Below are 72,089 nucleotides of genomic sequence, written 5' to 3'. Positions count from 1 at the left end.
TTTTGCCTTCCACCCAGGACAATGGATTGGATCCCAGCCGGCGACCCTAAGCAACGAGGGGCAAACAAAGTGGTCTTCTGGTCAGGCTCCAGAGACGGGCACATCGCGCACCACTCCCTAGCATACTACTCGCCAATGTCCAGTCTCTTGACAACAAGGTTGATGAAATCCCAGCAAGGGTAGCATTCCAGAGAATGTTCTTTGCTTCACGGAAACATGGCTCACTCGAGAGACGCTAACGGAGTCGGTGCAGCCAGCTGGTTTCTTCACGCATCGTGCCGACAGAAAAAAAGCATCTTTCTGGTAAGAAGAGGGGCGGGGGGATTTGCCTTATGATTAACGAGATATGGTGTGATCATAACAACATACAGGAACTCAAGTCCTTCTGTTCACCTGATTTAGAATTCCTCACAATCAAATGTCGACCGCATTATCTACCAAGGGAATTCTCTTCGATTATAATCAGAGCCGTATATATTCCTCCCCAAGCAGACACATCGATGGCCCTGAAGAACTTTATTTTACTCTATGTAAACTGGAAACCACATATCCTGAGGCTGCATTCATTGTAGCTGGGGATTTTAACAAGGCTAATCTGAAAACAAGACTCCCTAAATTCTATCAGCATATCGACTGTGCTACCAGGGCTGGTAAAATCCTGGATCATTGTTATTCTAACTTCCGCGACGCATATAAGGCCCTCCCCCGCCCTCCTTTCGGAAAAGCTGACCATGACTCCAGCCTGCAGACAGAAACTAAAACAAGAAGCTCCCGCGCTCAGGGCTGTTCAACGCTGGTCCGACCAATCTGATTCCACACTTCAAGACTGCTTCGATCATGTGGATTGGAACATGTTCTGCATCACGTCCAACAACAACATTGATGAATACGTTGATTCGGTGAGCGAGTTCATTAGAAAGTGCATCGCTGATGTTATACCCACAGCAACGATTAATACATTCCCAAACCAGAAACCATGGATTGATGCATTCACGCAAAACTAAAAGCGAACCACTGCTTTTAAGCAGGGCAAGGTGACCAGAAACATGACCGAATACAAACAGTGTAGCTATTCCCTCCGAAAGGCAATCAAACAAGCTAAGCATCAGTATAGAGACAAAGTAGAGTTGCAATTCAACGGCTCAGACACAAGAGGTATGTGGCAGGGTCTACAGTCAATCACGGATTACAAAAAGAAAACAGCCCCATCGCGGACCAGGATGTCTTGCTCCCAGACAGACTAAATAATTTTTTGCTCGCTTTGAGGACAATACAGTGCCACTGACAAGAATTCTCCGGTTGGAACATTATTGAACTTTTACGATAAAAACATCCTAAAGATTGATTCTATACTTAGTTTGACAAGTTTCTTCGACCTGTAATATAACTTTTTGAACGTTTCGTCCGAATGGACCAGATCGCGCTTTTGGATTTGTTTACCAAACGCCCTAACAAAAGAAGCTATTGGACATAAATGGACATAAATGATGGACATTATCGAACAAAACAAGCATTTATTGTGGAACTGTGATTCCTGGGAGTGCATTCTGATGAAGATCGTCAAAGGTAAGTGAATATTTCTAATGCTGTTTATGAATAATGTTGACTACCCAACATGGCGGATATTTCTCTAGCTGGTTTGGGCTCTGAGCGCCGTTCTCAGATTATGCTTTTTCCGTAAAGTTTTTAAAAAATCTGACACAGCGGTTGCATTAAGGAGAAGGTATCTATATTTCTATGTCTAAAAAATTTATTTTCATCAACGTTTATAATGAGTATTTTGTGAATTCATGTGAATTCATGCAATATTACTGCATGAAATACTGAACATAACACAATGTAAAATATGATTTTTGGCGATAAATATGAACTTTACCGAACAAACCATACAGTACATGTATTGTGTAACAAGAAGTCCTATGAGTGTCATCTGATGAAGATCATCAAAATTTAGTGATTAATTTTCTCTATTTGTGCTTTTTGTGACTCCTCTCTTTGGCTGAAAACATGGCTGGATTTTTCTGTGAGTTGGTGGTGACCTAACATAATTGTTTGTGGAGCTTTCACTGTAAAGCATTTTTAAAATCAGACACTGTGGCTGGATTAACGAGAATCGTATCTTTAAAATGGTGCCTAATACTTGTATGTTTGAGAAATTTGATTTATGAGATTTCTGTTGATCTGTATTTGGCGCCCTGCAATTTCATTGGCTGTTGACAAGGGGTTCAGCTAGACAGGCTAAGACTACAAAAAATAAAAGTGCGTACTGTATGACAGAGTGATAGACCATTTTGTCAACGCAAAAGAGAGAATGGCATTGGCCTTTCACTAAAAGTATGGTGTCAACATGTTCTCTACTTGCACGAACATGCACAAACACACACACAAATAAGAAACATGGACAGCCACATCGTATTTAGCTTACGTTGATTGGACGAAATTGTTTTTGGTACCTTTTTGTTGTTACTGTAGACTAAGCATAGGTGATTTTTTTGTTTGTTGAATTTGTACCCCCTTTTTCTCCCCAATTTCGTGGTATCCAATTGTTGTTAGCTACTATCTTGTCTCATCGCTACAACCCCCGTACGGGCTCGGGAGAGACGAAGGTCGAAAGTCACGCGTCCTCCGATACACAACCCAACCAAGCCGCACTGCGTCTTAACACAGCGCGCATCCAACCTGGAAGCCAGGCGCACCAATGTGTCAGAGGAAACACTGTGCACCTGGCGACCTTGGTTAGCATGCACTGTGCCCGGCCCGCCACAGGAGTCGCTGGCACGCGATGAGACAAGGATATCCCTACCGGCCAAACCCTCCCTAACCCGGACAACGCTGGGCCATTTGTGCGTCGCCCCACGGACCTCCCAGTCACGGCCGGTTGCGACAGAGCCTGGGCGCGAACCCAGAGTCTCTGGTGGCACAACACGCCCTTAACCACTGCGCCACCCGGGAGGCCCAAGCATAGGTGATTTGATTATGTTGAAGTTGAAATGGTGCTGGAATAGTGGAGGCAGCTCCTGTTTTCTTCGCGACTTGCAGTAACTCTCCATGTTTCCAAATCAATATTTTTTTAGAGGTCTGAAAATGTTGGAAACATTAACTTGCTTTACCATGCTGTAGGTCATGTAACTGTTTTTTTTACATGCAATATGCTTCATGGACTTCAATGGACAGAGGTTGCACTTTTGTGATAAAACAAATGTCTGGTTGAAATTATTCTGCCACTTTGTCTTCTTATTGTCTCGGCCTTTAGGCCTATATATATATCACGGTCACAAGGCATATGAACTAACAGGTTATAGAGCAAACAATGCAATTATCACAACACGTAGGTTGTAATATGGCTTCTTTTCTGGCTTTCCAAGAGATTTTACCGATGCACAACTACAGGTTCCAAAAGTCTTTAATATGCAATCATAGACTTGTCTTACACCCTATTCCCTATATAGTGTACTACTTTTGACAATAGTAGTGCACTAAATAAGGAAGAGAGTGCCATTTGGGATGCAGACAAGGAGCCTTTTTAAAATTCCGCCAGAGCTCGCTTTGCTGCTGAACACTGGATTCCATGTTAATATAACTCTTTCGGTGGTGGTGTCCTCTCTGACCTTTAGATGTGAACCTATTCGATGTACACAGCATAATGAGATGTACCTGGGAACATCTGCAGGGCATCCATCACTGACAGCCCAGCGAACTAGTGCTAACTGCTTTTACAGCCATTATACTACAGGTTGAATTGTAGAAACCTCTGTACTGTACTGTAATTTAAATAACACCGCTCTCTCATGTTATTTACAGGTCTTTTTTTTTCACTTCCTGTACATTTGCCGCCGGCGGTGCTCTGGAATAGGGATGATTAATGCCAAGCATGTCCTATGACATTGTGCTGGTAGTTACAGTAAAATCACGGATGAACACATTTGGCATAATGATATGAAATACCTAGGCTACATTGTTTCACTTACACAACTCAGACAAAGGCACAGACTCACACCCATGCAAGCACTTACACCCTTGCACACACTACTACTATGGAGGAGATATGTAAAAACAATGGATCATTTCTGACAACGGGGCCATCCAATGGATGTCTGTCCTCCAGGAAGAAAGTTTGAATTCATTGTGAGCGAGTTGTGATGCTGGAGTGACGGCCGCCCTAACTTGTCCAGACATGCTGTTTCAAGTAATGAAGGAGCAGTTGGAGAGGTAGGGCAGGATGAACTGACAGGTGCCACAACCAGCCATCCAAGACTGATCCGCCGGCTAGATTCTGTGCACATATCACGCCACCACATATCCCACTCCACTCAACTGTCAATGGCAGGGATTTCTCCACAGTGTCGACCTGCGACAGACCCCTTGATCTCGGGTCCGGTTCTAGAGTGATGCTGTCACAGTAGCCTGCCCCAGTTCCACACCTCAATCCTCTGTGTGGTCTGGTCTACAGGATACACCAGAGACAAGGGTCACTGTCTCTCTAGATTTCTGCTGTATGGTTGCCACATAGACAATGGACCATATCCGATCACCTCACTTTCACAAGCCACAGTGAACTGACAAGCAAAGAGACAACAATGTTGTCATGAGACCACATTTCATTTAGTTGGAGTCTGGATCTTTTAGCTGAACACCAAGTTAAAAATATCTCATTCCAAATCATGTTTATATAAGTTTGAGCTTTTCTTTGTAGCAGCTTCCAGAAAGCTAGCAAGACAGTGAAAAAAACATGTCCTCGAAAAATGCCCCCCCATCCCACCCAGGCATAAGTAACCTAATATTTGTATCATTGGTAGAGCAGTGAGTATATAATTGTGTTCTGCCATTCCTGCCCTGTTGAAGAAGCTGGTTCTCCTTTTCCCAATGATTCACTCAGTTTCAGTGTTAGGACTAGTTAGTATGTGTTGTATTACACTATGAGTACATTCATAGGGACTTGGATATTTTACTCACAGCACAGTTAGAGGCAAAGAACAGTTAAAACTCATCATTAGGAATAACTGAGGGTGATGCTCAAACTAATTGCCCCAATTTCACAGCTTCACCTTTTGGATAAGATTGCCAACATATGATTACATATTTGCTCGTTATTCAACTGGGAGGAAATATGTTAGCAGAGATCCTCTGATAATTTACAGAGAAGCATTATTGAAATGATTGGCATGATATCCATAGACATGACATGAGTTGCTCATAAATCTATTGGAGATGGAGCTGTTACCCTCTAGCTTGGTACAAAACAAATTTGGGGGAAAATCTTAGCCTATAATGCACCATACAAAGTAGCGGTAAACTAAGAAGGAAAATGTGCTTTATGGTTTCATTTGAACTTTGAAACAACTTGGGCTTTGCGGTAGAGGAGAGGACAGCTCCACTGAGGGCGATGAGGTAAGCAGCTCATTTGTTCTACTGTTCTTACATTCCCCTCTCCCATCCATACATAGACCAGAGGGTCTGCCACCACCTGTTCCCCACCAACACTGCAGCATCAGCCATGCATCTTTAATGGTGGCACAGTCACACACCCCACATTTAGGCTACTGTAACTTTAGAAGTACGTTATTCTGAAGATTACGTCAGACATTACACAAACTCCAATTGTGAAACAATAAAAAAAATTAAAAAACACTGGCTAGATAATTAGAGGTGATTATACAGTATTTGACGTCTGGAATTAAAATAATATTTAAATGAAGCAGCAGTCAATCCTTGAATATTCTACAGCAAGGTTACTAAACTATCTCCAAGTGATTTTTATTCCCACTCATAATAGAGTGACACATCTGATCGTATACATGATCATGTTTTAGTCAAATATTATATCGGTTTGGGCTTCTTGTGGTCAATTTGTTATTATGTGTTTCCCTTGTCCAGATGATGTCCGTGTTCTGTTTCATGTCTGTTATTTATTAAATATTCACTCCCTGTACTTTCTAGTCTTTTTATCCAGAATACAAAGTGTTATGTTTGGGGCAAGTCCAATACAACACATTACTGAGTACCATTCTCCATATTTTGAAGCATAGTGGTGGCTGCATCATATTATGTTGTGCTTATAATCGTTAACGATTGGGGAGTATTTCAGGATAAAAAATAAATGGAATGAGGCAAAACACAGGCAAAATCCAGGAGGAAAACCTGGTTCAGTCTGCTTTCTATCAGAAACTAGGAGATAACCCAACACAAAAGGCCAAATATACACTGGAGTTGCTTACCAAGAAGACAGTGAATTTTCCTCAGTGCCAGAGTTATATATTTAATTGAAATCTACTGGAAAATCTATGGCAAAACCTTAAATTGGTTGTCTAGCAATGAGCTACAACCAATTTGACACAGCTTGAATAATTTTGAAAAGAATAATGGGCATATGTTGCACAATCCAGGTGTGGAAAGCTCTTAGAAATGTACTCAAAAAGACTGTAATCCCTGCCCAATATGCTTCTACAAAGTATTGACTCAGGGGTGTGCAAACATTTGAAAACATGTTTTCACTTTGTCATTATGGGGTATTGTGTGCACAGTACCAGTCAAAAGTTTGGACAGACCTACTCAGGTTTTTCTTTATTTTACTATTTTCAACATTGAAGAATAATAGTGAATACATCAAAAATATGAAATAACACATAGGGAATCATGTCAGAACCAAAAAAGTGTTAAACAAATCAAAATACAGTATATTTTAGACTTGATAATCTTCAAAGTAGCCACCCTTTTCCTTGATGACATCTTTTGGCATTCTCTCAACCAGCTTCATGAGGTAGTCACCTGGAATGCATTTCAATTAACAAGTGTGCCTTGTCAAAAGTTCATTTGTGGAATTTATTTCCTTCTTAATGCATTTGAGCCAATCAGTTGTGTTGTGACAAGGTAGGGGTGGTACACAGAAGATAGCCCTATCTGTTAAAACACCATAAAGTCCATATTATGGTACAAACAGCTCAAATAAGCAAAGACTTCATTACTTTAAGACATGAAGGTCAGTCAATTCCTAAGATTTCAAGAACTATGAAAGTTTCTTCAAGCAATGGATATTAGACCGATGGAAATCTGTCCTTTGGTCTGATGAGTCCAAATTTGAGACACAGAGTAGGTGAACGGATGATCTCTGCATGTGTAGTTCCCATCGTGAAGCATGGAGGAGATGTGATGGTTTGGGGTGCTTTGCTGGTGACACTGTCAGTGATTTACTTAGAATTCAAGGCACAATTAACCAGCATGGCTACCACAGCATTCTGCAGCGATACACCATCACATCTGGTTTGCGCATAGTGGGTCTATTGTTTGTTTTTCAACAGGACAATGACCCAACACACCTCCAGGCTGTGTAAGGGACATTTGACCAAGAAGGAGAGTGATGGAGTACTGTATCAGATGACCTGGCCTCCACAGTCACCTGACCTCAACCCAATATAGATGGTTTGGGATGAGTTGGACAGCAGAGTGAATGAAAAGCAGCCAACAAGTGCTCAGCATATGTGGAAACTCCTTCAAGACTGTTGGAAAAGCGTTCCGGGTGAAGCTGGTTGAGAGAATGCCAAGAGTGTGCAAAGCTGTCATCAAGGCAAAGGGTGGCTACTTTGAAGAATCTCCTATATAAAATATATTTTGATTTGTTTAATACTTTTTTGGTTACTTCGTGATTCCATATGTGTTGTTTCATAGTTTTGATGTCTTCACTATTATTCTAGAATGTAGAAAATAGTAAAAATCAGTTTTGAATTCAGGCTGTAACACAACAAAATGTGGAATAATTCAAGGGGTATGAATACTTTCTGAAGGCACTGTAGTTGATCATCCCTGTTCTAGTTGTGAAGAGAAAGGTCCAACTACCCTCCTCCATCTGTTGCATAGACCCTGTCCACAATGACGCAATTTTACACGGACATCACATCAAGTCAAGACAACCTTTACCCTGCACAGGAAAAAACACTGGCACAAACAAAAAGTTAAGGGTGACAAGTTCTGACTCTTCTTTAGTTGACTTTGTTGGACTTGTTTTACTTTTTAGCAGAAGTGACATAGAGGGCTTATTCACACGTTGGGCTGTCCTTATCCTTCAATCAGTGCCCTTGCTCACCACGGTGTATCATTCCCAATTTGTGGAGCATGACTAACGGCTCCCTGTACCACTGTGCAGTAAAACACTGGTACATTCACATTTTAGGATTTGGGACAAAGAGAAGGAATGAAATTTGCATTTTATGGAAATCACTTTTCACCTTATTCAGTGTTATAAAAACATGTTGGAATTTAATTTTAATTCTGATGCTTAATCCTACGCAAACAAAGATGTGTCCCCTATTCCCATTCCAAGCAGGGGAGCATCTTCTCTCTTTGTTCTAGAAGAAGAGGGACAGGCTAATTAACGTGCTAGAGGGAGGGTGTTTGTAGAGACTACTGAGAGAGTCACCCCACACTCTCTATCTCTCAACTGTTGATTTGGAAAAAAATTGCCATATGGACAGAATGAAGAAAATAACTACAGTACAGTGGACCTACAGCAGACCTTCCCATTAATTAGATTACATATTTGATCATTTCTCTGGCATGGAGCATTTTTCATTAACAAAGCCAATGGTGGGTAAACCAACAACTCTCATCAGAGCCTCGCTCCCTCCTCTCACACATGAGCCACAACAATAGAGAGCGGGAGAGAGAGCGAAAGACAGAGATAGACTGACCCGATTGTTTCTCAACCTGAACTAGACATGATCTAAAGGAACAAGCTTACTGTCATGTCTCCGGAATGATTTCACTTTGGGAGAGATTCACTTTCGGAATTCCTTGTCCAGAGCAAGTGAAATAATAATGTTTTAAAAAATCTAGCTTCATGCTTCACTGCATGTGAATTCGGAACCATAACTGAGAACCCTATGACAACAAGAGGCAAAAACACATCTTATGTTCATAGGTGGCAGGCAGCTTTTAAACCATTGTTCTGATCATTTAAATGATTGCCCTGTAGGTTTGAATTACTAAATGCACACCCAAACCTGAAATGTAAGTTGATGTCAATTTGTTCCTGTGGATCTCTTGAGTTGTATCCCCCAAGCAGCCTGTCCCCATCCAAAATAGCTTGAATAATTGTATACAGACAATCTTTTGCGGACTACATATGGATTACTGAAGGAATAAGGTTTAATCATTAATCTGTGGTGGTTATTTTCTGTCTTCAAAAATAATCTTAATATGGTCGTCTTTACCTAGATACATGCTTTATTGTGAGCCATGCAAATGTGATTTTTGTTAAACAGTAACTCATGAACAATGATCTTCTTGCAACTCTCATTGATGAAATATGAAGGTGGGCTTCAGCCAGGATAACACAGAGGAACTGTGCCTGATGTATTAAATTCAGATCAACCAGCCCATCTGTTGGGCTTTTGAGAATAAAGATACATGAATGTTTCATAATTAACTAGTGTAAATAATGAAAAGGCCAAAAAGTTACATTGCCTTTTAATGCTGAATAAATCATAGAGTGTGAAATTTTTTTTGTTGGTTTTGAGTGGTGTACTTTAACTGCAAAGACCAGAATTACATTTCAGCCTGGTCTGAGAATAAAGAAAAAAACATTTCTGGGATTGTCACGACTTCTCTGTAGGCCGTTATGACTACTGATAACATCTGAAGCTGGAACGAACTGTAGATCCTGGATAACACTTAAGCAAGGGTAATGCTATGCAAGTCAGTGAGCTGCTTTGATTCACATTCTGAGGTGCATAGCCTCTACAGCTTCCTGTGTCATACAAAAAAACTTCCCCCAAAAATATAAAAGTATAGTGGATGGATACATAAAACAACAAAGTGATACCAATGTCAAATGAATTACAGCACTATAATATACATTATGCTTATCGAATAAGCCTTTCTGCTCTGCCATGTGTCAATCAACCAGAATGTTCTTAGTATGCATCCACTGTCTCATCGCTTCTGTCACGATTACTTTTGCCTGATGAGATTTGTGTTGACTGGCATGGCCTACTATCACAGCGGCTGGCTTTGATCATCCCTGAGTAAAGGTGCTTAAACCAGCCATTGGCAGTTAGAGTCTGGAAAATAATCACACTCAATCAAAGCCGTAATTCCCTCCCCCTGCAATTATAATCACTGGGGGAATATTGATTAATTCCACTAATAAGTGTAATCTCTCACTGTCCTAAAGGTTCAGTCAATATCAGAGGACAACATTTGAAATTGCTTTGTTTAGAAAAGTAATGTGCGAGAGCGGGAGAATACTAGACACAAGCAAACAATCATTTATTTAGATTTGATAGTACTCCTCCCCAGTCTAGCTCCTGCAAAACTCTAGCCTAAGAACACCCGATACCTGTTTTTTTGTGAACCTGTAACTAACAGAGGAACCAGTCCAGTGATGTGTGACGCCATACATCAGCCAGTGTTGGGGATCACAGAGAGGTCATTAGATCGCCTGCCTCACACTCCAACTCCTATAATAAAGGAGAAAAGCAAATCAATCAAATGTATTCATAAAGCCCTTTTTACATCAGCAGATGGCACAAAGTGCTATGCAGAAAACCAGCCTAAAACCCCAAACAGCAAGCAATGCAGGTGTAGAAGCAAGGTGGCTTGGATAAACTCCCTGCAAAGGCAGGAACCTAGGAAGAAACAGAGAGGAACGGCTCTGAGGGGTGGTCAATCCTCTTCTGGCTGTGCCGGGTTGAGATTATAACAGTACATGGCCAAGATGCTCAAACGTTCATAGATGACCAGCAGGGTCAAATAGTAATAATAATAATAATAATCACAGTGGTTGTAGAGGGTGCAACAGGTCAGCAATTCATGAGGAAATGTCAGTTGGCTTTTCATAGCTGAGCATTCAGAATTAGAGACAGCAGGTGCGGTAGAGAGTAGCACGTCCGGTGAAGTGGTCAGGGTTCCATAGCCGCAGGCAGAACAGTTGAAACTGGAGCAGCTGCACAACCAGCTGGATTGGGGACAGCAAGGAGTCATCAGGCCAGGTAGTCCTGAGGCATGGTCCCAGGGCTCAGGTCTTCCGGGAGGGGAGGGAAGGAGAGAGAATTAGAGGAAGCATACTTAAATTCACACAGGACACCGGATAACACAGGTGAAATACTCCAGATATAACAGACTGACCCTAGCCCACCGACACAAACTATCGCAGCTTAAATACTGCAGGCTGAGACAGGCGCGGTCGGGAGACCACTGTGACACGTATTTGAAGGAGCCCTCCTTTATTGCCCTCTCTGTTGCCGTCAAAGTAATCAGACTCACTAGCTAATTAAGAGAAGCCTTCATACCACAACATTAAGTGACATTAGACCCATCCGAAGTGTCCCCTCATCTGGTGACACCCTCCTGAGCAGGGAGCCGAGATGGTGAGGCCCTCTCCACAGTAAGTGTGGGCGTGGGTGTACACGAGAGAGAGAGAGAGAGAGAGAGAGAGAGAAGGCTGTCATTAAGTTGTCTCTAATGTGTCAGCTGAGGTACTGATGGTGGTGACATGACACCACATCGACCACCACAGGCACGACAGCTTTGAACCACTGGCTCTTTATATCATTAAACCTACTTCACTCAGGCATGGAGCTCAAGAGGCTGGTTGATAGTCATTCTCACCTTTCATATGGCTTTATGTTCCCTGAGCTTCAAATCAAATCAAATCAAATCAAATCTTGGCATTTATGTTCTGTAATGGCATCAAGTGTAATTATACTGTATGTATAGGCTCTGCAACAGCATAAAGCTAAAACAGTTATGATGTTTTATATATCTATTAATAATAATGTGAGAATGAGCTCCTGATAGAAACCTGATTTGTGTTCAAATGAAGAATTTCTAAATATACAGAATACACTCTCATGGTGTGTTGCACAAACATGGTTTAAATAAGCCTTGGATTAGACCAGATCTAAATTTTGACTTTGTGGCTGTGGAATCTAGTGGAAGCCCAGTAGTTGGCCCTGGAAAAGCCCCTGGTGTGACATGGTAGCTCCTGTGATTGGTCAAGATTTCACAACACAGTGGACCAATCACATCCCATGACCCCTCCCCCACAGCACTGGTTAGATGTCAATGTCATCATTCAGCCAAATGCCAGTCACTCTGTCAGAGTCTGAAGTATAGCAAAGAGCAAATATTGGGTGTCAATATATATGACAAATAAACAAACATGAATGTAGAAGGGAAGGGGGAGGGCAGCCAGAAAGAGTGGGGAAAAGATGGCCAGCTTTGTTGAAAACACAGGCCCTTAAATGATGTGTCCTCAAAAGTTGTCATCTAAAAATCTCAAATTAGCTGGTAGAACTTATTTAAATTAAATTAATCATTGAGGTCTTATATCAATTCTACGGGCAAACTCTTTTTGGGGATGTGTTGCTCTATTACGTGAACCCTTACGTTTTTCTTTACATTTCATCGACCTTATTATCTAGGAACTGGACATTAGCGAGTAATACACTTGGAAGCGATGGGTGGTGTGCACACCTCTGAAGTCTGACCAGAAGACCACTGAGTCTTCCTCTTCTCCGGCGTCGTTGTTTTGGGTCGGCCTCTGTGATCAGTTCAAATGCCCTGGGTGGTGAGAACGAAGGATCCGCTTTGGGAAAGTGGTTTTCCTGGTCGTAGTGCTGGTAAGTTGACGTCGCTCTGATATCCAATACTTCTTCCCGACTGTATGCAATAACATTAAAGATTTTCTGGGGTAACAATGTAAGAGAAAATACATAAAAAAATGAAATACTGCAAAGTTTCCTAACACAATGTGAGCTCTCGTTCTCCATGGCCGACTTTAGTAAGACATTTACGTGTGTTAACCCTCGCAAGGCTGCCGCCCAGACTACATCCCTAGCAGTATCCTCAGAACAAACGTAGACCAGCTGGCTGGAGTGGTTACGGATATAGTCAATCTCTCCCTTTCGCAGTCTGTTGCCCTCACTTGCTTCAAGATGTCCACCATTGTTCCTGTACCCAAAAAACAAAAAGGTAACTGACCTAAACGACTATCGCCACGTAGCACTCACTAATGTTATCATGAAGTGCTTTGAGAGGCTAGTTAAGGATCATATTACCCGACACCCTATTCCCACTGCAATTTGCATACCACCCCAATAGATCCACGATGATGTAATTGCCATCGCACTGCACACTGCCCTATCCCATCTGGACAAAAGGAAAACCTATGTAAGAATGCTGTTCATTGACTACAGCTCAGCCTTCAACACCATTGTACACTCCAAGCTCATCATTAAGCTTGGGGCGCTGGGTCTGAATCCCACCTTGTGCAACTGATTCCTGGACTTGCTGACGGGCTGCACCCAGGTGGTGAAGGTAGGCAACAACACCTCCTGATCCTCAACACAGGGCCCCACAAGGGTGCGTGCTCAGCCCATTCCTGTAATCCCTGTTCACCCACGACAGTGTGGCTCGCCTTCAACTCAATCATCAAGTTTGCAGATGAGACAACAGTGTTAGTCCTGATTACCAACAACAACGAGACAGCCTACAGGGAGGAAGTGAGGGCCCTGGCGGAGTGGTGTTGGGAAAATAACCTCTCCCTCAAAGTCAAAGTGAAGAAGCTGATCGTGGACTTCAGGAGACAGCAGAGCGAGCCCGCCCCCATCCACAACGACGGGGCCGCAGTGGAGAAGGTGAAAATCTTCAAGTTCCTCGGGGTGCACATCGATGACAATCTGAAATGGTCCCCCCACACAGACAGAGTGTTGAAGGAGGCACAACTTCATACGGTTTACATACTGTTTCACCTATTTAATATGTACAGTGGGGCAAAAAAGTATTTAGTCAGCCACCAATTGTGCAAGTTCTCCCACTTAAAAAGATGAGGCCTGTAATTTTCATCATAGGTACACTTCAACTATGACAGACAAAATGAGAGAAAAAAATCCAGAAAATCACATTGTAGGATTTTTTATGAATTTATTTGCAAATTATGGTGGAAAATAAGTATTTGGTCACCTACAAACAAGCAAGATTTCAGGCTCTCACAGACCTGTAACTTCTTCTTTAAGAGGCTCCTCTGTCCTCCACTCGTTACCTGTATTAATGGCACCTGTTTGAACTTGTTATCAGTATAAAAGACACCTGTCCACAACCTCAAACAGTCACACTCCAAACTTCACTATGGCCAAGACCAAAGAGCTGTCAAAGGACACCAGAAACAAAATTGTAGACCTGCACCAGGCTGGGAAGACTGAATCTGCAATAGGTAAGCAGCTTGGTTTGAAGAAATAAACTGTGGGAGCAATTATTAGGAAATGGAAGACATACAAGACCACTGATAATCTCCCTCGATCTGGGGCTCCATGCAAGATCTCACCCCGTGGGGTCAAAATGATCACAAGAACGGTGAGCAAAAGTCCCAGAACCACATGGGGAGACCTAGTGAATGACCTACAGAGAGCTGGGACCAACGTAACAAAGCCTACCATCAGTAACACACTACGCCGCCAGGGACTCAAATCCTGCAGTGCCAGACGTGTCCCCCTGCTCAAACCAATACATGTCCAGGCCCGTCTGAAGTTTGCTAGAGAGCATTTGGATGATCCAGAAGAAGATTGGGAGAATGCCATATGGTCAGATGAAAACAAAATATGGTCAGATGAAAACAAAATATAACTTTTTGGTAAAAACTCAACTCGTCGTGTTTGGAGGACAAAGAATGCTGAGTTGCATCCAAAGAACACCATACCTACTGTGAAGCATGGGGGTGGAAACATCATGCTTTGGGGCCGTTTTTCTGCAAAGGGACCAGGACGACTGATCCGTGTAAAGGAAAGAATGAATGGGGCCATGTATCGTGAGATTTTGAGTGAAAACCTTCTATCAGCAAGGGCATTGAAGATGAAAGGTGGCTGGATCTTTCAGCATGACAATGATCCCAAACACACCGCCCGGGCAACGAAGGAGTGGCTTCTTAAGTAGCATTTCAAGGTCCTGGAGTGGCCTAGCCAGTCTCCAGATCTCAACCCCATAGAAAATCTTTGGAGGGAGTTGAAAGTCCATGTTACCCAGCAACAGCCCCAAAACATCACTGCTCTAGAGGAGATCTGCATGGAGGAATGGGTCAAAATACCAATGTGTGAAAACCTTGTGAAGACATACAGAAAACGTTTGACCTCTGTTATATACCCTTTGTTGGCAATGACAAAGTATTGAGAAACTTTTGTTATTGACCAAATACTTATTTTCCACCATAATTTGCAAATACATTCATAAAAAATCCTACAATGTGATTTTCTGGATTTTTTTTCCTCATTTTGTCTGTCATAGTTGAAGTGTACCCATGATGAAAATTACAGGCCTCTCTCATCTTTTTAAGTGGGAGAACTTGCACAATTGGTGGCTGACTAAATACTTTTTTACCCCACTGTATATACTGTATTCTAGTCAAGTCCATCCTATTCAATTATTGCTGAGATATACGATTCTATCCACGTATTCTACAGAAATACTATATATTCTATCCATATACAGTCCATAATGTCTATATAACATAACATACAGTACCAGTCAAAAGTTTGGACACACCTACTCAGTCTATGGTTTTTCTTTATCTTTACTCTTTTCTACATAGTAGAATAATAGTGAAGACATCAAAACTATGAAATAACACATATGGAATCATGAAGCAACCAAAAAGGTGTTAAACAAATCAAATTATATTTTATATTTGAGATTCTTCAAAGTAACCAGCCTTTGCTGATGACAGCTGATGACAGCTTTGCAAACTCTTGACATTCTCTCAACCAGTTTCATGAGGTATTCATCTGGAATGCATTTCGATTAACAGGTGCACCTTGTTAAAAGTGAATGTGTGAAATTTCTTTACTTAGCCAATCAGTTGTGCTGTAACAAGGTAGGGGTGGTATACAGAAGATAGCCCTATTTGGAAAAAGACCAAGTCCATATTATTGAAAGAACAGCTCAAATAAGCAAAGAGAAATTACAGTCCGTCATTACTTTAACCTCAGTCAATCTGGAAAATTTCTAAAACTTAGAAAGTATCTTCAAGTGCAGTTGCAAAAAACATCAAGTGCTATGATGAAACTGTCTCTCATGAGGACCGCCACAGGAAAGGAAGACCCAGAGTTACATCTGCTGCAGAGGATAAGTTCATTAGAGTTAACTGCACCTCAGATTGCAGCCCAAATAAATGCTTCACAAGTAACAGACACATCTAAACATCAACTGTTCAGAGGAAACTGTGAATCCGACCTTCATGGTCGAATTGCTGCAGAGAAACCACTACTAAAGGACACCAATAATAAGAAGAGACTTGCTTGGGCCAAGAAACACGAGTAATGGACATTAGACCGGTGGAAATATGTCAAAATTTGAGACCATCATGTTTTTGTGAGACGCAGAATAGGTGAACGGATGAACTCTGCATGTGTGCTTCCCACCGTGAAGGATGGAGGAGGAGGTGTGATGGTGTGGGGGTGCTTTGCTGGTGACACTGTCAGTGATTTATTTCGAATTCAAGGCACACTTCACCAGCATGGCTACCACAGCATTCTGCAGCGATATGCCATCCCATCTGGTTTGTGCTTAGTTGGTCTATCATCATGAGCCTCCCGGGTGGCGCAGTGGTCTAAGGCCTGTGTCACCAGAGATTCTGGGTTTGAGCCCAGGCTCTGTCGCAGCTGGCCACGACCGGGAGGTCCATGGAGCGACGCACAATTGGCCCAGCGTCGTCCGGGTTAGGGAGGGTTTGGCCGGCAGGGATATCCTTGTCTCATCGCACACTAGCGACTCCTGTGGCAGGCCGGGCGCAGTGCACGCTGACCAGGTTGCCAAGTGTATGGGGTTTCCTCCGACACATTGGTGCAGCTGGCTTCTGGGTTGGATGTGCATTGTGTCAAGAAGCAGTGTGGCTTGGTTGGGTTGTGTTTCGGAGGATGCATGGCTCTCAACCTTCGCCTCTCCCGAGTCTGTACCAGAGTTGCAGCGATGAGACAAGACTGTAACTACTACCAATTGGATACCACGGAATTGGAGAGAAAATAAATAAAATAAATAAAATAAAAATAGTTAGTCATTTGACCCAACACACCTCCAGGCTATGAAAGGCTATTTGACCAAGAAGGAGAGTGATGGATTGCTGCATCAGATGACCTGGTCTCCACAATCACCCGAACTCAACCCAATTGAGATGATTTGGGATGAGTAGGACCGCAGAGTGAATGAAAAGCAGCCAACCATATGTGGGACACCTTCAAGACTGTTGGAAAAGTGAAGCTGGTTGAGAGAATGCCAAGACTGTGCAAAGCTGTCATCAAGGCAAAAGGTGGCTACTTTGAAGAATCTCAAATATATTTAAAAAAATGTAACACTAAGTTCTGCTAGACATGTGCAAGTGACTGCATCACAACGTAAATTAAGGTTGGGTTTGTTTAAATTCTGCCGACATAAACACAACTGGCAGCATACAAGTAAATATCACTTCGGAGTGCAGCAGAATGTGAAACGTCCATAATGCATGTGGTAAATTTGGGTTCACTTTGGATATCCCTATGGGGCTAGTTTAGGTACCATCGGTAAATTACACAATGTACATGGGAAAATGTTCCAAATTTCAATGACTTAAAAACCTCAAACCAACTATTCAAATATCGAAAGCATTTAATAAGACAACTAAAAAATATTGTCCCATGTAATTTATTGAGTCCCTAACTAGCCCAGAAGATAGGCTATCAGAGTCAGATCGCACACCAGCCGAAAATAATTGGCGTAATCATTTGGCTAACTCTTCCCACCTGCAAACACGCAAGACACTCCCATCAAACCACACCCCGAAACCAAATCACGTTTGAATTCAGTCATGGCAGCTAGCGTCTCTTAATGTACTAAATCTAAAACGAAGACAAAACAGGAAGTGCAGTCGCCCTTTAAAACTAACAAATGACATGGTGTCCTTCTACCTTGCAGATGAGCCAAGGACAGGGATAGATGAGAACAGCCAGTGGAGCACTTAGAACAGCAGCAGCCAGGGGCAACTGGTAGGCAAGAGGATGATTTAGGTGACCCAGACACCGGCCCAAAACAAGTTAACCTACCCCAGTATCCCATTGACTGTTTTGGATTGCAAAACTAAAGACACACTAGACAAGACACAGACATAGCAACAGGAGAGTAGGATATGATGGAGAAAGACACACCAGACAAGACACAGAGACAGCAACAGAAGAGTAGGATATGATGGAGAGAGACACACCAGACAAGACACGGAGACTGCAACAGAGGAATAGGATATGATGGAGAGAGACACGAGAAAAACTGAACATTCCATAACAGAAGATTATAAACAAAGGAGACTGTAACAAACAAGAACATAAGACAGCAACAGACAAGACACAGACAGCAACAGGCAAGACACAGAGAAAGTGACAGAAGGGAGGGAGAGAGAACAGAAGTGGGTTGAGCACACAGTAGACTATCATTTCAAGCTGCTCTATAGATTCTAATTTGTTTGACTTATTTGCACAAATTATAACAAGCGAAATACAGACAGTGAAAAAGTCAAACATGGTTTACAAAGAACTTGCAGATGATGTGAAAAATGATGTGAAATTTCTATTAAAACAATTGTTTACTTTTACACTATATACACAACCAGGACAGGATGAGAAAGGATGGTAAACAAAAGAGACCGTAACATAGAAGACTAAGAGACAGCAACGGACAACACAGAGTGTGTGTGTGCATGTGCGAGAGAGGGTGTTTTGGGTACTGTGGGATTCTTTAATCAGTTTGGCTCATTGGACAGGTCAGAGTTTATGTTTGAAGTTGTTGAGTGGTATGGAGGTTTTTGACAATACACCGTAGATGTATGTGTTCCAGAGTAGAGAGTAGAGAGTGTTCCAGAGTAGAGAAACCCACAGTAGCTACTGTAACTTAGTACTGTCAGTTTCTGCTGTGGCAGGTGGGAAGGTACAAGTTACCTGAAAAATATCTAATCTGTCATTGTTCATCTAAAAGTATACCAAATTCATGCATTTAGCTGTTGAAATGACTTCATTCTTTGGATGGGGGAGGATGCCCCTGCCTTTGGGCTAAACCCCTAATGTCTTCAAATCCTAAAATCACCCCTGGGCTAAGGATGAAATTAATTGCACTTTTTTGCCAAATGAGTTAGCTAGCTAGTTGAGTTTAACAAACATGATAAGCCACAGGAGCTAAACTGTTTGATCACCATCTAAAATAAAGTGCATACACTGATATTTAATTAACTTAATCCTCCTCCAGCAGCAGTTTAGATTTAATCCCAAAACTACATTTAAATTTGTTTTTCAAACAATGGAACAACAACATTACATTCGATCTTGGTCAAAAGTCAAAATTAAACTTAGTTTAGAACAAGTATTAGATTTAACTAGGACTTATTTAAAACTAGGTTTGCATTTTGGTACAACAGGATTAATAGATAACTCTTAACCTGGGTTAAATCAAGGTTTAATCCACATTGGTGCAACCCACCCTAAATGTACTATTTTTTTTAATCTACTTATCATAAACTACAAATATATTTTTTTTTTGTAAAAGGAAGATACCTTTTTCCAACAACAGGACCAATTACAGGATTTATCAACTACAGGAAAAGCTAGCAAATCACTGAAATCTTCTGAGAACAACTATATGGACTGAAGGACTACCAGAAAGGACTAACGTATTGACAATCAAGTGCTCAAAGAATTTACAAGAGTAATTCATCTCTGGAGGAAAATAAAATTACAATCAGTAACCATATGTGTAAGGAAAACTTGTGAGGAAACTTGAGACACTTGAAGAGGAGGTAGGCCTACTCCTATAATGATACTTAACTGAGCATAATTGTGTCTTACTATAAGTAAGTATTATTATTATATTTCATAATATTTTATTATTTCAATAATTGTATAAGCTACAATTGAAATATTTCAAAAACAAACAAAAGGCCTTATTTAAAAAAACATCATCCCAGCACTGTTCAAGAGAAGCATTATGCAATGAGTTGCCATGGAGATTGTTTACCCTGAAGAATTACAAAGTACAGATGCCAAGAATTACAAACAACTTTGAGTCCCTTTATGCTGATTTTTACCAAGACAAAGAACAAAAGGACTATCACAAATATGAAATTCCACACTGATAGATCAGCCATATGGATGACAGTGCAGTGGAGATCCTATCCTAATGTGTGAGAAAAGGATATCAATAATGGATCTCAAATTATTATAAATAAGGACACAGAACTTGATATTCCCAAATTAACCATGAACATTTATGACAGTGGAACTGTGGTAGTTCATGAGGAGCCACGTCCAACCTTCCACCTCATCCAGAGGGGCCACATCGACCCTTCCGCCCGCTTACAGAGGAGCCATGTCGAACCTTCCACCTCATCCAGAGGAGCCATGTCGAACCTTCCACCTCGTCCAGAGGAGCCATGTCGAACCCCCCCGTCCGTCATCCAGAGGAGCCATGTCGAACCTTCCACCTCATCCAGAGGAGCCATGTCGAACCCCCCTCATCCAGAGGGGCCACATCGACCCTTCCGCCCTCATACAGAAGAGCCACGTCGACCCTTCCACCATCATTCCAGAGGAACCACGTCGACCCCCCTCTCATCCAGAGAAGCCACGTCGACCCTTCTCCCCCTCATCCAGAGAAACCACGTCGACCCTTCCACCTCATCCAGAGAAATCACGTTGACCCTTCCACCTCATCCAGAGAAATCACGTTGACCCTTCCACCTCATCCAGAGGAGCCACGTTGAACCTCCCCCCTCATCCAGAGGGGCCACATCGACCCTTCCGCCCTCATACAGAAGAGCCACGTCGACCCTTCCACCATCATTCCAGAGGAACCACGTCGACCCCCTCTCTCATCCAGAGAAGCCACGTCGACCCTTCCACCTCATCCAGAGAAACCACGTCGATCCTTCCCCCTCATCCAGAGAAACCCCTTTGACCCTTCCCCCTCATCCAGAGAAACCCCTTTGACCCTTCCCCCTCATCCAGAAGAGCTATGTCAACCCTTCCACCATCATTCCAGAGGAACCACGTCGACCCCCTCTCATCCAGAGGAACCACGTCGACCCCCCTCTCATCCAGAGAAACCACGTCGACCCTTCCACCTCATCCAGAGAAACCACGTCGATCCTTCCACCATCATTCCAGAGGAACCACGTCGATCCTTCCCCCTCATCCAGAGAAACCACTTCGACCCTTCCCCTCATCCAGAGAAACCACTTCGATCCTTCCCCCACATCCGGAGAAGCCACATCGGCCCTCCCCCTCATCCAAAGGAGCCACCTCGACCCTTTCCTACTCATCGACAGAATATGCAATACCATCCCATACAGAAGAGTTATACAAAAGTGAAATCTAACCCGTCACCTGCATTACCTGCTAACTTTGAACTAGAGGAGAGAAAGAATCTTCTGGGGATCCTCTGCAACAGACTACTGAAATAAGAGGAGAGAGAAGTCTGCTACTAGATAGAAAATGTAGGAGACTTGAACATTATACATATAGTCATTAGAATTCACAGCGCATTTGGAAAGTATTCAAACCCCTTGACTCTCCTCATTTTGTTGTTACAGCCTTATTCTAAAATTGTTTTTTTTTTAAAGCTCAATCTACACAGATTACCCCATAAGAACAAAGCAAAAACAGGTTTGCAGAAATTTTCACATTTACATAAGTATTCAGACCCTTTACTCAATACTTTGTTGAAGCACCTTTGGCAGCAATTACAGCCTTGAGTGTTCTTGGGTATGATGCTACACATTGCACACCTGTATTTGTGGGAGTTTCTCCCATTCTTCTCTGCATATCATGTCAAGCTCATTCAAGTTGGATGGGAAGCATCGCTGGGTTCAAGTCCGGGCTCTGGCTGGTCCACTCAAGGACATTCAGAGACTTGTCTCAAAATCACTCATGCTTTGTCTTCGCTGTGTGCTTAGGGGCATTGTCCTGTTGGAAGGTGAACCTTCATCCCAGTCTGAGGTCCTGAGCACTCTGGAGCAGATTTTCATCAAGGATCTCTCTGTGCTCCATTCATCTTTCCCTCAATCCTGACTAGTCTCCCAGTCCCTGCCAATGAAAAACATTCCCACAGCATGATACTGCCACCGCCATGCTTCACTGTAGGGAATCTAGTTTCTCATGGTCTGAGAGTCCTTTAGGTGCCTTTTGGCTTCCGTCTGGCCACTCTAACATCTGGCCGTTCCGAGACAGGATTGTGTCTAGGTACAGATCTGGGGAAGGACACAAAAACATTTCTGCAGCATTGAAGGTCCCCAAGAACACAGTGTCCACCGTCAGTCTTCAATGTCTTCCTCTGTGAACTCTGCAGATGACAACCATCTCTGCAGCACTCCACCAATCAGGCCTTTATGGTAGAGTGGCCAGACGGAAGTCACTCAGTAAAAATCACATGACATTCCGCTTGGAGTTTGCCAAAAAACACATAAAGACTCTCAAACCATGAGAAACAAGATTCTCTGGTCTGATGAAACCAAGATTGAACTTTGGCCTGAATGCCAAGCATCACGTCTGGAGGAAACTTGGCACCATCCTTACTGTGAAGCATGGTGCAGCAGGTAGCCTAGTGGTTAGAGCATTGGACTGGTAACCGAAAGGTTGCAAGATTGAATCCCTTAGCTGACAAGGTGAAAATCGGTCGTTCTGCCCCTGAACAAGGCAGTTGTTCACTGTTCCTAGGCCATCATTGAAAATAATAATTTTTTATTAACTGACTTGCCTAGTTAAAAAAAGGTCATACATTTTTTTTTAAATGGTGTTGGCAGCATCATGCTGTGGGAATGTTTTTCAGCGGCAGGGACTGGGAGACTTCTCAGGATCGAGGGAAAGATGAACAGAGCAAAGTACAAAGAGATCCTTGATGAAAATCTGTTCCAGAGCGCTCAAGACCTCATACTGGGGTGAAGATTCACGTTCCAACAGGACAACGACCCTAAGCACACAACCAAGACTAGGCTGTTTCAATTGATCTCAGATTCTCAGTTTGTTGTGATTTCCTTTCCAGGATATTCAGTGCTTGGTTGTATAGAGATAGAAAGGGTTAAAGTGTTGTTTCATTGGCTTGAGACCAGCTGTTGATACAATAGGACACATGCGAAAAAAATCATTGCATATATTCCTGATGTATCGAATAGTTGAAAGACTATCTAAATTTGCTGGACAATTTTGTATGTGTTTTTTAAATTTCAAAGAAGGGTCTATCCTTAATTATTATCCTTAATGCCCAGATATTTAAACTCGGTGATCCTATATGAGGAAATCAGTCAATTGAAATAAATGATTTGGGCCCTAATCTATGTATTTTACATGACTGGGAATCCAGATATGCATCTGTTACCTTAAAAAAAAGGGCCCCACGATCTCATCACTGTATTTTTGTGCATTCAAATTGCCATCAATAAAATGCAATTGAGTTTGTTGTCCGTAGTTTATGTCGGAATTTCTTTAGTAGAATAGTGAAAAATGAAGACTTTTCTAAATGCATCTCATGCAATTCTGACTGGAGACTTTGGCAGAATATTTTTTAATACCACACAAATGATTGAAATGGCACTGACAAACTACCACCACTGTAATGTTCTCCCAAGTAAAAATGTGTTCCATTTGGACTATGTTTTTCTCAGATGTATGTCTAGGTTATAAGGTTATCAACAATGTTGCATCCTACCTTTGAAAGATGTTGTCATAATAAGCTCTTAAAAAAACAGCAGTTACCCTCCTTATCCTCCACAAGAGGACTTCATTCCTGAAAGGGAAAGCACCTTCAGGAAATCAGGAAATGGAATTCTCTGCCTTCTCCCTTAAGAAGTACGGGCGACTTTAAATCCTTCTCCATGGAGGTCAAAGCATAGATCAAGGTGCATCAACCCTGCACACAATGACCTATTCTTAATGCACTCAAGTCTCAATGTGTTTTATGATGTGTCCTATACGCATTGTATCATTTGATGTATTTTATGTTTCCTGTATTTGTTTTAATCTGTTATATCCTACAAAAATACTGTATGAGTGATGTGTACTTAGCTATGTTTATGTATTTAGTCACTGTGTGTTTAGTTAGGGACTGCGGATGAACATTTGCTGTGTTTAGCTAAATGTATGAAATGCATGTTTTTATTAGTACCATAAAATAAATGAACTACTACTACCACTCTCCAATGACACAGACAACAACAGGAAACTAATACCAGCTGCAATAACAGAAGTAAACAGCCTAGTTATGTTGTACACTGTGAGACCTGAAGGGGCACAGATCTGTTGCAGCGAGAGCAAAAGGTGTTTGATGGTTGTAATTAGTGTTCAATTATTTGAAACACAGACAGAACCTGAGAACAACGGTGGCTCATAAGGTCTGAGACTCTAAAACACTGGTCCCTAAATCGTATTTAGCTAGATGTACAGCCAGTGCAACACATTTATTAAAAGAAACAATTGTATTTTCCCTCAGCAGACAGTGTATTATACCCACCTTATTGCTAAAGCTAGGAACATCGCTCTAATCAAAACGTAGCCCAGCTTGTCATGAAATGTATTAAGTCCAAAGAGTGTGAGAAAAGCCCAGACTACAGTATGTGTCTCTAGCCTAAATTGCATTTCTCTTAGATAAACAAAGACAGCAGAAATACAGTTGTTTAAACTGCTGCCTCGCTATGGCTGGCTTCAGAGACCACAGATTACTGTCAAGATTAAGAAATATATACAGAAAATGAAATTGAATGTGTAGTTCTTCGTATCTGCACGGAGGCTGAATCCTGCTTCTGAATTCATTTTCACAGCCGGAAATATGACTATTGCTTGGGTTAATTACTTTTCAATTACGTAAGCTACAGCAAAATGTGGGGTTTGACTGAAGAGGAAAATCTCTTGTTTTCCCAGAGAAAACAAGAGGAAAAGGGAACTTTTGTTTAGATATCGATGATAGACCGATTCTGATATGTGATGTAGATTGATAATGTAGCCTAATTTCTCCATTCCATAATTCACAATCCAATAAATATACTGTACCTTGAGGGTATAGTGGGAAAGAAGAGTTACAGCCTTCACGGATAGAACTACACAAGGAGTAGTCAGGGTTTATGAGTCAATACGTCTCATGATAATTAAACATGTATAGATGCTACAGAGAGTGCCATTCACATGAAAATGCAGACTGTATTGTGTAAACTATGACCAATAGAACCCTGACTTAAAGATCCAATGTAGCCATCTTTTATCTCAACATCAAATCATTTCTGGGTAACAATTAAGTACCTTACTGTAATTGTTTTCAATTAAAATGGTCAAAAATAAACAAAAATAGCTTCTTAGCAAAGAGCAATTTCTTAAGCAAGAATTTAGCTGGCTGGGAGTGGTCTGAATGGGGAGGGGGTGGGATGGGCATTTGACATTTTTTTTGTCTGTTCGGGTACTTACATTTTTTTGAACTAAAAATATATATACATTTTTAGAACACAAGGCCCGCACTAGAAAACAAATGTGAGCACATGTACAGTGCCTTGCGAAAGTATTCGGCCCCCTTGAACTTTGCAACCTTTTGCCACATTTCAGGCTTCAAACAAAGATATAAAACTGTATTTTTTTGTGAAGAATCAACAACAAGTGGGACACAATCATGAAGTGGAACGACATTTATTGGATATTTCAAACTTTTTTAACAAATCAAAAACTGAAAAATTGGGCGTGCAAAATTATTCAGCCCCTTTACTTTCAGTGCAGCAAACTCTCTCCAGAAGTTCAGTGAGGATCTCTGAATGATCCAATGTTGACCTAAATGACTAATGATGATAAATACAATCCACCTGTGTGTAATCAAGTCTCAGTATAAATGCACCTGCACTGTGATAGTCTCAGAGGTCTGTTAAAAGCGCAGAGAGCATCATGAAGAACAAGGAACACACCAGGCAGGTTCGAGATACTGTTGTGAAGAAGTTTAAAGCCGGATTTGGATACAAAAAGATTTCCCAAGCTTTAAACATCCCAAGGAGCACTGTGCAAGCGATAATATTGAAATGGAAGGAGTATCAGACCACTGCAAATCTACCAAGACCTGGCCGTCCCTCTAAACTTTCAGCTCATACAAGGAGAAGACTGATCAGAGATGCAGCCAAGAGGCCCATGATCACTCTGGATGAACTGCAGAGATCTACAGCTGAGGTGGGAGACTCTGTCCATAGGACAACAATCAGTCGTATATTGCACAAATCTGGCCTTTATGGAAGAGTGGCAAGAAGAAAGCCATTTCTTAAAGATATCCATAAAAAGTGTCGTTTAAAGTTTGCCACAAGCCACCTGGGAGACACACCAAACATGTGGAAGAAGGTGCTCTGGTCAGATGAAACCAAAATTGAACTTTTTGGCAACAATGCAAAACGTTATGTTTGGCGTAAAAGCAACACAGCTCATCACCCTGAATACATCATCCCCACTGTCAAACATGGTGGTGGCAGCATCATGGTTTGGCCCTGCTTTTCTTCAGCAGGGACAGAGAAGATGGTTAAAATTGATGGGAAGATGGATGGAGCCAAATACAGGACCATTCTGGAAGAAAACCTGATGGAGTCTGCAAAAGACCTGAGACTGGGACGGAGATTTGTCTTCCAACAAGACAATGTTCCAAAACATAAAGCAAAATCTACAATGGAATGGTTCAAAAATAAACATATCCAGGTGTTAGAATGGCCAAGTCAAAGTCCAGACCTGAATCCAATCGAGAATCTGTGGAAAGAACTGAAAACTGCTGTTCACAAATGCTCTCCATCCAACCTCACTGAGCTCAAGCTGTTTTGCAAGGAGGAATGGGAAAAATTTCAGTCTCTCGATGTGCAAAACTGATAGAGACATACCCCAAGCGACTTACAGCTGTAATCGCAGCAAAAGGTGACGCTACAAAGTATTAACTTAAGGGGGCTGAATAATTTTGCACGCCCAATTTTTCAGTTTTTGATTTGTTAAAAAAGTTTGAAATATCCAATAAATGTCGTTCCACTTCATGATTGTGTCCCACTGGTTGTTGATTCTTCACAAAAAATACAGTTTTATATCTTTATGTTTGAAGCCTGAAATGTGGCAAAAGGTCGCAAAGTTCAAGGGGGCCGAATACTTTCGCAAGGCACTGTATCTATATACTAACAGTGAGCAACAATGCCTAATTTATCAAAACCATTACAGATAACAGATCCTAATTGCTAAATTGCCCCATACATATTCAGTCAATAAATAAGCAAGTGCCATTTAAGATTAATTTAATGGAACCGTAATATCAACTGGTTCTATTATATCGTCGAACACAATCTTCAAAAAGCCAGTAACCTCAGCAGTGGCACTTGCTTGTAGAAGCCTATGGCTGGGCAATGGCATAGCCTTGTTTTGTTCATTTAGCAGACAAACCATCTTATTTTCCGAGCCCTTATCACTGTCAAGACACACCAATTTTATAGTAAAGCAGGATGTAACATAACCGAATGAAATAGAACAGAATCATTTTCCAAATGAAAAAAAGTTGCCAGTGTGAAGTGATGGGTCTCTCTCATCTGGAACAGTCATTCTCAAAGAGGGATCATTTGAAGGGGGGCTCAATTTGATGAGTTGAAAGACAAGTTTTTCAGGGTTTACCAACCATAATCTGTCTTCTTTTCAATATACAGACATTCAATTTAGTTTATTCTGCCTGTTCATTGGAATTGTCTAAATGGATGAACAATTCCACATTGAACACTGCTTGGTGGTGAATTATGGCCACACCAACTGTTTGGTGAGGAGGCCTATGCTTAATAATTCTGATTCAAATATGCTCTTCGTCTTTATCAAGCTAATATTATAACATATTTTCAGTGTGCAACCTGTCTAGCTTAGTTAGGCTATCCAGTTCTAAATGGCACTTGCAGTTCGCAATTATTACAAAACTATTACAAACTGCAGCTTGTTGTTTTTTGGTATATTCGGATCCCCATTAGCATTTGCAGAAGCAGCAGCTATTCTTCCTGGGGTGCACAAAAAAAAAACACAAAACATATTGGAGCACATATTTTCCTACTTCAATCAACCTGTTCTTTAAAATGTGTGTTAAAATAATCATTTGGCAAGGAATGCAGCTTGTGTATCCCATCAGTTAGATATGCTTTTATAGGCATTTCATTGTGTAGGCCTAACGGGAGCTTGTGTCCGCAACTGCGCACTCAGCGTGCCTGTGTGGAGGTAGTGGTCAGAACTCAATTGAATGAGACACAGAGGGGAACGTGAATTTAGCAGGAAATGTGTGATGCTTGGCTTGGCTTCTTTTTTTGTTGTGCCCCACAAATGTACAAATGGAACACTAGAGTCAGAGCAAATTAACGTTGTCTTCAAGACAAAATTCAAGACATTCCACCAAATCGTTTTAGAGTATTGAAAAAAAAATTGAATCTCAGTAATACAATTTCACAGTAATACTACGGACTCAGTGTGAAAATATATATAAAACACAGGGAAATCACGTTTTTGACTGCACTGGCCTTTAAAACAACATACTGTGTATACACTTGATGCTCGTTACTGTAGCTACAATAATTACACAACATGTGCGATGTTGTTCTTTTTGAGGAGTTTTAAAGCAAACACACGGAAAACAACCCACACAGTAGATAGATAAAGTACAGTTAACAAGACTCAATGAGTTATTGCTCTTACACTGAGAGTATCTTTGTCCTCACTCAACCGTTATTGCATATTAAAGATGTTGTAATGCACCATCAGGTTTATGGCACACTAAGTGTGACTCCCTGCTGCCCAGCAAATCAGCATTTTACAGCCCATAAAGGGCCAATAATCGCCCCTAAATGAGTGTTAGAAAAACTGTGTCAAACACATGGTTGCCTTCTTCTATCAGACTTTCAATGGAGAGAGACAGAATTTCCAATGACTTTGTTCTGTATCTCATTCAGTATTAACCATCAGAGAGCTGCAAAATTACACAATATTTAAACCTTTCAAAACAGTTCAGACCAATGAAAACCAATGTATATATAGCTAAATGTAGGATGTAATTGAACCAACATTGCCTTGGGGCTAATTGTACAGAAGGCAAATTGACAGTGGTGTTTTGAGGTAATTATTAAAGCAAACAGTTGTAGTGAAATATGAGAGAGTGGGTTGTAATAAGGAGATGTGCCTGGAAAAGGAACCAGCGTGGGATTAACACCTGGGCCTCATTCATATGCATGACAACCTGCTCCCATGATAAACAATGTGATTCTTGTAAACCATTTAATATAAAAAGCTGTCATGCAGAGACATAAAACTACCTAATTCACACCAAGTTTTTAATTTGAATTCCGACAGCAAATTGGCGAGTGATCAAGATGACCCAGCAGTATTTTGAGGAGGAAGTCTCCTATGTCCCTCTCTCTGTCTCTCATCAACCAGACCACCTGGGATGGAGAGATAGAGGGATGGAGGGGGAGGACACCCAGTATAGCGCAGGATGACAGGAAAGGACGAGGACACACTCTGCAGGTCAGTCCTCACAGGACTCTAATGGGGGAATCGTGAATGCTGCCATGGGACAATATGCTGATCTGAACACACAGAAACATAAGCTGTGAAAGTAGAAAAGTAGCTGAAGCAAAAAGAATCTGCAGCGCCAGCTGTGCCACCAGAGACTCTGGGTTCGCGCCCAGGCTCTGTCGTAACCGACCGCGACCGGGAGGTCCGTGGGGCGACGCACAATTGGCATAGCGTCGTCCGGGTTAGGGAGGGTTTGGCCGGTAGGGAAATCCTTGTCTCATCGCGCACCAGCGACTCCTGTGGCGGGCCGGGCGCAGTGCACGCTAACCAAGGTTGCCAGGTGCACGGTGTTTCCTCCGACACATTGGTGCGGCTGGCTTCCGGATTGGATGCGCGCTGTGTTAAGAAGCAGTGCGGCTTGGTTGGGTTGTGTATCGGAGGATGCATGACTTTCAACCTTCGTCTCTCCCGAGCCCGTACGGGAGATTTAGCGATGAGACAAGATAGTAGCTACTAACAATTGGATATCACGGAATTGGTGAGAAAAAGGGGGTAAAATTCAATTAAAAAATTAAAAGAAGTCAGACATTACAGGGAAGAGAAGAGTGCACAGTGGTGGATTGGGGGTCAGTAGATTGAATGGGACTGCAGTTGAAATCTCAACAGAAAATAACTTGTTTTTCCACAGTCTTGGAGCAAGGTGTAAGAATCCTTTCTGTCAGAGTCTATAAATCTGACTTTCAACACTTGTTTTTTCCTACCAAGAACCCAAGGAGTCACCCCTTCTCTTCCCGTTCTCTCGATACACATTTACATTCTTCCGCTTAACGTCTTCGTAAGGGCTCAGCACACTGCTGTCTTCAAAAACCCAGATCCCAGAGGTGTTTGACTGACTGCCACTTGGGCAGAGCACAAATATGGTTCTGAGCAATGATCCAACTTTACTTTGAAGCATTCGTATTTTGGCTTGGTGACAAAAGTAGTATGTGTCAATGTGAAGCAAAGAGGTTTCCTATCTCACAAGAGAAGAGAAATCTAAGGTAAGCCCTTATATGAGCACTACCATTTTGTGAATATTTATGTATTCACTGTGTGCTCAAGTTGCATTTTAAACACAAGGGTCATTCCTGTGGATTAAATGTAAATGCTAAATGTATATTTGAATGATTTTAACTATGACATTATTCCACATGGTATACTACTGCCATCCAGTGGCAATGAACCACAGTAACTGTTGGGACATTATTATTTTACCCTAACAGCAACATCATAGGACACATTATAATAATGTGACATAGTCTGGTAGAAAATGGTTCAGATTGGTTGTTTTTGAATTTGTTGACTTGAAAATCAAACACGGTGATGCACTACACACGCACGCCCACAAACGCCACGCTCGCACCCCTGCCCGAGTGCACACACACACACTGCACACACTCACCGATTTCACATTATCCTCAATGATTCAAATCAATTTATGTAAAATATCCATTCCAGTGGCATGTTAATTCAAAAATATGATTTGCATAAGTGAAGCCATGCTGGTGCACTTTACCACTTTTCACATTTCAAGTATTCACACATTGGCCAAATGAACAGCATCCTTCTAACATCAAAAAAAGAGTGCTTGGTCAATTAGTCAGTCGGTATGCTGGTATTTTCAAAGTGGCAGCAAAAAAAAGCTGTGCAGCATGGAGCAGGCTATAGCTGGCTAATTGAAGGACAGGCTGGCTGGGATTCCAAATGGATGTGAATGGCAATATTGACACCCTGTGTCTGCATGACAAATTGAGGTCGGGGATGTCAAATTGGAGCCCTTCCTGCTGCTTCCCTACAAATAGTCCTGGTCATAAATCATGAAGAGGCAGAGTTCTCCTGTACATTCATCAGAGCCCCCTCCATGTTTCCATTAAACAGCATTAACACCTCATTTTAGGCTGGCCTCCATATGTCTGCCTCCTCACTGATCAAATTAAATAAGCTGATTTTCATATTCCTTTTTTCAAATAGCCCCAGGACTGTTTGGAATGTATCTATTAATGTGGGTGTCCAATGTATGTTTGAATAATTAATGACATTATTCTGGGATAGCCCTCCGAAGCTTGGACTGATTTGTGCTGTATGGACAACAACCAGTCACAACATTCTGAATTCTGCACCAATGAGCAAGCTTTAAGACTGAGCTTACTTGAAGAGCCTATGTGAGATCCTTGACTCACCAAAAGCTCTCTGCAGCACAGCAGTACTGTACCTGTCGATGGAGAATGCTGCAATGATGGAAACCTCTGTCCTGCCACTGCCAGCATGACATACCATGCTCAAGGTAATAAAACATATTTATAGATAGAATCCATACAGTCTCACTTGTAAAAAATGTACAAGAGGAAAGAGTTCCATCTGTAGCCAATGGTCTGATTTATTGACAAACAGAGCATGTAGAAATGCAGACAAGAGTCACTTCAGACTTTATAAAACTATTTGTCTCATTAGATCTGGTGTTGAATGTATACAAGACAAATATGTGACGGATTTCAACAAAGATATGCTTAATTTGGACATGTATGTCACTGCTAAAAATGATGTACAATAATCATGCTGTTCCAGATCTCATCCTTTTTCGTTCCACACTCAGTTCCACGGGTGGCCACTAGGCAGCACCCATCTCCCATCATCAATAAAGGTTCTTATTTAGTGTTATAAAAGTACTAATTGGGTGAAATCATATTGCAAGTAAAGGAAGTCCTCCATAATAATATATTTAGGATCTATGATTAAATAACCTATTACAACTTTATCTCAAAGAGAAAGCTTTATTTCTACTGTTTGCTGCTTCCACTTTTCCTAGAGCTGCTGCTAAAATGGATTTTAGTATTGATAGTAGTATTACTTAGTTTTGCACAATAAAGATAAAGTAGGGCTATCAATAGACATTCACAAACAAGTGGACACAAACATCTTCCTCCTACCTCTACTGTTCCCTTTCCTGCTAAATGGAAAAGTAAAAATGCTAATGACATTGATAGCACTACAGTGATGGGCCAATAAAGAGCAGCACAGTTTCCACTATTTGAGAGTCAATGCTTTGTAGACAGCTGACTCTGTCAGAGTAACTGTGGGATCTGTAAAGGACAAATGATTGAGACAACTATGAGGGGGTCTTCTAAACCCCAGTCATCACATGGGCTAGAGAAATTGACATTTGCATCATCTTATTTGATTGATTCCATTCTGAGCAAAGGTGTGAGGAAAGACACTGGGATCAGCAGAGAAGGTACGTGCCATTTGTTTCAAAACCAAAATTTGGAAGATTGTCAATTCCCTTTTGTAAGTGGCGCAGGGGAAATTGTGTTGGTGAGATTTCCAAATAGGTGAAGAGAATTCTGTTCACATGATAGATAACTGTGTACATATTTTAAACAGTGGATTCCATGGGTCCAACATCTCTCAAAAAGACTGAGAATCAATCCAACAAGTCCGAGCAGATATCAATAGCAGATCATACTGCTCCTGAGGAGAACAAACGCACTTTACAGCCACAAAATACTAGGAAAGAGATGTCAGTAAATACTGACAGAGGGACAGAGCTTGGCTCCAACAGAAACCAAACAGAGCAGCTGAAAACACCAAGCTCGGGTGGACACTCAAGGAAGCAACGACGTTATCGCACCACTTTTACTAACTTCCAGCTGGAACAACTGGAGAGGGCTTTCTGCAAATCCCATTATCCAGACATTTTTGCCAGGTAAACACATTATATTCTATCATTACTACTAGTTGACATTAGTAGTGAGAGTCTTTGTTACTCTTAGTTTTATACTACCTCATAGATTTACTGTTCAATCATGTCAACTATAAAGGACTGTTTAAACTGTTCATAGATCAATGTCTCTTTATTACCCTAGAGAGGAATTGGCAACGCATCTAACTTTAACAGAGGCAAGAGTCCAGGTACAGATAGTTGCTCAATCATTTGTTTTTGCCATTCATAAACTTCAAATATATGTTGCTTGGTCTTGGAGCTGGTTCTTATTTGGCGCTGAGTTAATATGATGCTGCAACAGATATTATTCAGTCATGGATCCATCAATACACTCTTAATCTTGGCAACCCAGAACCAAATCTCTAAATGCACGCTTGCTTCCGGCCAGCTAATGTTTTTGTTGTCACGAGACCATTATAGACTGTTGGCTTTTCTCCACTCTTGTGTCTAGGTTTGGTTTCAGAACCGCAGAGCCAAGTGGCGCAAGAACGAGAAGGCTGGAGTGTTGAGCTCCCTCCCTGGGCTACCTTTAACCAACTCCCAGGGCGTTTACCTGGATGTCCCCTTGCACCAGGCCTCTTTGGTGGAGCCATCCTGGGGGGGAGCCCAATACACAGTCTCAGTGTATGCGCCTGACTCGGTTGGAAACCTGGGTATTAACACTCTGGCCTGGGCCTCACTGTGTGGACATCCTTTTATCCATCCTAACTTCAGCAGGTATATCAGACTTCTGGTTCATATGTTATACTGTATACCGACTAGGTTACAAGACTCAGCAGCGGATTTAAAAACCACTTAGTTGTTTTTTTCTCCTTAGGTTTTTAACCTTGTTAAATCCATTGGGTAACACTCCAACCCTGATGAACAAACCTACCAGAATATCCTAGGCCAGCCCAGCCGCCATGCTGGACAATGACAGGAGGCTACTTAGCACTGGCCACAACAAGGAGCACTCTGTCCACATGCAGTAGTCCAACACATTGCGGGACATTGTCCTGTCCACCTTGTCCATGCCTGGTTACAATTTGTGCAATGTTTTGTTCACGTATGCTAGCGTAATAAGATTATGTTTCAATGTTTGTGTTGTATAATTTACTGGACAGCGAAACGTCTTTCCTAAATATTTTCGATAAATGATGTAACTATATAAACAATTAAAAAAATGTGTGTACCACTTGAACATTATCTTTTCAATATGCACCTGAAATTTCCAATTGGCATCGTGTCAGAGGGTTAAATATACCTTTATTCACACAGCTAACACAGGTTATGTTCAGTTGTAAATGATAGTGACCAAGCTTCCACATAAAGTGTGTATGACTTTGTTAAAAGGGAAAGAGGCATTAACCTATCACTCTGTAATTGGTCCATCAAAACCTCCTTAAAATGCCTTACACATAAACACACCATCTGAAAAGCAATAGACCAGCTGACAAGGGGACAGGACACTACGATACAACAAAGATATAACTAGACAAACACTTTCTCCAGATGAGTCCATTAAGGTCCTCTATCTAAACAATAGTTAGGTTGGATTTCAGGAGCAGCCTGCCAGTCAACGGAAAACACGTAAGGCAATAACTGATTGAGCAAAGCTTTAGATGCCTGATGAAATCAGATGGGAATGACTTTGGTCCTACCTTATCTGTTGCCCAGAGCCACTTACCAGAGAAATAACACACCTATTGTGACGATTACTGCTCAACTAGCCAAGAAGACAGGGGCCATTCAATTGTTTCATGGGTGAAGAGAATCACACTCACCACCACATCTGGACTCAGAGCATTATCAAAATAAACTTGACTCGTCCACTTCTCTGCCGGTTCACCCTATCAGTTCTAACTGATACAATCAGCACTACAGTTCCTACACATGTGCAAGTTTGATTACGTTCTCCTAAAAAGTGTATTGCCTCTGATATTGGTTGTGCGCTTAATATTCAGTAAGAAGCACAGGAAGCAATGTGTGGCTCTGTCTCACCTATTCTCTTGGATGGGGACAAATAGAACCATCAGAAAGGCAATGGTGCTTGATGAAATACTTATTTCTGCTGTACAGTCTGTGTACACCACAGAAAACAAAGATAGCTGCTACATTGACAATAGGTTCTTCTCATGCAGATTGTTTTCTCAGATTATGCTGACTTGGCAACATAGGGCTCAATCATAGACCCACTTAGCTCAATTCAGAGAAATTGTGGGTGCAGCAGTACTGTATCTGATGACTTCGTGGAAAAAGGGATGTGCTCATTTGAAAGTGGACCATCCCTTCTCAGTAAGATTTTTAAGGTTTCTTAGTAAAGCAATAATCACAATAAATTAATAAACTGGCATAATCTGTTCGGTAACACTTGAGTTAACCTATTACATTAGTTCATCAAGCACTTGTTGTTGGATGCTCCATAAATTGTATACTATTCATTTGCTTGGGCCCCATACATTACCTTGTCCATTAAATAAGGCTGAAGGCATTGGTGTAGCAGTGTCGATGGCTTAACTGTGTAACAGTCCCATTCCCTGGCAGCAATTCTCAGCCCAGCCTGCCTCATATGATGGGAGAATGGTCACCTTGTTCTTGTTTATTGGCTAATCACCAGCATGCCTGGAAGTTAATTACTGTAAAAAGCCCCTCTACTGAAATTTGCACCTGCTGCCAATTACCTTCAAGGTTTACTTAAAACCATCCAATCAAAAACTATGGCAGTGGGATAGTGGAAAATACTTGCCAGAATGTATTCCCAGTCCAGACAAAAGAACCAGATTTGGTCCAAGAGCTGGACTGAGTTTCAGGCATCATTGTATTTGAGGGAAATGGTCCTCTAATTGAGTAGGTGTCAGAAACATTTATAGGCTACATTAACTATAACTTTTTTGATTAACATACATCTTAATCAAATATAAAATTACAAGGGCCAAGTTTATTCAGATCATTTTGCATCCAGTTTAATTTAGTGGTTGTAATAGCTACTACATAGGATCCAATCAAAATGATATGAAGCATCTATCACCATTACTGTCCAGCTGAGGATGTGCTTGTATCTATTCCAGATAACACTAATGTAGCCAAGCAAACATTTCTAATGTACCCTGGACTGTGGAGTCACTAAGACACTATGATTAATCACAGATCTATTTCACTGCCTTCATTTACACGCTATCTTTCCCTTGCATAACTGTTCTCTTGGTTTATACCTATAATGTATTTGTTCTAGCTAATGCACTACCTATTGACCTTCAGTCTCCGATAGATGAAATTGATTTGGAATGAAGCTCAAATGAACTCCTATGCCACTGCATGCTGTTCCACATACTGAACTGATGTGTAAACACAACAATAAAATACATTAGTCTTAAAATGTTAGTCCCAGACATGTTACCACCACTAAGTACTACTTCTAATAGGCTTGTAAAATGTACTATTAACAAGATAAAACTACTACATTTTAGGATTAGTTTGATTGTAACGTAGACATATTTAGCATGCATTTTGTGAATTCATATCTTTACAATGTGTAATTGTAATTTCTGTCAGAGATTTTGTATATTGCCCTTGTAAATAGCTTTTGAGTGAACCAATATTGGAGGACATTGCACCATTGCAGCCATTTTGTGTTGCAATAGCCAATCAAGAAGTATGGTTTATCAACGTATATAGTCAATCAAGGTGATATCGCTCTCTCGTGAAAATTAAGACACAAATCTGAAGGAAAATTTGATGCGATGACAATTTATTTCTCATTTTGCATTACATTATTGAGTAGATCACACAGAAACTGCATTCTGGTATGCTTCTGTTCTGCAACTACATTTCCCAATATCTCACTCACGTCAAAAATACTTTGCAGTGGCATATACAGCAACTTGAAATTGGACACCCTAGAAAGCAAGCAATGAATACTCCCTAACTTGGTGCAGCAACCTTTTTTTCCACTGAATGAATGGTATTTCATGGCTATTCATTTATTTATTCAAAATAAAGATCTACTCACAACATCTAGTTGATCTAATATATTGTTTTTATAATTACTCAAAAGGGGGAACTTTATACAGGAAAAAGACAAAGCGACATATACAGGTGATAAAGCTTCTTTAGGTAAATACATTTTCTAATGTACAGTAGTTAGTGTTGTGTTCATGTTGAAAGAGTAAATACTGTCGCTCCACAGGGTGGGGTCCACCACAATATCCAAGGAGAGTAAGCAAAGATGTCAAGAAATACCTTCCCGTCTAAAGAACATGCAGTCATACTACAGTTCAATAGCATTCAATATGGGAATCTCTTAATTTGCACTGGATAGCTGCATTATTTTACATTTAATTTAAGTCTACCCCCCCCCATGCACAAAATACACACAAGGAAAACAAAACAGATTCATGATGACTTATTAAACCACCTTTGACAATGTAGGATTCAATGCTTCATTTCTATGTATTCGTTAGAGTCCAAGTCTGTATCACCACTTAACCCCGTTGTGTTTATGAACATGTAGGCCTTAACTTAAGGGGAAACAATGTAAAAACAGTTATGATTTAACTGCATTTATATACAAAAACCACAATAAGAAGCCATTGAAAATATGTTAAGCATTTACAACTCAATAATGCCAACTGTTAAGTCACCATAATGCCAACGGTGATGACTTCCCATGCATTGATTCAGTGTTCCCTCTATGCCTTCAAGATTAAGTTAATCACCAGAATGAATTTAGTCTTGGTAGTTTTTTTACTTGAATTTTCAGAAAAATACTCCAATGTTTATACAGCTTCAGTTTTTAGAATCCTGTGCAGTTCGAAGGACATAAAATAACTCCAGACTGATTCCAATAGTGCAGCTTCGCTTCAACGTAAACTAGGCTCTAGGATGTGGGACCACCTGCGACGTTTGTGGAAGATGTTATTGTGAGACTTAAGATTAAGAAGGAACACTGACTCATTCACTCTTGTCACATCAAGACGTCGACCACATCTTCTCCACGGTCCTCCTCCTCTGTGACTTTGAGTGACAGCACCTCTTCGTTGAGGAATAGGCCACTCAGCCTTTCCTTGCGGGCCTGTCTCTGCTCCTTCAGCTGTCTCTTACGCAGGGCTTTCTGCTGCAGCTTTCTCTGCTTAGAACGTTTCTACAATAAAAATAGGAAAATAAATAAATGTGTGGCAGTGACACACCAAGCACACAAGATGCAGGGTTCTCCCCAAAGAATGTAAGAGGCACTGCACCAATTTCTGGACTGAAGTGGATTTAACAAGTGAAGGATCAAAAAGGGATAATAGTTTTCACCTGGATTGACATGGTCAGTCTATATCATGGAAAGAGCAGGTGTTCTTGATGTTTTGTATACTCAGTATGTATGTATGTATGTATGTATGCATGCATGCACAGAGTATTCGGGAAGTATTCAGACCCATTGACTTTTTCCACATTGTTACGTTACAGCCTTATTCTAAAATTGATTAAATTGTTCCCCCCTCCCCCTCAATACACAACACCCCATAATGACAAAAGCAAAAATGGGTTTTAGACATCTGAAATGTAACATTTACCTAAGTATTCAGACCCTTTAAATCATTACTTTGTTGAAGAACCTTTGACAGCGATTACAGCCTCGAGTCTTCTTGGGTATGGCGCTACAAGCGTGGCACACCGGTATTCGGGGAGTTTCTCCCATTCTTCTCTGCAGATCCTCTCAAGCTCTGTCAGGTTGGATGGGGAGCGGCACTGCACAGCTTTTCCAGGTCTCTCCAGAGATGTTCGATCAGGTTCAAGTCGAGGGTCTGGCTGGGACACAAGAACATTCAGAGACTTGTCCCGATGCCACTTCGGCGTTGTCTTGGCAACGTGCTTAAGGACGTTATTCTGTTGGAAGACGAACCATCGCCCCAGTCTGAGGTCCTGAGCGCTGTGGAGGAGGTTTTCATCTTGGATCTCTCAGTACTTTGTTCCGTTCATCCATCCCGAATGGTCTCCCAGTCCCTACCTCTTAAAAACATCCCCACAGCATGATGCTGCCACCACCATGCCTTAGGGATGGAGCCATGTTTCCTCCAGGTGTAACGCTTGGCATTCAGGCCAAAGAGTTCAATCTTGGTTTCATCAGACCTGAGAATCTCAGGCTGTCATGTGCCTTTTACTGAGGAGTGGCTTCCATCTGGCCACTATCATAAGGGCCTGATTGGTAGATTACTGCAGAGATGGTTGTTCTTCTGGAAGGTTCTCCCATCTCCACAGAGGAACAATGTAGTTCGGTCAGAGTGACCATAGGGTTCTTGGTCACCTCCTTGACCAAGGCCATTCTCCCACAATTGCTCAGTTTGGTCAGGCTGCCAGCTCTAGAAAAATAGTCTTGGTGGTCCCAAACATCTTCCATTTAAGAATGATGGAGGCCACTGTGTTCTTGGGGATCTTCAATAATGCAGAAATGTTTTTGTACCCTTTCCCAGATCTGTGCCTCGACACAATCCTGTCTCAGAGCTATACGGACAACTCCTTAGACATCAGGTCTTGGTTTTTGCGCTGACATGTACTGTCAAACTTAGACAGGTGTGCCCCTTTCAAAATAATGTCCAATCAATTGAATTTACCACAGATAGATGTTTACACAACTTGATTGGAGTCTCAAGGATGATCAATGAAAACAGGATACAGCTTTTTACTTGGCTCATCACGCAATAGCGCCTCCTTGTGGCGTGGCAGGCCGGGCGCCTGCAGGCTGACACCAGTCATCAGTTCAATAGTGTTTCCTCCGACACATTGGTGTGGCTGGTGCGGGAAACTTTGCAGCCAGTACAAGTTGATACAAATTTGCAAGTTCACTAGCGAGAGTGCAAGCTCAAGACAGACAGGCAGAGTAAAAAGAAACTAAACCAACCTTCATGCATAGTCAATGTGTTTATAGAGGAGATTCAATTCCATCAGGATATTTTCTGCTGGGCAATGTGTCCGGCAATGTTTTTGTTTGTTGTTCTTTTATGTCATTTTTATCTGCCAAAAGCCAGCAATTAATGGCAAATGAAAACGCTGGTACAGTCCAAAGTATTTGATGAGGAGGATCACAATACCAGCCATAGTGTACTCTTAACAGGCAAAGTGAAGCCCCTTCCTTACCTTGGAGTCCCGGATCCGCTCAGCAGCACTGGACAGGTTCCCGTCACTGTGGGCGTGGCTGATGTTAGCCGCACTGCAGTTGGAGGCAGAGTTGCCGGTGGAGCCTGTGGATCCGGTGGAGCTGCTGGCACTGCTGACCATGCTAGCGTTGCTGCTGCTGGCCCCACTCACCCCGCTGTTGCTAGCACTGCTATGGCCACTCCTCTTCCAACTGTCCCGGGTGCTGCAGGGGCGCAGTCGTGGACTGTGCTCCCGGATGTAGTTTCTCACCTGTTCAATAGGAACGTTTAGGCCTCAGGTTCAACACACTTCCGACAACATTTAGATTGGAGTATACTGCCCAGCATACCGGGACACAATCCAAGTACAAGAATGTGGTCATTTTGCACCTAGGGATGAAACGGTTATCGGTTTCACGATAAACCACGATAATTCACGAGTTAGTATGACCGTTTCCAATTTGAATTATCATTAAAACACGGTTTGAAAAACGCACAGTAAATACTGTCCAACATCAACAGTCTGACACAAGCGCAGCATGCAACGTAGGTTTTGTTTTGTGTGAAAACATGGCGGAAAGCAGTGACAACGCTCGGGAGATATTTCAGCCTTCTAAGGGGACCAAATCGGAAGTGTGGTTGTATTTTGGGTATTACAAGGTCACCCTGTCTGCAGCACATGGAGAGGGGAAAAATGAAACATTTGCTGCGAAAGGGGGCATCACTTCAAATCTTGAGTCATCTTCATGACCACCACCCACTACTTTATAGCAAATGCAAGGTAAGTTAACTTCTAGCTCAATTCATGATGTGGGACTTCAGAACGGGGGAAAATGTCATGGTGTGTGTAACTTGCTAATAGCTTGTCAATAATGTGAACTGAAGCTTTCAGTGTTACCTACTCATGAACCTGCAGACTATTTGCCCATTGCATACGATACCACATTATGTAGTTTAGTCACCCAACCAACATATTTTGTTCATTTAAAACCCGGCAGACGCCGACTTGGTTGTAAAAGTGTTCCAACAGGAGAAACACTTATAGACTCCTATACAAGACTCTTGTTGTATTTATGTCAATTGTTGTGTTCATTGCAATTACTATCACTTTCTTAAGACTCATTTGTAGTTGTGTAAATTTTGCATAGCCTCAAATGCAACACAGAAGACAGTGTGCGTAAGTGAATAATACTTATAATGTAACACCAATAATAATACATTTGCTATTCCCTTGTTTATAGAGTGGGCACGCAGAAGGCAAACCTGGTGAAACAGGCAGGCTGCTTATGCACCCACATCAAAAAAAAAAATGCTTGAGACCTCACTGCAGCCCTTTCATATTGCATTGCAAAGGACATGATGCCATTTCAAATTGTTGAGAGGCCTGGCTTTCTGAGGCCAATGAAGGTTGCCGTGCCTCAATACAAAGTGAGTGCTGATAATTTTATTTGTTGTTTATTTGCTTACTTAAGGTTGTGTTCATTTAAACCTGAACTAACCTACACCTCATGGTCACATGGTGCCATCTTTAAATGTTATTATTTTAATGTTTATGCACACAAAAAGTGCATGTTGCTGCTAATTTGTTGTTGTTTTTTTTTGTTGATTTTCAGAATAAAACTTGGTGAAATGATTTCAGTGTGTGTATCAGTACTTCTGGAACATGTCCAGCACATTTTAACAATACCGCGATAATACTGATACATGTGACAATTTTGGTCACTATAATCATGATTTGAAATGTTCATACTATCTCTAATTGTGCCATTCACTCACCTGTTTCAGTTTCTCATCAGTCAGGCAGTTGAGCTCGATGATAAACTCGCTGTCTGTGGGAGATATCTGTGCACACGGGTCAATGATCTTGATGATATCCAACTGCTCTCGTAGCCCCATCTCTGTGCTGACCTTTCTGCTCAAATATTCAATATATTCCACCTGAGAGGCAGACAAAGCATGAAACACATCTGCAACTGCTGCTTTACAATTCCTGGCATTGTGAAATTGAGAGCAGGTCTCCATACCTGTTCATCATTGGTCATAGCACTCCAGGGGAGCTCATCCATATTTCTATGTGGTTTGGTCTTTCTCTTAGAGGAAAGGCATGGGGAGCTGGGAACACTGGGTATGATGTCAGAGAGCACATCACTTCCACTGGCTATGTCGCTTCCAGGCAGCTGTGGATAAGCAAAAAACTTTTATTCCAAATGTAACAACTACCAACATACGTAAACAATAATATTTCTGTCATCACATTAAGTGTAGCCTACCTGCCACTCAAATTCACTGTCTGACCAGTCCCAGTAAGTGCTGATAGAGGAGGACACGTCGCTGCAGACGCTGCCCTCTGGGAACAGATCGAAGGAGGTGAACTCCTGGTCGTCCAGGAGGGAGTAGCAGTCCTCCTGGTCTCCCACAGAGACAGAGGAGAACAGCTCCTCGCTGCATTCTGAGCTGGCCACACTCGTTCCACAGGAAGTCAGGTTCCATCTGAAAACAGTGGTTAGTCTAGCCTATATGAACAACGAAGTTACACTACCGTTTGGTTTTGAAAGCTGTTAGGCGTGCCACAAACAGGTATCAGGTCCTACCTGTTACTATGGAAGCGGCGCAGAGGGTCTGTCCGGTGACAAGAGGACAACTGAAAGCCAAAGTCACTGACATCCAAAGTGCCTGCCTCACTGAAGTTCCCTCGCTGCGACAGCAGTGGAAAGGGCTCCTCGGGGGCTAGGAACTTTCCATAAAGAGCCTCAGACATAACGATTTCTCCCCCTGAGGAAATGTTAAACAAGACTCTTTTCACTTACATAAACAGATTACCACTAGCTTGTTAGTTACTTGAGCTTGGTTGGCAAGGCAAGAAAGCTAGCGTAGCGACTAGCGGTCTGTTACACTAACAAAATATTGCTAACGCTACCAAGCTACGTTAACTTCTCCAGCAAACTTCCGAGCTGGCTGGTTACCTTGTCAATTTCAAGTGTTAACGAAATGGTTGACCCTAATAAGTTATTTGGGACAGAAAACACGGAATAATCTTGAAGGCAAACAACGAGGCCTCGTTAGCTAAATTGGCTAAATCGCGTCTCGAAAATTAGTCGTAAAAGACAGCAAGCCAGCGGGCTTGTTCGAGATAATCTATTAAAACACGACATTATTTTTCGCATAACTTCTTACCTGATTTACAGAAGAATAAGTTGATCAAGCAACAAACCTGCCGTTGTTCAGAGAAAAACCTCCTCCATTTGCAAATTCGCCTCGCCGAACAAATTATTTCGACAAAACGACGCAACTCCACAACCACACACGTCAATGCCACGCTCTAAAAACTACAGCGCCCTCTTGCGAGAGAAAAATAAAAAGATGACGTGGATCGAGTAGCCTCTTCTTCTGTGGGTTTTATGGCGGACTACAACCCTAAAAGGTATATTGCCGCCACCAACTGGGCGGTTTGAAAAACCAAAACATGGCCAAAAGAAAATCCATGCGTAATAGGGAAATTAACTTAATCCACCCAAATAAAATAGTATATTTACAAAAACGAAACAAAACTCCAATTTCTTCCTTCTTTCAAATCTCAAAATCTCCCTTCTCAAGCTCTAGGGCCTGAGAGGATGCTTGTGACCACATCCCATGTAACTCCTCCGCCTAGAAATGTTTCTAGAAATCTGCCGTATCAACAATGATATCCTCATCCTGGAACTTCTCTCCACCTTGTTGGCAGTGCCATTAATCACCATAGCTATAAAGGCCACAAAGTCCACCTTCTTAACAGTTAAAATGTCAGGATCCTGCTTGTCAAAAGCAACCCCTGCAGTGAAGGCCTATCCACCACCATGGATTCTTCAGGTGCACCATTCAAAACCTCAACCCTTTTAACAGCTGCTGCATATGAAATGCTCTGTACAGCCCTGACTTTGGCCACCTCATTTTCTTTCACCCTTGTCGGGCATTCGAAAGATGTGGCTTCATGGTTGCCACCACAATTGCAACATGTCACATTTTCATCACTTTTAAAACACATGACATTATCTTTTCCACAACTTGGACATCTCGGTTTCTCCCTTCTGCAAAGACTTGAAACATGACCAAAAGCTTTACAATGATCTAACTGCATTGGTCTTGGGATACATGCTCTGTAGTTTATATACCCCAACTCCACTTGAGTAGGGCGAGAGTCCATATAAAAAAACTAAAGAACAGATAGGCGTTTTCACTTTTTCTTCATTCACCACACAATTCATCTGACGTGCATCACTCACTCCAGGAATATTTTTAATCTCTTCAACATCGACTTCCCACGAGATGCCAGAAATAACCCCCTTTAGAGGTTCCCTGTTCTGAAGAGACAAACATGACACATCAAGCTTATCAAATCGGGTGAGACTAAACAAACGTTCCTTCTGATCCGCAGAACAACAAAAAATCCAAACAAGACCTCCTAACATGATCCTCACAGTCTTCACTTTACCCAATAGCATCGCATAGTAGTGGGTCCGAAATTGACGAGAGGGTTGGAGAAGCAGCAGCTGTGCAGGAATGCGAACAATATGGGTGTCAGTTCTGATGGTATGGAACGGGAGATTGCGGGTCAAGGACCAGAATGGTTGGTAGTGGAAAGACATAGGAAGAAGAGAGATCACGATACAGAAAGCAGTGGAGTAAAGAAAGCATAAAAGGGCCAAGGTAGGAAGCAAGAATAATAATATTTTGGAGTGGAAAGCGGTGATGGTGTTACAACCTATCCAACTAACTAATGCCGTACAGAAAGAGGTAAGTTAAGTCAAATTAGCTCGGTTCATTGGAAGTGGTAGCCAGGCTCAGTAAAGAGAAGATTTTGAAAATGGAAAAGCTTCATGGGAAGATTAAAAGCCATGTCCCTGATGCTTATGCTAGATTGAAGGGAGTCATTGCTGGGGTCCCAATATATATGTCCATAGATGATTTTAAAGAACATGTGAAAGGAGGCAGAGTGATTGAGGGTAAAAGGTGGATTAGTAGGAAATAGGGTCAAAGTAGTGAAAGCTTATCAATGCTGATGAGGTTTGGAAAAGTACAGATTGGAGCAATGTCAGAGAATTTGTCCCATCCCCATTGCAGTGTTTTAAATGCAAAAGAATGGGACATGTAGCTGTTTTTGAAAATGTATTTTACCTTTATTGAACTAGGCAAGTCAGTTAAGAACACATTTTTATTTACAATGACGGCCTAGGAACCGTGGGTTAACTGCCTTGTTCAGGGGTAGAACAACTGATTTTTACCTTGGGGATTCAATCTAGCAACCTTTCAGTTACTAGTCCAACACTCTAACCACTAGGCTACCTGCCACCCCATTTACAATGTAAACTAAGGAAATGTGCCAGGTGTGGAAGGGAACAGGATTACAGTGAATGTGGGAGCAATGTGAAGCTTAAGTGTTGTAATTGTGGGGTGGAACATAGTGCAGCATTTGGTGGATGCTAGGTTCAGAGAGAGGCTAGAGAGGCTCAGAGATACAGCATTAGCCATTATGTATTATATGCAGAGGCTGTAAGACAGATTGGTGTAGGTACAGTGTGGAATGATGGAGCTTCCATGGCTGCTCCTGTATTAAGTGGACCAAATGTCAAGGGTGGTGTTTCTGCTGGTCTTGGCATGGTTTCGAGGCCTGTTCAGAAATCTTGTGCTCATGAATATACAGTGTCAAAGCACTGAATAATGAATAATGAATAATGTTGACTTCATAGCTTTTATTGGTATGTTTATCAATACGACCTGGGTTGTGGAAAGCAGAAATGCCAGGTTGAAGATTATTGTGGAGATGGCAAAAGAGATATTGGGGGTAACAGATGTTACTGTTGAATTGGTTGTTGACATGCTGAACAATCCTAAGGGTGGAGAGTTTCAGCATGATATAGATCAAGTTTAATGGGGTAGGGGAAGGTTTTTTGGAGGAGTAGAAGTTAGTAGGGATTTATTTGGTTGTTATTTTAATTTCATGGTAGTACATAATTGGGCAGATCATGATTTATCGTACGTTCCTGCAAAGTAGGTGGCGGCATGGACTTAAATCAAAGATTGTTATTGTTCTGTACTTAAATGTTTGTTTGCGGACCGCAATGATATCATAGAAGAAGAGGAAGATGATGATGATGGCATGTCATGTGATCTCATCCACCAATCCGGAAATGGTCTGAAATAAACTAACAATCTAGTCAGCTAATATACATAATTAGAAAATAATTGACACAAATATAGGTTTGTTCAAGAAGTGTAGATATATATGAAGTATCATGTCGTCAAGCCATGCCAAAGTCGCGGTTGGTGCATCCACAGACTCAAGTTTTTTGGGAGGAAGGATTCCATCAGAAATCAAAATCATGGCTAAACAGCTGAAGGTTGTAGACCAATAATTGTTTAGAAAAATACTCAAAGGTTGGTAATTTAGTTGCATCCCATTCACTTTGGAACACTGAAATTAACTAGTTTCAAAATCAAATCAAAATCAAATAGTTTCCATTTCTCTCTTTGGCTCTAGCCACACACTAGCTCTCTGAAAACCCAAGTTGTCTTATATTGAGGCGGAGTTGTGTTTTAATAACATCGCAGGGTTTTCTAAAAACATTGAGGCACTATAAGTCAATTCTTGTCAATTCTGTAAACCCTTTGTCCTCTAAAACAGCGGTCCTTCCGAGCTGTGCTGAAATTCATACTTTCAATAAAAACTTTTTGCGAATACAACCACCGACTTTTACCTCGTTGCTCATACTACGTAAGATAAGATTCAATTGGGACTCGGCTGTTTGTTCACCCGTACCCGCCCTCAATTGCTAATAACGCATTTGCAACCCGTAATGTAATAAAGTAAAAATCTGAGGCCCCCACTCAACCCTAACCCACACACATAGAAAATGCTCTAGGCTACAGTCAAAGTCTTCAGAACAATTTGTTTACATTTTGGTAGGCTATTTGTTGGTCAACTTCTCTATAATTAGATACATGCAGCTTCTCTTTTGTCATTAAATGTTGCCCTAGGCAAGATTAAATAAAAACCTTGTTCAACAGAATAATATAATATATTGATAGAATGAATGCTTCAATCTAGTTGACCGTAGAGGTCGACCGATTAATCGGCATGGCCGATTAATTAGGGCCGATTTCAAGTTTTCATAGCAATCGGTAATCGTCATTTTTGGATGCCAATTATGGCCGATTACATTGCAATCCACGAGGAGACTGTGGCAGGCCGACCACCACCAACATCAAAAGGACCTTGTGGCTGCAAGGAGCCAAGGTCAGTTGCTAGCTAGCATTAAACTATTTTTAAAAACAATCAGTCTTAACATAATCTCTAGTTAACTACACATGGTTGATGATATTACAAGTTTAACTAGCTTGTTCTGTGTTGCATATAATCAATGCGGTGCCAGTTAATTTATCATCAAATCACAGCCTACTTCAACTTTACCAAACGGGTGATGATTTAACAAAAGCACATTAGCGAAAAAAGCACAATCGTTGCACAAATGTACCTAATCATAAACATCAATGCCTTTCTTAAAATCAATATACAAGTATATTTTTTAAACATGCACATTTAGTTAAAAGAAATTCATGTCAGCAGGATTTATTAACTAGGGAAATTGTGTCACTTCTCTTGCGTTCAGTGCAAGCAGAGTCAGGGTATATGCAGCAGTTTGGGCCGCCTGGCTCGTTGCGAACTGTGTGAAAACCATTTCTTCCTAACAAAGACCGTAATTAATTTAACAGAATTTTACATAATTATGACATAACTTTGAAGGTTGTGCAATGTAACAGCAATATTTAGACTTAGGGTTGCCACCCGTTCTATAAAATCTGGAACGGTTCCGTTTTTTCACTGAAAGAATAAACATTTTGTTTTCGAAATGATAGTTTCCAGATTTAACCATATTAATGACCTAAGGCTCTTATTTTTGTGTGTTTATTATATTATAATTAAGTCTATGATTTGATATTTGATAGAGCAGTCTGACTGAGCAGTGATAGGCAGCAGCAGGCTGGTAAGCATTCATTCAAACAGCACTTTCCTGCATTTGCCAGCAGCTCTTAGCAATGCTTGAAGCACAGCGCTGTTAATGACTTCAAGCCTATCAACTCCCGAGATTAGGCTGGCAATACTATAGTGCCTATAAGAACATCCAATAGTCAAAGGTATATGAAATACAGAGAGAAATCATCCTATAATTCCTATAATAACTACAACCTAAAACTTCTTAACTGGGAATATTGAAGACTCATGTTAAAAGGAACCACCAGCTTTCATATGTTTTCATGTTCTGAGCAAGGAACTTAAATGTTAGCTTTCTTACATGGCACATATTGCACTTTTACTTTCTTCTCCATCACTGTGTTATTGCATTATTTAAACCAAATTGAACATGTTTCATTATTTATTTGAGACTAAATTGATTTTATTTATGTATTATATTAATAAGTTAAAATAAAAGTGTTCATTTTTCATTCAGTATTGTTGTAATTGTCATTATTTCAAATATATATATAAAAATCGTCCGATTAATCGGTATCTGCTTTTTTTGGTTCTCCAATAATCGGTATTGGTATTGGCTTTCAAAAATCATAATGGTCAACCTCTAGTTTGAACTCTGTATCTCAACACGAGGTTGAGACCATAAACTCAACTCACCTCCTGGTGTGGCTGATTAGCTGTCGTAAGTAAAAACTCTTCAAACCATCCTATTCTACTACTCTTATCAAATCACATTTTTTTAACCTTTAATTAACTAGGCAAGTCAGTTAAGAACACGTTCTTATTTTCAATGATGGCCTAGGAACAGTGGGTTATCTGCCTGTTCAGGGGCAGAATGACAGATTTGTACCTTGTCAGCTCGGGGATATGAATTTGCAACCTTTCGGTTACTAGTCCAACGCTATAACCACTAGGCTACCCTGGCGCCCCATATTCTTCTACTCTCATCACCAATGGGTACCATCGACACGGCTGGCCAGCCTATCTTCCAAGGAGCATCTTCCAGAGTGAACAACAGTAGAAGACGGGGGGGACAACCAGAGCCTTACAAGCATGCTGTTGAAAGGCCCAACACCCTTCCTAAGGAGGGCTGGTTCGAACAGAGATCCACGGCGAACAAAGGCATTTAAACGTAAATACATTCATGCTTTCTTACTCCAAACATGTGGCGGTTCGTGTGAAAGTATATGATTACTGTGAGAATAGTTTCTAAAATGTATCAACGATAAGTGTCTCTTTCTCTCTCTCTTCCTCCCTGTCCATCTCCTTAAACCAATTTGTCTAGTACTGAATCATAAGTAAGGCTGGGTTTTTTGCAGATGCAGGAGGTTATGAGAATGATGATATGATACGAGGTTATGATTAATACGTTGATTGTTTTATGGATGTGATAGGTAATGACCTTTAGAGTGTAATTTGGGAGATGGTAACTCCTTAAACAACCGCGCTTGTGGTGCCCCAAATTCCTAATGAGTGAATTGTTACATTATTAATTTAATCGGGTATCAATTAAACAAAATCGGTTAACATAACAAAATGTAGAAAAAGTCAATAAGTCTGAATACTTCCCGAAGGCACTGTATATAATATCCACACCAATTTGTAAAGGACAGATGTAGGTTGTTTGTAATCAAGTTTTGAATACACTACCATAAACAATTTCTGAAAACTGACGAAAAGGTGAAAGGTATTACGACCATCCGCGTTTTAAGGGAAAAGTCAGTGATTGTATTCGCTCAAATATTTTATTAAAAGTATGAATTTCAGCACCCAGAGGAAGGCCCGCAGTTGAATAGGACAAATGGGGTACAGGTAAACGTTTTCAGAATTGACATTTTTACATTTTTACAAGACTCAACTGATTGTGACTCAATTTGTTGCTAGTAAATCCCGCTACCAATCATCAAAACTCAACTCGGCCTCGATATAAGAGAACGGAATTGAGTGTTATACATATATAGTTAGGCTATACCCAGTTTAAAGCCGGTGTAGTAGTATAACTCGAGGCGTTGGAATACGACGATACCAGCCAGCGCTTATTTCAAAGAGCGTGTAGTAAACCACGCCTCCAGTGGGCAGAGAGCCTGGCATGTTGCACTGAACACGTTTGAATATGGAGAAAAGCCTCTAATTTTACAGTAGTAGGCCTAAACAGGGAAACAACGACAAGTCCCAGACAGTTTGCAATAGAACATACCAGGGGGGCATTGTTTACTACCTAAATTATTTAGATAATCTGGTTACCACCAGTGTTTGGAATACATTAGAAATATAATTGAATGGTGTTTCCTTTGAAGAGATGGGCCTGGCTGAGAATAGAACATTCCAGTTTTCTGCCTAAGTGTGGCGCTGTTTACCACAACTTTCTGGAAAAGTCTATAATTAACCTATACAGCTCTTGATCCATTGTCCCACCTTACACTGCAACAACTTGTCAATGATTTGAGCTTTTATAGAATACCTCCCTTTTACAAATGACTTAAAGGTGTGTGACCATTAACATTGGCTGCATATCCACTGTCTCCCAAAGTTTGGACTTGCACATTTATTTTCATCTCAGGAATTTAACAATGGTGTGAAGTGGCTCAAGCCAATGTTTACACCGATCCAATGCTTGGATATCCATGAGGAGAGGAATGGACAATTGCTATGCAGCCTTTGGTTTCAGGTGGCTTCATCAACAGATGGAATGTGTCCCAAATGGCACCCTATCCCTATACTGTGTCTAGTGTGCAAATTTTGACCAATCCCCAGTTAACCTCAAGTTTCGATTGACGCACCGGTGTCGATGTGCCAACTTATGTTTGGTAGCGTCCGAACTGCTTGGGTTACAAACGGTTGGTGTTCTCAGGTTTGCTCTATGACCCTCAAACGTTCTTCTGAAGATAATGTGTACCGGTAAAAATAAAATAAAATGGAAGTGTGAAAGTTTTGTGCCTACCCAAAAAAAGAGGTTAAATATGTGTAAAAATATATATATATACAGTACCAGTCAAAAGTTTGGACACCTACTCATTCAAGGGTTTTTCTTTATTTTAACTATTTTCTACATTGTAGAATAATAGTGAACATATCAAAACTATGAAATAACACATATGGATTCATGCAGTAACCCAAAAAGTGTTAAACAAATCAAAATACATTTTAGCCACCCTTTGCCTTGATGACAGCTTTGCACACTCTTGACATTCTCTCAACCAGCTTCATGAGGTAATCACCTGGTCCACAATATGACCATCTTAAAACAATTCCATATGTCAGCTCATTGATCTCACTGTGATACTGTAGGCCTACCTACATTACCTTTCTGAGTCAATTCAGGTAGTGTTTAATGTTCTGTGTTTGTGTTAACCATGGCAGACGGCATTGAAAATAAAGACAATCAGCCTCTGTGTCTGTGGATCCTTTTCCTTTGATGTCTTTTTCATGTCTGCCAGGCCCATCTTTTCAAAGAAACACAATTTATTTTAATCTCTAGTCGAGTAAAATAAGTCGTTTTGTTCTGGTCACAAGATAATTTCCGGTAAACAGTATCACGCTTAGGCAGAAAACGGAGCGTTCTATTCCGATGCTCTGTCTAATCACAACATTTCCTCAGGCGGCAGACAGCTTCATGAATAGAGGTACAGTGCATTCGAAAAGTATTCAGACCTCTTGCCACGATCGTCATAAGAAGCGGACCAAAGCACAGCGTGGTGGGAATGCATCATTTAATAGATGACAAAAAACACGAAGTAAACTGTACAAAAACAATAAACAAATAACGACCGTGAAGCTATCATAAGAACTGTGCTGACACAAGCAACTAACATAGACAATCACCCACAAAACAAACAGTGAAACCCAGGCTACCTAAGTATGATTCTCAATCAGAGACAACTAATGACACCTGCCTCTGATTGAGAACCATACTAGGCCGAAACATAGAAATCCCAAAATCATAGAAAAACAAACATAGACTGCCCACCCCAACTCACGCCCTGACCATACTAAATAACGACAAAACAAAGGAAATAAAGGTCAGAACGTGACACCTCTTGACTTTTTCCACATTTTGTTACGTTACAGCCTTTTTCTAAAATTGATAAAATTGTTTTTTCCCCCTCAGCAATCTACACCCAATTCCCCATAATGACAAAGTCAAAAATGCATTTTAAAATAAATAAATGAAATAGCAGATTAACATAAGTATTCAGACCCTTTACTCAGTACTTAGTTAAGCACCTTTGGCAGCGATTACAGCCTAGAGTCTTCGTGGGTATGATGCTACAAGCTTGGAACACCTGTATTTGGTGAGTTTCTCTTGGTGCACAGCTATTTTCAGAGATGTTCGATCAGGTTCAAGTACGGGCCCTGGCTGGGCCACTCAAGAACATTCAGAGACTAGTCCCAAAGCCACTCCTGCATTGTCTTGGCTGTGTGCTTAGGGTCATTGTCCTATTGGAAGGTGAACCTTTGCCCCAGTCCTGAGGTCCTGAGGGCACTGGAGCAGGTTTGCATCAAGGATCTCTCTGTACTTTGCTTCATTAATCTTTCCCTCGATCCTGAATAGTCTCCCAGTCCCTGCCACTGAAAAACAGTCCCACAGCATGAAGCTGCAACCACCATGTTTCACCGTAGGAATGGTGCCAGGTTTCCTCAAGATGTGATGCTTGGCATTCAGGCCAAAGAGTTCAATCTTGGTTTCATCAGACCAGAGAATCTTGTTTCCCATTGTCTGAGAGTCCTTTAGATGCGTTTTGGAAAACTCCAAGTGGGCTGTCATGTGCCTTCTACTGAGGAGTGGCTTCCGTCTGGCCACTACCATAAAGGCCTGATTGGTGGAGTGCTGCAGAGATGGTTGTCCTTCTGGAAGGTTCTCCCATCTCCACAGAGGAACTCTGGAGCTCTACCAGAGTGACCATCGGGTTCTTGGTCACCTCCCTGACCAAGGCCCTTCTCCTCCAATTGCTCAGTTTGGTTGGGTGGCCAGGTCTAGGAAGAGTCTTGGTGGTTCCAAACGTATTTTATATTAGAATGATGGAGGCCACTGTGTTCATGGGGAACTTCAATGCTGCATAGATTTGTTGGTACCCTTCCCCAGATCTGTGCATCGACACAACCCTGTCTTGGAGCTCTACGGACAATTCCTTCCACCTCATGGCTTGTTTTTTGCTCTGACATGCACTGTCAACTGTGGGACCTTATATAGACAGCCTTTACAAATCATGTCCAATCAATTGAATTTGGATGGACTCCAATCAAGTTATAGAAACATCTCAAGGATGATCAATGGAAACATTCTGCACCTGAGATCAATTTCGAGTCTCATAGCAAAGGGTCTGAATACTTATGTAAATAAGGTATTTCTGTTTTTTAACATTTCTAAAAACCTGTTTCCACTTTGTCATTATGGGGTATTGTGTGTCGATTGATGAGGGGAAAAAATGTATTAACTCTATTTTAGAATAAGGCTGTAACGTAACAGAATTTGGAAAAAGGGAAGGGGTCTGAATACTTTCCAAATGCACTGTAGAACCTTTTTTTGAAGGTTCTATAAAGAACCATGTTCAAAAGGTTCTACATGGAACATTTATGTTGCTATAAAGAACCCTTTCCTCAGGTTCTATAAAGAACCATTATAAAAGGTTTTATATAGCACCAAAAAGGGTTCTGCTTTTGTTACTACAAGCCTTTTTGGTGCTGTTGACAACCCATCTTGGTGCTATAATGAACTCTTTTGAATGGTTTCTTAATCTCAAACATTCTACAAAGAACCTTTTTTATTTTATCTGTTTTTAACTAGGCAAGTCAGTTAAGAACAAATTCTTATTTTCAATTACAGCCTAGGAACAGTGGGTTAACTGCCTGTTCAGAGGCAGAAAGACAGATTTGTACCTCATCAGCTTGGGGGTTTGAACTTGCAACCTTCCGGTTACTAGTCCAACGCTCTAACCACTCTAACCACTAGACTACCCCTGATGAACCATACCGTTTTTAAAATTCTGGTTAGCCATTATATTCTTAAAATTCCATAGCTGTTATTGTGTCAATTCACAAGTTGAATAAGGTGTACTTGTTCTGGAATGTCTGTGGGTCCCTGCGGAGAGAATTGAGAACAACCGATTTAGACAACAGTTCTCCATTGACACACGGCTATATATAATTATTTCACAAGACACTGATCATATTCATATTTATTTAACATGTAATGGCATTACACCACAAATGAGATAAACTGGAATGACACTCAAAAAGAGCTGGGAGGAAACCACACTCCAAAATATTAGAATATGCCGCCACCCCTACATTTTAATTAAACACTTAAAGTGCTCATAGGGTTCTTAGAGTCATTAAGCTTCCACATAGAACCATCACCCTTACCAATAACCCTTGATGAACTCCATTTTCTAAATGTGTATAGAGTAGGGTGAGGGAGGGGAGGGTTGATTTAAGTTTGTCTAATGCATATAAAGATTGATATGTGTAATTACACAGCCTGCAATTATGTATCGGAGTTCTAAATAGATTATTTGTTTGCAGCAGCGTGTACCTACACTGTCCCTGCTTATGCAATATGTAGCTACAATATGGTTTACACTAGAGCATTTGGGTTACATTTTATGGTGAAGGATTGTGAGATAACACAGTCTGGTATACCCAACACCTCAAACAAAAATAGTTTACTGTGTTCACATGCCACATTTCAATGCAGATTTGGACATGCTAATATTTTGTCATCATCGGGGCTCTCTCAGGTCAATCTCCAGTTGCACAATCAGATCACAGGAAAGTTAGCCTCAATACTACACTAAATGATCAGACATTGCATATGTTTATTTTAATCTCTAGGTGCCTGTTTCCAAATTTGAAAAACTCTGGTACAACGTTGCACTTATTTTTAAAGAGATTAATGATCTGGAGAAGAGAAGCGTTTTGAAGATTAAAGATTAACTGCACATGTCAGTAAGGTTATTGAAGAACTGTTACAATTCTTCATACTGTAGATATGAAATATGATCAATTGTATTAAAATGGGAGTTTTATTAGCACTTGACTAAAATACAGTATTTAATGTTTTGTTTACAGTAAATGTAGTGTTTGTTTCATTCTGGTACTTATAACCATGTGATTACCTATAGGACCATAACATAAAGTTGCCCAAGAATTGCAAATTGGAAAAATTTATGGTTCAGCCACAGGATTTGGGCAAAACCTCCTCATCCAGGTCTAGACGAGCTGACTGGGTCACTGTCACGGGTGTCGTTGGAAGAAGAGGACCAAGGTGCAGCGTTGTGAGCATACATTTTCAATTTATTTGGAAAATGAAGCCAAACAAAACAATAAACACTACACAAACAAAACAATAAACACTACGCAAACAAAACAATAAACACTACGCAAACAAAACAATAAACACTACACAAACAAAACAATAAACACTACACAAACAAAACAATAAACACTACACAAACAAAACAATAAACACTACAAAAACAAACCGTGACACTAAAGGCTATGTGCCCTAAACAAAGTCAACTTCCCACAAAGACAGGTGGGAGAAGGGCTACCTAAGTATGGTTCTCAATCAGAGACAACGATATAAAGCTGTCCCTGATTGAGAACCCTAACCGCCCAAAACATAGAAATACAAATAATAGAACATAGAATACCCACCCCAAATCACACCCTGACCAAACCAAATAGAGACATAAAAAGGATCTCTAAGGTCAGGGCGTGACAGACACACCGATGGCCCACTTTCAGGGCCACTGTAAGAAAGGATTGAGTTCATATGCAAGTTTAGAAGTCCTATTTGTGGAGCAATTTGTGTAACCCCCTAGATGTATGCATTCAATGGACACTTACATTCTATGTCTCAGTAGGATGTAAAGTGACATATAGGCTACAGTTGCCATAATTACATATTATTGAGTTTTTTTTAACCAATTGTGACACATAATTAGGCAATGTGCTAGCTAGAGGCAGTGAATAAGAAGTAGAAGAATAAGACATTTGTTTTCAATCAATCAAGGACTAATGTAGGGTTTCCCAAACTCGGTCCTCGGGACAGTGTAGGTTTAGATTTTTTTGCCATAGCACTACACAGCGGATTCAAATATTCAACTAATCATCAAGCTTTGATCATTTGAATCAACTGTGTAGCGTTAGGGCAAAAACCAAAACGTGCACCCCTTGAGTTCCTGAGGACCGAGTTTGGAAAACGCTGGACTATATACAGTTATGCTCTGTTACCCGAGCGTCCCGTCATGGAATGCCTTCAGCCGAAAGAAATCTATTAAGCATTATTCCCATTTCAGGACATTTACCAATTTCTATCCACAGACGAGACGCTTTCTGTTTTACAACCGAATGATTAGGTAACAGGGTCCAATTGGAACATCTGACCGTGGTCACATGACACAGTTTACGTAAGATTTTTTATTTTTTTACAACGATAGTATCACTAATGGTGTTCTATGATATCGTCTCAGAATAGTGAGTTGAACAGGGGGAGAAGACCTCAGAAAATAAGATATATAGAAATAGACCTACTAAAAGGGAAGATTAATTTAGCGACTATACTACACAACCGCAATCATTATGGGAACGGATAGTACCGATTGTATGCTGCTTCTTGCGGCAGAAGCGTTTCAATCTAAAAACTTCGGGCTCGCGGCGGACATATACGAATGCCAACTGCTGCACCTCTGCGACCCTAGTACGCAGCAACATCTCTTGGTGAAACGGGCCGATGCCCTGGCATTCGCTGGTAAATTGACCGATGCTTTCGAGATCTATCGAAAAGCCGCAGAAATCGACAGACTACGACCAGTCCATCTGGATAATCTTATTGAATATCTCTCTAACAGTATTAAAATACAAGATGGGACAGACAGTCAAATCAACAGACAGGAGACACACTCTGATTGCGTTGGATATGATGCATTTACCTGCAAAATATGTTATGGATTTCTATACGAGCCTGTTACCTTGCCTTGTGGACACTGCTTTTGCAAAAAGTGCCTGGACAGAGAAAAAATGCCTGTCTGCTGCAAAGAATGTAATGACAGTCGGCACACCAAACTCAATGATGTGGACAATTATAGAGTTAATGTTGTTCTTAGTAACTTGTTGTTAAAGTGGTTTCCAAGTCAAATACTTGCTGTTAATCTGAGACGTGAGGGGAATGGACTATATTCAGATAAAATAATGGATGCTGCTTTGGAAAAATACAACGAAGCAATACAAATAGGTATGGTATCTTAACTTTTCATTTAAACTAATTCAAAATGCAATTTAACACTTGAAATGGATGGCCTATATCTTATGCAATGTTGCAACAGCATTTAGGCTACTGCTTCCAGTGCGTACATGAGCTGGCCTAATTGACAGCTGAATCAGCAGGTGTGTGATGTAACTTCCGCGTGGCGTAAGCTGCTCTACATTGTAACAATTCAGTGGGGAAATTATTATAACAGTGTATCATGTTTATTACTAGGCTATAATTATCCCCTTAATTCAGAGAGATTCATGCATATGACATACATGGGCAGATGTATGGAGGGTGATTAGGGCCAGTTCGAAACTGCTAAATAGGAATGTGAAATAATACATCCATTTTCATTTTCATATCAGTGCTGCAAGATTCATGCCACAATTAAATTGCAGTTTTAAATGAAAATAGAAAATGGTTAAAGGAGAATTGTAAATGGTAAACAGATTCTAAATAAACATGGTAAATGGAAAAAGCCAAATGGTAAACAGAAATTCGTAAATGCAATCTACATAGTGAAATTGAAATAGATATTTTAATTTGTCAACTACCCAATTAAGAATTCTATTTTCAATTAACAATGTCAAAGTGTATGCAAATTACTTCTTGGAGGCATGAACCAGGAGAGCAACACCACACCCCCATGTAGTAGTTCACCCTAGCCATGCCATGCTGTACATTAATTTGAGACTAGTGTAACCAACAAACAGGGTGCGAACCCAGGTCTTCTGCGCACCAAAAAAGCATAGGCCCACTAAACTGAAGCCTAGGCATTGATACTGGGAGCCAATGCAACTCTTCATGTCTCAGGTAAGTTTAGGCCTACTCATCATGCATGTGTGGTAACCCCCTCCTCCTCACAGAGACCCATCTGAGCCACAGCACATATATGATTAACAGGGTTTGAACAAGTGTCTTCTGCACATCAGAAGAGCACATTAGTACGGTAAACCAACGATTATAGCTAACTCTTAAGGTTTCGGGTAAGGTTACTCATCATGCGAACAACTAGGAAAAAACTGGTTCGGTGACCACGCACATGTGATGAGTAACTTTGCACAGTCTTGAATAACTTTGCCTGAGACTAGAAAGTTTGCTTTGGCTCCCCAAGCTAAAGCTTTGGCTTCCCAAGCTAAAGCTTTGGCTTAGCAGCATGTTCTTCTGGTGTACAGGACACCAGGTTTGAACCCTGTTGGTTGCACTAGTCTAAAATCAATGCACAGAGAGCGTGAAATGGTTAGGATGTATCACTGTATGGTGGTGTTGTGTTTATCTCCTGGTTCACGCCTCCAGGAAGTAATTTGCATACACTTAAAACATTTTAGGAGAAAAAAGAATGCTAAATAGGGCAGTTAGAAAATGATAAAAGCCACTTTACATTTCACTTTGAACATTTCACTTTGAACATTGCATTTTCCATTTTCTGTTAGCCATTGAACATTTTCTGTTGACCATTTTCATTTAGAATTTCTGTTTACCGTTTCCAATTTTCAATTAAACATTTTAGTTTTTTATTTTAACATTGCAGTTTAATTGTGGCATGAATCATGTGCATTGATATGAACATATAAATGCATTTATCATTTCTACATTTCAATTGAGCATTTAAGCGTTGCATTTTCATACTGGCACTGACCACCCTACATACAGATGGGCGTGTGAAGGTTGAATAAGATGTTATGTAGGCTAGGGGACCAAACATTGCTTAAGGTAAAAAACAATAAAACAAATGTAGGTCAAGGGTACTAAAAGTTTGACAGCAGACACAGTAGTATTGGTTCCACTCTTGTGTGCCGCATTGATATTATTATTGATTATCAAATCAAAATGTTATTAGTCACATGCGCCGAATACAACAGGTAGACCTTACAGTAAAATTCTTACTATCGAGCCCTTAACCAACAATGCAGTTTAAAAAAAAATCTGAGTAAGAATAAGAAATAAAAGTAACAAGTAATTAAAGGGCAGCAGTAAAATAACAATAGCGAGACTATACACAGGGGGGTACCTGTACAGAGTAAATGTGCGGGGGCCCCGGTTAGTTAAGGTAATATGTACATGTAGGTAGAGTTATTAAAGTGACTATGCATAGATGATAACAACAGAGAGTAGTAGCAGTGTAAGGAGGCAGGGGGGCAATGCAAATAGTCTGGGTAGCCATTTGATTAGGTGTGCAGGAGTCTTATGACTTGGGGGTCATGGACCTAGACTTGGCGCTCCGGTACCGCTTGCCGTGCGGTAGCAGAGAGAACAGTCTATGACTAGGGTGGCTGGAGTCTGACAATTGGTAGGGCCTTCCTCTGACACTACCTGGTGTAGAAGTCCTGGGTGTAGAGGTCCTGGATGGCAGGAATCTTGACCCCAGTGATGTACTGGGCCATACGCACTACTCTCTGTAGTTCCTTGCGGTTGGAGGCCGAGCAGTTGCCATACCAGGCAGTGATGCAACCAGTCAAGATGCTCTCGATGTTACAACTGTATAACCTTTTGAGGATCTGAGGACCCATGCCAAATCTTTTCAGTTTCCTGAGGGGGAAAAGGTTTTGTCGTGCCCTCTTCATGACTGTATTGGTGTGCTTGGACCATGTTAGTGTGTTGGTGATGTGGACACCAAGGAACTTGAAGCTCTCAACCTGCTCCTCTACAGCCCCATCGATGAGAATGGGGGCGTGCTCGGTCCTCTTTTTCCTTAGTCCACGATCATCTCTTTTGTCTTGATCACATTGAGGGAGAGGTTGTTGTCCTGGCACCACACGGCCAGGTCTCTGACTTCCTCCCTATAGGCTGTCTCGTCGTTGTCAGTGATCAGGCCTACGACTGTTGTGTCATCGGCAAACTTAATGATGGTATTGGAGTCGTGCCTGGCCGTGCAGTCAAGAGTGAACAGGGACTGAGCACGCACCCTTGAGGGGCCCCTGTGTTGATGATCAGCGTGGCGGATGTGTTGTTACCTTCCCTTACCACCTGGGAGCTTCCTGTCAGGAAGTCCAGGTTCCAGTTGCAGAGGGAGGTTTTTAGTCCCAGGGTCCTTAGCTTATTGATGAGCTTTGAGGGCACTATGGTGTTGAACGCTGAGCTGTAGTCAATGAATAGCATTCTCACATAGGTGTTCATTTTGCTCAGGTGGGAAAGGGCAGTGTGGAGTGCAATAGAGATTGCATCATCTGTGGATCTGTTAGGGCGGTATGCAAATTGGAGTGGGTCTAGGGTTTCTGGGATAATGGTGTTGATGTGAGCTATGAGCAGCCTTTCAAAGCACTTCATGGCTGCAGACGTGAGTGCTACGGGTCGGTATTCATTTAGGCAGGTTATCTTAGTGTTCTTGGGCACAGGGACTATGGTGCTCTGCTTAAAACATGTTGGTATTATAGACTCAGACAGGGAGAGGTTGAAAATGTCAGTAAAGACACTTGCCAGTTGGTCAGTGCATGCTCGCAGTACACGTCCTGTTAATCAGTACACGTGCTTGACCTGTTTATAGATCTTACTCACATTGGCTGCGGAGAGTGTGATCACACAGTCTTCCAGAACAGCTGGTGCTCTCATGCATGTTTCAGTGTTATTTGCCTCGAAGCGAGCATAGAAGTAGTTTAGCTCATCTGGTAGGCTCGTGTCACTGGGCAGCTCTCTGCTATGCTTCCCTTTGTAGTTTGTAATGGTTTGCAAGCCCTGCAATGGTTTGCAAGCCCTGCCACATCCGACGAGCACCAGAGCCGGTGGTGTATGATTCGATCTTAGTCCTGTATTGACGCATTGCCTGTTTGATGGTTCGTCTGAGGACATAGCAGGATTTCTTATAAGTTTCTGGGTTAGAGTCCCGCTCCTTGAAAGCGGCAGCTCTAGCCTTTAGCTCAGTGCTCTACAGCTTATCATGAGAGATGTAAATGTTTATCAAAAATCACTTTCAACAATAATCCAAAATCTGCACATTTTCACTATGAACTAAAGCAAACTGGTATTGTGTGACAGAATGATGGTATAATGAATAGATGATCAGTTTCAGCCTCTATTTCAATTTCTATTGAATTTGACCTTGATGTTTTCGATGTATAGTTCAAAATGATTTTGTATCAAGATGTCATGTACATTTATACTTTTGGAACAAAGTAAATCTCTGTCTATCCAAGTAAATATTTTTTGTATTTTCCAGCTCCAAGGGACCATGTGCTGTACAGCAACCGATCACAGATCAATTCCAGTCTGAGGAATTACGAGGATGCACTTCATGATGCAGAGATGGCATGCAAACTCATGCCTCTTTGGTCAAAGGTGAGAGTTGGATTTTTTTCCCCATGTTTAATTTAGATCTACCATCAGAGCTTCACAATGCAACATAATGATATTGTTCTACTGATGAATAAACATTTGTTTATTTTTCTTCCAGGGACATATTAGAAAAGCACAAGCTTTAGTCTGTCTTGGGAAATGTGAAGAAGCGTTAAGAGAGTACCTGGTCGTCATTACATTAGATCCTGAAAGTAAACTGGCAAAAAGAAAGGCGCAAAAGATTCTGAGTGATCTTCTGGCCCCTGTCACTGATCAAGTACACAACAGAATCCTGGACTGCACAAGTCTACTATCTTCCAGAAATAAAATCAAAGGTGGCATCCTGAACACCTCAACCTCAAGCTGCAACACCACCACTTCCTCCAAGTCTTACAAGGTAAGAGAAATCGTCCATCTTTGAGGTTTTTAAATACAATAAAGTATTATCATCTAGTGCATTGAGTTGAGCCCATGAACTAATTCAAATGTTCTATCATCACCCTTTCTCACAGGAGTACAAGAATATTGCCTCTCATGAGAAGTTGACATTGTCACCTACGCTGAGTGAACCTAAGACAGGCGGCCTATTTGAGACGATGGCATGCGGTGAAAAGAAAGGAGAAGATCAGGTGGACCTGAATGTCTGCCATCCCACCGTCATTGACAGGAGCGTCTTCCTCAAACGCAAACGTAGCTCATCCGAGGACAGCCAAGTGGATAGTAGCGACACCTGCAAGCGTTCCAAATCTGGTAAATTTGAAGACTTTTTGCCTCGGCCTCTTAAATCATTGGAGCTATATTGGCATGATATTTACTATAAGTGAAGCAGTTGTTGAGATTCACTATCTAACTCAAATGTTTCTCCTCCTTTACAGAAGTGACCCAGAATGAAGAGGCGACTTCCTGGAGTGCAGTGCTTTCTGACCTCATAGACCCGGCTGACCTGGAGTGTTCTCTTTGTATGAGGTGAGAACATCTCCGTGTAGCCATCCATCCGTGACAAAACTTGTATCTGAATTGTAATCATTTGCCACTTTGCCAATGATAGTAATATAGTGTTCTGCTTTTGAATCAGATTATCTATAATTAGTGAAACTCACAGCTGAAGATATTCATCTTCCTTTCTGATAGTATGAAACAATAAAGATTCGGTATGACGCAATAAAGATTAATAGGTAAACATTTAGTCTTCTTTTCACAGTTATAGCCTACATTTAATTATCAAACAATGTAAACAAGAAAACCTGAAAGTAAACAATAATAGAGTAGCAAGAGACATTGTACCACTCTATTGCACAATATTGTGTTCTTTATCTCCATGGTATACCCTAGGCTCTTTTATGAACCAGTCACCACTCCTTGCGGCCACACCTTTTGTCTGAAATGCCTCGAGCGATGCCTGGACCACAACCCCAAGTGTCCCCTCTGCAAGATGGAGCTGGAAGAGTATCTGGCAGAAAGTAAATACAACAAGACTGTCTTGATGGAGAACCTCATCTGCAAGTATCTGCCAAATGAGCTCATGGACAGGCAGAAACTCAACGCAGAGGAGATTGCAGATTTATCCAAGTACGATTAAAAGCAGCATACAGACATTATCCGATTGCTTCTGAACTGTGTAACAATGAAATCAGACACTTTATAAAATGTTACTTCATCTATAACTTTGGATATATTATATCCTCAAACCTTTCTTTTGCAGTCTAAACAAGAACGTGCCTATATTTGTTTGCACCATGGCCTTCCCCACCGTTCCATGTCCTCTTCACATCTTTGAGCCCTGCTACCGGCTGATGATCCGCAGGTGTATGGAGATGGGTACCAAGCAGTTTGGAATGTGCCTCAGCGATAACCTCAAAGGGTGAGTAAAGCCTGGACAAAGCAGAGAAACATTGTGTTTAGTGTTCCTTAGTCAGGCAGGGGATATCGGTGCCATCTGGCAGTAAATTTGAATAGCTGTTGTGTCAACTCTTGTTTGGCGCCATTGAGGAGGGCCTTAGGCTATAATCAGAGCTGAGCAGGTATTGCATGTTGTATTGCAGCGTATCCCAAACTCGGTCCTGGGGAGAGGTCTCCTCGTGTCCAAAAAGTTGGGCCTGTTCTGAAATTGACCCAGGGCTTTCTTCCCAGGACCCTACCCGAATACATTTATGTTTTAAATATAGATACCCGGTCCAAATGGATCCGAGAACAACCAGACCCGGCCCCGTATAGACCCAGAGCCAGTCCCGATCCGAGTCAGGGAAGCAGCAGAAAATGTATATTTTTAGCTATGTTATTAACTGAAGCTGTTAATTCACACACCAAGGAATAGAAGAACGGAGCTAGTATCAGGCGGGGGGCAGGGCCATGCTGTGTCCGGCTGAGTGGTGCGAGGAGGAGGAAGAGGGAGACAGCGGCAACCAAGTCAACTCGCACTAGTTACTAACATCAAGCTGCCAAAGCTAGGTTATTTATCATCCAATCTGATTACATAGTACCTGTTTTGACTGCATCAAACCGAGAAGAGAAGCTAGTTAAGCTAGCTATCTAGCTAGCAGGGTTGCCTAATCATAGCTTCATAGACTGCGCTTTTCCCCGTCCTAAAGGATAATAACAACAACTCCATTCAAAGTATTAAGTAGCAGCATCCCTGTTGGCTCTTGGTCGTTGAAACATATCCTTCTCATTTAACCTTTAATTCCGTAATTTTAATTCCATCTTCCATTGATCTGCTAACTTGCTCACCACGACACACACAGAGCCAGAGGCCAATGCCCGCTTTGATGACTTGTGATTGACTGCCAAAAACAACAAGCTACATGTGCCTCTCTCGTGAAAATCCGCAGCAGAATAAATAAGACAGTTTTCAATCTCTACTGCAGCAGTCGCGTTCTGGTATTTACGGGTCCTTAACAGCAAATTTAGTACTAATATATCAGAGAACCGTGACAATCAAATCTGACCCGGATCCGAGTGTCAACTACAGAATTTTGGACCGGTCTCGGGTCATTCCCGGGTAATGTTCTGGTGGACCTGTGAAGACCTCTACCAAACGGGTGCTCATTGTGGTTTTTGCCCCAGCACTATACAGCTGATACAAATAATCAAAGCTAGATGATTAGTTGATTATTTGAATCAGTTGTGTTGTGCTAGGGCAAAAAACAAAATGTGCACCCAGAGGGGCCCCAAGACCTAGTTGTTTAAGCAGATAGTTTATATAGCCTCTTTTATTGTTTGTGTCACCTGTGAATGCCTAAGACACATTTTGGATCCATATCTACTTATTTGCCTTCCCCATAGATTTGCCGATTACGGTAGCCTCCTGGAGATCCGAAACGTGGAATTCTTTGCAGATGGCCGCTCCGTTGTAGACACCATTGGGATAAGAAGGTTCAAGGTCATTGAGCACCACCAGAGAGATGGATACAACACAGCAGACATTGAATACCTGGAAGACGTTAAGGTAATTATTAATCATAAACTAAAGCATTTGCATGAATGTTGTCTGAACTATTTTTTACATGTATTAGTGTATCTTGTTGTGCTAATAAATGCATTTCTTGTTCTGTAAAGGTGGAGGTTGTGGCAGAGAAGGAGCTGCAGAGTCTCCATGATGCAGTATACGACCAGGCCTTAATCTGGGTCAACTCCCTGAAAGAAGAACAAAAGGAGAGAATCGTGGAGCACTTTGGGCGCATGCCAGAGAAAGACTCTGAGCCACAGGTAAATACATGAATCCTGGACATACAGTGTATTCGGGAAGTATTCAGACCCCTTGACTTTATCCACATTTTACAGCCTTATTCCAATATGTATTAAATACATTCAATACAATACCCCATAATGACAAAACGAAAACAGGTTTTTAGAAATGTTTACAAATTTATAGAAAATAAAAACAGAAATACCTTATTTATATAAGTATTCAGACCCTCTGCTATGAGACTCGAAATGGAGCTCAGCTGCGCCCTGTTTCAGTTGATCATGCTTGAGATGTTTCTACAACTTGATTGGAGTCTACCTGTGGTAAATTCAATTGATTGGACATGATTTGGAAAGGCACACCTGTCTATATAAGGTCCCACAGTTGACAGTGCATGTCAGAGCAAAAATCAAGCCATGAGGTCAAAGGAATTGTCCGTAGAGCTCCGAGACAAGATTGTGTCGATGCACAGATCTGGGGAAAGGTACCAACAAATTTCTGCAACATTGAAGGTCCCCAAAAACACAGTGGCCTCATTCTTAAATAAAATAAGTTCGTAACCACCAAGACTAGATCTGGCCGCCCGGCCAAACTGAGCAATTGGGGGAGAAGGGCCTTGGTCAGGGAGGTGACCAAGAATCCAACGGTCACTCTGGTAGAGCTCCAGAGTTCCTCCATGGAGATGGGAGAACCTTCCAGAAGGACAACCATCTCTGCATCACTCCACCAATCAGGCCTTTATGGTAGAGTGGCCAGACGGAAGCCACTCCTCAGTAAAAGGCACATGACAGCCCGCTTGGAGTTTGCCAAAAGGCACGTACAGGATTCTCAGACCATCAGAAACAAGATTCTCTGGTTTGATGAAACCACGATTACACTCTTTGGATCTTAATGCCAAGCGTCACGTCTGGAGGAAACCTGGCACCATCCCTACGGTGAAGCATGGTGATGGCAGCATCATGCTGTGGGGATGATTTTCAGGGACTGGAAGACGATTCAGGATCGAGGGAAAGATGAACGGAGCAAAGTACAGAGAGATCCTTGATTAAAACCTGCTCTAGAGTACTCAGGACCTCAGACTGGGGCAAAGGTTCACATTTCAACAGGACAACGACCCTAAGCACACAGCCAAGACAACGCAGGAGTGGCTTCGGGACAAGTCTCTGAATGTCCTTGAGTGGCCCAGCCAGAGCCCGGACTTTAACCAGAGACCTGAAAATAGCTGTAGAGAGACGCTCACCATCCAACCTGACAGCGCTTGAGAGGATCTGCAGAGTTGAATGGGAGACAATCCCCAATTACAGGTGTGCCAAGCTTCTATACCCAAGAAAACTCGAGGCCTGTAGTCACTGCCAAAGGTGCTTCAACAAAGTGCTGTGTAGGTTATGAATACTTATGTAAATGTGATATGTAATTTTTTTTAAATCTATGAATTTGTAAAAATGTCTGAAAACCTGTTTTTGCTTTGTCATTGTGGGGTATTGAGTGTAGATGAATGAGAAAACAACAACAATATAAACCATTTCAGAATAAGGCTGTAACGTAACAAAATGTGGAAGATGGGGCTGAATACTTTCCGAATGCACTGTAGATCACACATACGTTAAATCTATTTTGATTTGACAGTTTATGTTGAACAGGTTGTGGCTGGATTCTTATGGTTATTCTCCTGCTCTCTCCCTCTGTAGGCCAGTGCCAATGGGCCGTCCTGGTGCTGGTGGCTGCTGGCAGTCCTTCCCCTGGAGGGTCGAGCCCAGCTGCCCTTCCTGGCCCTGACGTCCCTGAAGGACCGACTCAGTGGTATCCGCAGAGTACTCCTCTTCATGTCCCGCAACCGCTCCTCTCGATGACTCCAACCCTCACACAACCATCTATCTCCTCCATGTGGGTGTCTGTTTTGTCTGGTTTTTGTTTTTATCTGAAAGACCGCATTTTAACGAAAGCCTTTGTGTGAATGGGTTACTATTGGCAAGTGGACTTTAATTAGATTACCGAAATGTGATCCAAGGATTAGAAGAGGCTACTTATGGACTGAATATTTTAAAGTGTGCTGCAAAGGCGATAGTGTTTTGACTTTGTTTGTGTTATTATTTATGAACATGGAACATGTTTACACCACTGGGAGAAAATTACTATTACAATGATGACTTATTATTTCCAAAGGGTTTATTAACCACAAATGACATATTATAAAACCCCAAACCCCTTAGAATGTGTAGAAAATTAGAGGGGAAAATTGCAATACAGCAGAGTACCTTGTTCTGATGACGCTTTAACTGTATCATTCAGAGGATAATGCAATTCTCTTCCTGTTTTGGTGTAGATGAGTGCAATACACCTGCAGTTAAAATGAGCCATCTCCTACTTACGATGGAATGTTTATTGGTATTTATAGGATCTACTTAGCACTGTAGTTGCAGCAACAGCGTAACTGATAGTCACTGTTTTCCATGCATGGTGAGCAAAGATGGGACATTTTTAGTTTTGTTGGATGTTACATATTTCTTTGTCCGCCAGACTTTTTTCCAGAGTTTTCTACAGTTCTTTTTATGTTAACGCTAATCACCTTTTTATACAGACGATATTGAACCAGGATGGTTATGCTGTGAAATCTTGGGGAAATGTGTTAATTAACAAACATATTTTTTTATTGTAAGGGGCAATTTTAAGTTATTGCATTTATATAGGGCTTTCTTGGCTCGGCTATTATTTGCACCAGGTATGCTCATAAAGTAGGGGTGACACAACCATAAACTGTAGCATCAAACACTGTGATTTCTAATCTTTTTCAACATTTAGTGCCTTAAGTTGGATTTCTTCCATGATGCCAGTACCAAGAAGAATAATTTAGACAAAGATAGCATTTCAGTGAGGAAGACTTGGCTGAAAAGTCCAAACTATTGAGCTGAATATGTGGTTTTCTCTTTCGAGGACACAAACAGTAAATAAAAAAATTCCAGTCTTGGTTCATTGTGTGACGAGTCTTAAGGTTGTGGTTACAAATATTGGTAAAACTCAAATCCTGGTTCATTGTATGACGAGTCCTGCAATTGTGGTTACAAATATTGGTACTAATAGTTCTTATATCTTATCACAACTAAATGAAAGTCTTCTCAATGCAAGGACACAATGTGAATATTTTCTATTGACTTTTGTATAAAACAACAACATTGAGACTTGGTTAAGGTTGAATAAATGTTTTTTGAATAAAAGTTGATTGATTGGCATGTCAATTCAAGTAGCTTATATTTCCTCACCAAAATCTCATACTTTTACATGTATATTAATTTGATCTGGCGGTTGCATGTTAGCCAAATTGTCATTCATCTATATATTTTACCCATTTACATCAGAAAATGCCAAAACAATAGAAATTCAAAGGTAGTACCTTTCTGACCTTTTTGAATTCCACATTGAACGTTGCACTAGTGATCTAAGTCAATCTACCTCTGACACTCCAGTAGCTCTTTCACCACAGAACATGCTTATTGATTCATATTGACATGTCATTTGTTTCTATGGAGATGACGTGACCATGGAGTCTTACTTTGGTGGTTGTGTAACACTTGTATAATGGCCTCTAACTGTATGTGTTTACAAACATGAATGTATGTGGTTGGCATCTTATCCAATGTTATATTTTTTTGTTTTTATAGAAATGTAGTCATTGCAATGTTATACAATGTACAAAAAACACAATTCTGAATAAAAAAGGTTATGCTCTTAATTTGTGGAATAAGGGCTAAACCGATGGTCTTTAATCTGAAGCATCCCTAATCCTGTGTTCTATATTTCTCTACTTTGGTTACGTGCTTGTCCGTTGAAAGAAGTATCAATGTAGCTCTTTAGAAATGTCTAGAAAGCTTGGACATAACAAATATCTTATGAAGTGGTGCATTGAGTTTACATAACACTGTGAATGTAGGTCACGGTTAGAAGGATAGATACGCTATTCCGCTCCCCCTGTCCCACTACCCCACATTCTGCAGCCCTGCCTTTTTTAATGGAGGAGATGACCTGACCCATACCACACCGAATCGCACCACAGCACCTCCATGACTGGGAGGGATGATGGACTCAGAGGAAGGGGGGGACAAGTAGTACCAATGTAATTTGCAGGCTGTCTGTCTGGTGGGAGTGAGGGAGAAGCCAATGAGGATATTTTTAATAGGGCTTACATAACGGGGCAGAGTCAGACGTTATGTAAACTTTGAAATCGGGTTAGCATCTGCAGAGTATCCGTGTATCTTGTTCTCCTGCCTTTGAGAGAGGGCATGTTTCAGCAGTAGGTCCCGGAATATCGGCAAATATCGCTTACTTTTTACATTTTTTACATAAGGTGTCCTGCTCTGTTTATTCAGGACTGAAAAATGCAGAAACAAACTTCAGAGTGTCAAAGTGGGGTCTCAAAGGCGTGAAGAAAGGTATTATTAATTAAACTACAGAGAGTCCCACTGGAAATAGATTTTTCAGCATCGGCCTTAAATCAGATCCTTCATCAGTGTGCCCTGGCCAGAGACTGGCCACATAATACTAGTCTTGTGTTACACGCCAAGTAAGGTTATAACTGAAAGGTTAAGGTCACGAGATGCAGGGGTTGCTATGGGAACATGGCATATACACCTAACCCCCGATTTTACAAAACATGTAACACACTGACAGAAGTAGGGCAAAGCAGTGCATTGTGTGAAAACTGGTTACCTAACTCACCCAGAAAAGACATCTAGGAGGTTAAGTTCCCTGTCTGTGTGCTGATGTGATGACAGAACACCTGCTCAGGGCTAGTTATCCCGTTGTAAACAGTGTGGGAAACTGCGTGAGAGGGCTGTGTGTCAGAGGCCTTAAGTGTGCCCATGTGAGCAGTACATGACTGTGTGTGCCTCAAGCCCGTATGATACAGTGAGAGCTGTAAGGAGGACTCTGTGCATTGATGTTCCTACTCGCATGATCAATGGAAAGCCTCACATGACGGGTTTGGGAGTGGAACTGCGCAGTACATTTTCTGATGCCCTGTTGCTGCCTGTGGATGGATGGAACAGGGGCTGGGCTCTGGCTGCAGTACTGCCTCCTATCGCCTCACTTCTTCAAACACTTCCATACTGTCAGACTAACTGTGCTGTGCTTGTGTAATGTGCAGACAGCCTGCCCTCATGTCTCATCCTCAAGCTGCTGGCGAGGCTGAGGCGTCATTGCGAATGAATGCAAAATCATTTTAATGTGTTTGAAGTGTTGTATAATGGTTAGACATCACATTGCAGCAGATATTGTAGGGTTTGTCTTTGTATTCTTCAATGGAAAAGAAAAGCACAGATCCTTTAGACCTGCAGCTTGCTCCTCTAAAAATCATTACACAATCATTAGGTAGTGTCTCCACGGCTGTGTAAACTTGTTCAATGTACACTGCGTGTGTACAGGCCGGGCCCCTGTGGTGGTCATTATACGGGGCAGCAGGGCGGCAGGGTAGCCTAGTGGTTAGAGCGTTGGACTAGTAACCGGAAGGTTGCAAGTTCAAACCCCTGAGCTGACAAGGTACAAATCTGTCGTTCTGCCCCTGAACAGGCAGTTAACCTACTGTTCCTAGGCCGTCATTGAAAATAAGAATTTGTTCTTAACTGACTTGCCTGGTTAAATAAAGGTAAAAAATACAGTTATTATACACCTACTGTGTAAGGAGCATGGCCTGTACACACTCAGTTTGTACAATTGATGTACAACACATTTGACACAACACTTGTGATACAACAGAGAGTTTGTCTGCAAAAAAAGGAGACACAGACCAATGCTTTGTGGAAACTCTGTTTCACAAATATTTTGTATCACAGGATTGTGTCAAATGCATTTTACATCAGTTGTACAAGTTGGGCAGAGTGTGTATGGGGCAATAGTCTATCTTGTATTCCACTTGTCTACCCTAATTCAATAAAAATAAAGATGTACTCTTTTTAACACCAGGGGAGGGGGCCATTAAACTGCAAAGACGATTAAACAGTAAGATTTGAAAAGGCTATCAACATGAGCTAAAGCACAGGAAATATCTCTGACACTGAAACATTCCTGAAATATGCAACTGAATGTGTGATCTGTGCTTCCAACAAAACAGCTCACACGAGAGCTTAACCCATGGCCTGAAATGGAAGGTTGTGGAACTAAAAAGAGATTTCATGAGTTAGTGCCTCGGCTAACTCCCCTCTCCGATCCACTATTGTCATCTGAAAGTACATGGTATTATGTGCATGATGTAACAAATACCTCCTCTCCGGTCAGGTCACTCACAGTCAGTGGGATACAGTAGTGGACTCAATGGACATTGGGCATACTGTAGAACAACACTTTTTTAGTGACGTGTAGCTGAATTAAATACATGTCAAAATGAAATAATACATATAATTTATGATGATTTTGGTGTGTAACCCTTTAACACTGTGACCATGGCATACGGCTGGGCAATATATAAAATGAATTTCACTAATTCAAATGTATGCTTTTGCGGGATATTCCAAGTTCATGTAT

General features: G+C 41.3%; 3 protein-coding genes across 5 annotated transcripts; 2 read left to right on the top strand and 1 right to left on the bottom strand.

Moving 5' to 3' along the window:
* Window positions 1-32,551: 32,551 nt before the first annotated feature.
* Window positions 32,552-34,465, top strand: LOC112220606 (homeobox protein ARX-like). The gene is made up of 5 exons (XM_024382450.2): window positions 32,552-32,778; window positions 32,928-33,249; window positions 33,410-33,455; window positions 33,719-33,984; window positions 34,085-34,465. The coding sequence occupies exons 1-5, from the start codon at window positions 32,640-32,642 to the stop codon at window positions 34,152-34,154; spliced, it is 843 nt and encodes a 280-aa protein (XP_024238218.1). The 5' UTR covers window positions 32,552-32,639; the 3' UTR covers window positions 34,155-34,465.
* A 2,512-nt stretch (window positions 34,466-36,977) lies between these two features.
* On the bottom strand, window positions 36,978-43,710 carry LOC112220704 (protein FAM199X). 3 transcript variants are annotated; one of them, XM_024382547.2, is made up of 7 exons: window positions 43,542-43,710; window positions 42,959-43,139; window positions 42,638-42,857; window positions 42,392-42,562; window positions 42,144-42,305; window positions 40,369-40,638; window positions 36,978-38,386 (listed from the first exon to the last, which is right to left on the bottom strand). In XM_024382547.2, exons 2-7 carry the CDS (start codon window positions 43,123-43,125, stop codon window positions 38,210-38,212), a joined length of 1,167 nt encoding a protein of 388 aa, XP_024238315.1. In that variant the 5' UTR covers window positions 43,126-43,139; window positions 43,542-43,710; the 3' UTR covers window positions 36,978-38,209. The 3 variants fall into 3 exon arrangements, with proteins under 3 accessions (XP_024238315.1, XP_024238314.1, XP_024238316.1); XM_024382546.2 differs by having other exon boundaries at window positions 43,579-43,710; XM_024382548.2 differs by having other exon boundaries at window positions 42,392-42,544; window positions 43,579-43,707.
* A 13,079-nt stretch (window positions 43,711-56,789) lies between these two features.
* LOC112220705 (LON peptidase N-terminal domain and RING finger protein 3) lies at window positions 56,790-69,346 on the top strand. The gene is made up of 10 exons (XM_024382550.2): window positions 56,790-57,607; window positions 61,779-61,897; window positions 62,013-62,291; window positions 62,407-62,644; window positions 62,770-62,860; window positions 63,227-63,463; window positions 63,597-63,755; window positions 65,177-65,339; window positions 65,450-65,599; window positions 67,268-69,346. Exons 1-10 carry the CDS (start codon window positions 56,956-56,958, stop codon window positions 67,427-67,429), a joined length of 2,250 nt encoding a protein of 749 aa, XP_024238318.1. The 5' UTR covers window positions 56,790-56,955; the 3' UTR covers window positions 67,430-69,346.
* Window positions 69,347-72,089: the final 2,743 nt, after the last annotated feature.

This window comes from Oncorhynchus tshawytscha, linkage group LG21, assembly GCF_018296145.1.
Source record: "Oncorhynchus tshawytscha isolate Ot180627B linkage group LG21, Otsh_v2.0, whole genome shotgun sequence".
NCBI classification, from domain to species: domain Eukaryota; kingdom Metazoa; phylum Chordata; class Actinopteri; order Salmoniformes; family Salmonidae; genus Oncorhynchus; species Oncorhynchus tshawytscha.
This window is presented reverse-complemented; position numbering and strand designations above follow the sequence as displayed.

What these genes read in the sequence shown, in the direction of transcription:
- LOC112220606 (XM_024382450.2), top strand. Translation starts at nt 32,640, where the DNA reads ATGATTGAGACAACTATGAGGGGGTCTTCTAAACCCCAGTCATCACAT. An exon ending in CACTGGGATCAGCAGAGAAG is followed by an intron (nt 32,779 to 32,927) that starts GTACGTGCCATT and finishes TATTTTAAACAG; the next exon opens with TGGATTCCATGGGTCCAACA. An exon ending in ATCCATCCTAACTTCAGCAG is followed by an intron (nt 33,985 to 34,084) that starts GTATATCAGACT and finishes TTTTCTCCTTAG; the next exon opens with GTTTTTAACCTTGTTAAATC.
- LOC112220705 (XM_024382550.2), top strand. Translation starts at nt 56,956, where the DNA reads ATGGGAACGGATAGTACCGATTGTATGCTGCTTCTTGCGGCAGAAGCG. An exon ending in CAACGAAGCAATACAAATAG is followed by an intron (nt 57,608 to 61,778) that starts GTATGGTATCTT and finishes TGTATTTTCCAG; the next exon opens with CTCCAAGGGACCATGTGCTG. An exon ending in GAGATTGCAGATTTATCCAA is followed by an intron (nt 63,464 to 63,596) that starts GTACGATTAAAA and finishes TTTCTTTTGCAG; the next exon opens with TCTAAACAAGAACGTGCCTA.
- LOC112220704 (XM_024382547.2), bottom strand. Translation starts at nt 43,125, where the DNA reads ATGTCTGAGGCTCTTTATGGAAAGTTCCTAGCCCCCGAGGAGCCCTTT. An exon ending in CGCCGCTTCCATAGTAACAG is followed by an intron (nt 42,858 to 42,958) that starts GTAGGACCTGAT and finishes CACTGTTTTCAG; the next exon opens with ATGGAACCTGACTTCCTGTG. An exon ending in CTGATGAGAAACTGAAACAG is followed by an intron (nt 40,639 to 42,143) that starts GTGAGTGAATGG and finishes CCTATTGAACAG; the next exon opens with GTGAGAAACTACATCCGGGA.